The sequence below is a fragment of the Macrobrachium rosenbergii genome, chromosome 13 (genome assembly GCF_040412425.1).
Source record: "Macrobrachium rosenbergii isolate ZJJX-2024 chromosome 13, ASM4041242v1, whole genome shotgun sequence".
Classification (NCBI taxonomy): Eukaryota; Metazoa; Arthropoda; class Malacostraca; order Decapoda; family Palaemonidae; genus Macrobrachium; species Macrobrachium rosenbergii.
This window is the reverse complement of record NC_089753.1, coordinates 21536222-21608310: the sequence shown is the minus strand read 5'-3', so window position 1 is coordinate 21608310 and position 72089 is coordinate 21536222. Positions and strand designations below refer to the sequence as shown.

Sequence of the window (72089 nt, the reverse complement as noted above, 5' to 3'; positions counted from 1 at the left end):
TCCCTGACCCAAGAAATCTATCGAAATTCAAGGATCCGCCTCTTCCCTATATTTAGAACACTCTTTGAACGGTGATCACACGGGAATGCTATCAGAGAGTTTATCTCTAAGGTATTTGGAGCTGGCCCTCTTAGTGACTCTCTCTCTCTCTCTCTCTCAATGCCACGCATTCACAGGCCATACATGAACTCTCAAAGCTCGCCTCATACCCAGTCCGCTAGAACGAAGAGCCATTGAGCTACACAACTTTCTCACAAATGCAGACACCAGTGCTTGTTCTTGTACTGTGTTCAATCTGTGTTTGACAGTTTCATTGCAAATGGTAATAATCAAACCTGAGAAAATTGACTGACTTCCACGTGTGCTTTTAATGAAAATAAATTATTTACATTTTATAATCATCTCGACAACTGGAGGTATGTAACAGGATTATAAAGTCATAAGGAATTTATACACTTTCAAATTGGAATTGGAATATAAAATTTAGGCCTAAGGCCAAGCGCTGGGACCTATCAGGTCATTCAGCGCGGAAACGGGAACCGAAAATAATGAATAATTGATTTACATTTTAAAACATTCTCGAGAAGTGGAGGCATGTAATAGGATTATATTATATTCGGACAGAATTTATAGGGGTGAATGATGGGTTGAATCCACGTCCCAGTCTCAACCCATCGTGAATACCATCCCGACTTGACAATTTCAAGGTTTTCAGCAAAGAAAATATCAAGAAACATTACGAACTAGATAAGTTAGGAAGTCAGTGTGGCCATTACAATACATATCAACGTTTTCACTCTCCCACAAACGAGAAATATTAAGAAATAAAGTCAGGAAGTCACTGCGGCCATTATAACAAGCATAAACATATTCAGTACCCTACAAAGGCTAAAGAATTGTGTTTGTAGTCCATATCTCACTACCGCCATAGTCATCCAGTCACCACCGCTTGTCTTCTCTCTCTTCATCCGGTAACTGCGACTTTCGGAGGTCACTCACAGCGAAGCGCAGGCCATGCGTGAAAGGCCGTAACGAAGTGGCCTACGGGCATGCGCACACGGGCATCATCGATATTTTAAGCTTTCTGGTCACGCACGAAAGAGGCGAGAGAAAATTCTACTGCCAATGCTGAGGGCCTTTCGAGGATGTTCCTGTATCGATTAGCTGTGTGGAACAACCGTAAAGGGCAGTGAGTGGCCTACACGACCATTCAATACTCAAAGCTTCTTTATATATATATAAATTAAAAATAAAATAAATACACATATATATAATGGTCACATATACTGTATATTCATATATATACATAGATATGTGTATGTATATAAGTATGTATGTATATAATATAAACATATATGTATGTATATTATACGAATACCATTCTTTTTACAAGAAAATGTTGTTTAAAACTGCCTCGTAAAATTCTCGAAGTCCTGCTCTCCTGAACTGAATCAGAAGTCAGTGGTCTCCATCCCATTTTCCAGAGAACCAGATTCCGAAACAACCAGGCAGACACCAAAATCGGCTTAACTGTCTCGGTGTGTAAACAATGAGTGCATTATTTACATTGTGTCACTGATTAGAAGCGGGACAAACGGTTCGTGTTTACTAGGTGGACAAGGTGAATGAGTCACCCAGCCAGCCTCAAACCGGACCCCGTCTTAATACTCATAAGGGACTCTAGTTGACATTTCCAAAAGCCGCATATTCCGCTTTCTCAACGTAACCCCGCCCCACCTCGTCCCTCCCCCTGCATCTTACATTATCGTCCCAATATGACAGCTCCCCTATTTCTGAAGTCTCTCTCTCTCTGTCTGTCTGTCTCTCTCTCTCTCTCTCTCTCTCTCTCTCTCTCTCTCTCTCTCTCTACACATACATATACACACACTCCACCTTAGGTCGAAGAAGGTTCAGCTAAATGTCTGAATTCTTTAGAGACCTTGGTCCTGCTAAGTTGAGCAATGATGGGTCGGGTCAGGACCTGGGTTGGTGATCACCAACAGACGCTAGACATTGTCAGCACAAAGCCCGAAAACAGTCATATGGCAAGACATAAAGCTAGCAACCTCATCCCAAAATAGTCGCCGAAAACCAGAGGAATATAGAACTTTCTGGAGCCACCCCTTTAAGAGTTATAGGACACCCTTTAAAGTTGCGTTTCTTAGTTGTAGCCGTGGCAGTAATGAACGACATTTGGAAGGGGAAATCAGACACTGAAAGCGAAGGAAGTATTCGTGACATTTACCGATTCTTTTGTGAATATACAGAAGTGATTAAAGCTGTCAATTTCTTTAAATAGCGCATCGGTGACAATATCAAACAATGAAGCGAGAGATACAAATCTTGGATCCAAATCTGATCTCTTACCAAAGATTGTTCATTAGAAATGTGTGAGTTCCCAGGTCATTCTGCTCAAACTGTTCCCTATAAATGTGTTAATTTCCAGGTCATTCTGCTCAAACTGTTCCCTATAAATGTGTTAATTCCCAGGTCATTCTGCTCAAACTGTTCCCTATAAATGTGTTAATTCCCAGGTCATTCTGCTCAAACTGTTCCCTATAAATGTGTTAATTCCCATGTCATTCTGCCCATACTGTTCCCTATAAATGTGTTCATTCCCAGGTCATTCTGCTCAAACTGTTCCCTACAAATGTGTTAATTCCCATGTCATTCTGCTCAAATTGTTCCCTATAAATGTGTTAATTCCCATGTCATTCTGCTCAAATTGTTCCTTATAAATGTGTTAGTTTCCAGGTCATTCTGCTCAAACTGTTCCCTATAAATGTGTTAATTCCCATGTCATTCTGCTCAAATTGTTCCCTATAAATGTGTTAGTTTCCAGGTCATTCTGCTCAAACTGTTCCCTGTAAATGTGTTCATGTCCAGATCATTCTGCTCAAATTGTTCCCTATAAATGTTAGTTTCCAGGTCATTCTGCTCAAACTGTTCCCTATAAATGTGTTCATTTTCAGGTCATTCTGCTCAAACTGTTCCCTATAAATGTGTTCATTTCCAGGTCATTCTGCTCAAACTGTTCCCTATAAATGTGTTCATTTCCAGGCCATTCTGCTCAAACTGTTCCCTTTAAATGTGTTCATTTCCAGATCATTCTGCTCACGGATAAACAAACAAAAGAAAACATACAGGTTCTTCTTGGAGAGGATAATAATCATTTTATAAAAACAGCCACAGCCACTCCCCAAGACATGCACTTTTTCACCTTACGCCATATTTCCCGAAATATAATGCAATCAAATATATTTCTCACTTCATTATTCCACAGAATGAGGTACCACCTTACGGTCGCAGAGCATAAACTTATCATACCACGAACAACCTTAATCATGACTGGCCTATGAGTGACAGAAGAGGAAAAAAACAAAATAGGAAGATACAGGAATCGCATCAGAATGGCCTTGGCTTTGTAAAACTGTACACACGGGGCAGCAACTCCGCCAGCGCTGACCACATCAAGACTCGACTTCAGAATTTATCGCACATTTTTTGGTTGAGTCAGTTTTTCTGATAAAGTTTATGAGACATTTACAAATGATTTCAAGTGTTTTGTCAATCACTTTATAAGTGGCGTGCTGTTAAAAAATATTTTTTCCTTTTCTGCTAGATATAAAATTTGCCAGTATTTCACAAATTTGCGATAAGGTGTATCTTTCACGCTGAAATACGAGAGGTTTATGGAATGGAATATAAAATTTAGGCCAAAAGCCAAGCACTGCACTGGGACCTACGAGGTCATTCAGCGCTGAAAGGGAAACTGAGAGTAAAAAGGCTTTAAAGGTGTAACAGGAGGAAAACCTCGCGGTTGCTCTGTGAAACGATTGTCAGGAGAGGGTGAAATGTAAGATGGAATAAAGAGAATATGAACAGAGGTATGGCAAAAGGAATGACGGGGGCCGCAGCTGAGTGCCGGAGGGACGCCGCAAAGCACCCCAAGTAATACCTACAATGCACCGAGTGAGGTGCATTGACGGCACTAGGCTAACCCCCTGCAGGGGTTGGATTATGAAAAATGCAAATGAGAGCTGACTTTAATATACTTCTATGAACATAAAATGCCCCATGGCGAGCTGATTCTCTCCCTCTGGTAAACAATTACAGCATCATTTTATCTTCAAGGAGTTCAAGGTGAACTGGGCTGTCTCCACTGTCTTTAAGTCGTATTAACTTTATGCCTAACGACTATCGACGTTTATCTCGAAATCTCCTGATATAATATGTTCCGCTATCTTCCCTCTAGGATGCAGATCTACTGTGAAGATTGTAGAATTCTTGGCCAAACCCAAAATATTCACCACAATCCAACAGCTTCCTTAAAAACGACTCTTGTGACAATCAGAAACAACCTTTCCTTAGAACAGAATAGAATAGAATAGAATATGTAATTTAGGCCGAAGGCCAAGCGCTGGAACCTATGAGGTCAGTCAGCGCTGTAAGGAATATTGGGAGTAAACGGTTCTAAGGTGTCACAGAAGGAAAACCTCGCAGTTGCCCTATGAAACAATTGTTAGAAGAGGGTGGAAAGTAAGATGGAAGAAAGAATATGAAAGGAGGTACCGTAAAAGGAATGAAAGGGGCTGAAGCTAGGGGCCGATGGGACGCTGCAAAGAACCTTAAGTAATGCCTACAGTGCACAGCGTGTGAGGTGCACTGACGGCATTACTTCCCTACGGAGACCTTGCTAAAGAAGGTCGCGTAGTGGAGGGGTGCCACAAGAAACACGGGAACCTTTAAAAGAGGAAAATCAACTTGGAAATAAAAGGAAGCCCAGAAGCGAGGAGAGACCAGCACGTCGCCCGATGGATCCGAGACACAGAATTGTCGATATGTCCTTTTCCAGCGAATGGAGAATGTGATTCAGAGCCAGCAAAGGCGTTTGCCGATAACATACGTGCAACATTTCTTTTCTTACTTTTGATGGAACCGATCACATAACTAGCATTCCTTTCGTCTCATCAAACAGGTAAAATTCTTTCGTCGTACACTTTTTTTTATTGTACACACCACCTTACGCCTGTTTGTTTGCCTTTAGTTTGGTGTAATGAAGTGACGTCACAATAACAAAGGTCGTTCATTCTTCGATAAGAGCACAAGAATACTGAATGACCCTGTATGTATGATCGAATAAGTTTTTTATTTTCCAAGACGACAAATTTACGCTGATGTGAACTCTTCAAAAATATTTATTGCCCAGTCCCATGGATTCCGAAAGACGGGGAAGGGGAAACCGGGTTAATGCATCCTACAAATAAGGCTGAAATTACAAATTCCATTGTTTCTCAATTATAGAGGGAGAGAACGCCTTTGTTTCAGGGGAAAATAAAATCTATGGCAACTGACGATGACAAACATCACAAACAATTCTCGGTCGGCAAATCTAGATACTTATCGGAGAAAGAAATGATCCGAATGAGATATGAAACGCCAGAGATAATAAGAACAAGGTTGCTGATAAAACAACGCTGTGTAAAGATATTTTTTTACAAAAGGAGAATTGCTACATAAGCCTCAATCGGTCTCTCGCTCGCTCACGATTTCATGTCAACAACAGACCGTTATCTTCTTCGGCATATTACACTTTGTACTGATAAATGCAATGACGTTATTACGACCGCCTCTACATGATACGCCTCTGTTTACATCAGGCTTATTATACGTCTTTCAGTGGAGATTGTCGCTTGTGCAATATTAAACATCGAAAGTTATATAAAACTGTTCCCAACACGAGATTCTCTTGAGTAGTCTAAGTGGTACAGAATCATTTTTGGTAGGCAAAAATATTTCTTTTGTATAGATAAATACATACATACATACACACACACACACACACACACATATACACACACACACACATATATATATATATATATATATATATATATATATATATATATATACTGGTATATATATATAAATTAACACACACAATATATATACATATGTAGAGAGAGAGAGAGAGAGAGAGAGAGAGAGAGAGAGAGAGAGAGAGAGAGAGACAGACAGACAGAGATAATCTTAACTTCTATAGATCTATATTCTATATATCTATACTATCTAAACATTTTATAGGTCCAGACCTTGTTAGCCTACAATTACATATAGTTATTGACATCCGGGGAGAATGAAGTACGTAGGAATGGACAGTGAAAATATTTTGCAATAATAATAATAATAATAATAATAATAATAATAATAATAACAAAATACCTACAGGAAGGCTGAATAGGCACAGCTGGATGAACATAACCTAGATGCCATGAGAAACTGAAGAAAAAAAAATGGTAGAACGGGGAGACTTCAATTTCATTCAGCTAATGGGAAAGGAAAAAAAGAAAAAAAAAGACTGATACAAGTACTACCTCATACAACCATACCATGCCATCCTATAATAATAACTCAGTCAATCAGTAACTAAGAACTTCCGCCACATCCGGGTTCTCTAGTACCAACAGAGAATCCTAATCAAGAGCCACCTGGGATGAATTTACTTTGAAAACCGGTGCCATCCCCCTCCCCACACCTTACACACGGATCTCTCCCTTGACTCTCTTTCCCCAATGTTTTCACAACGAAACTAAGATGTTTGGAAGGAACAAAACTAAGATGTTTGAAAGATACAAAACTAAGATGTGTGGAAGAAACAAAGCCAAGATTTTTTGGGAGAAACACATAAAATCCAAAAACCCACTCTAGTAAACGTTACCGAAATCTTAATCATTAATGACAACTCAATATCCCGTTTCCAGCCTACGGCCGAAGATTAACAATGATTTCAGTATTATCTAACTAATAATGACTAGGAGAATAATACATTTACTCCAAACTATTAACCGGAAGAATTCCCGCCCCGGGCCAATATTTGCTCTGTGTATAAACGGTTCTTTTATCGATTACATCCTCTGAGTCTCGCTCCTTTCCCACTGGATACGAGAGAGAGAGAGAGAGAGAGAGAGAGAGAGAGAGAGAGAGAGAGAGAGAGAGAGAGAGAGAGCTCGCAATTCGCGATGACGCTGGGAATAAAACAATAATAACAATAATCAATGAAATGGCGTCACCGAAGCAGGCGGAGCCTTTAAAAAGAAAGTCAAAAACAGCGGAAACGCGGGAGTGGTAGGGGGTGGGGGGGAAGAGGCACTTGCTGGCGATGCCGGTGGCTTCTTTCACTGCAGATGATGTTGACTTCGAAGTCATCTCCGCACGCGGGAATTAAAGGGAATGAGAATAACCGAAACTTTATCACTGCCCCAGAGCGTCTCAATTCCTTGTGTAAGTCTATACACGTTCATTAATATCTAAGTATATATTTACGTTTACCAAATAGCCTTACCGATCTCAGGAGAGAATTAGGCCTTCCAAATTCAGGAGAGAGAGAGAGAGAGAGAGAGAGAGAGAGAGAGAGAGAGAGAGAGAGAGAGAGAGCACATTTTAGACTTCCGAATTCAAAATCTCAATTAGACCTACCCATTTCAAGAGAAAGAGAGAGAGAGAGAGAGAGAGAGAGAGAGAGAGAGAGAGAGAGAGAGAGAGAGAGAGAGAGAGAGCACATTTTAGACTTCCGAATTCAAAATCTCAATTAGACCTACCCATTTCAAGAGAGAGAGAGAGAGAGAGAGAGAGAGAGAGAGAGAGAGAGAGAGAGCACATTCTAGACTTCCAAATTCATAACCTCAATTAGGCCTACCCATTTCAGGAGAGAGAGAGAGAGAGAGAGAGAGAGAGAGAGAGAGAGAGAGAGAGAGAGAGAGAGAGAGAGAGAGAGAGAGCACATTCTAGACTTCCAAATTCATAACCAGTCTTAATTTCGCTCACTTGAAGAGGACTCGAACACTTAATTACTTCAATGACAAACCGATGGGCACTCCACCTTTACCGTGACCTAGTACGAAGCTCCCAAGCACGACCTTCAAGAAACCGCCCCCGGGACTAGAGTCTAATCAAGGAGGGCCAATGAATATACAGAGAGAGAGAGAGAGAGAGATCCTCCCGTTCTTCCACAGCTGTGACACAATAGACTAGCAGCCAGGTAAACAATTTACGTATTAAGTCAACAGAAGCAAAATATCTTAAACGAACCGCATTAATATTAACCCAGACATTTAAACAGTTCCGACCTACATATATATTGTTTATATAATAACCCCTTCAGATGTATGATGTCACACTCACAATATAATAATATATAAATACTCTAAACAGATATTTCAGCATACAATATGTCGAAAACACAACATTGCCTATTTTAATTTAACCTGATAAATTAGGAAAGTATTCCTGTAATGACCGAATCTCTCTGTTTTGGGGAAAATCTAATACTTCAAAGTGAATTCGTTACTTTTTTAACAGCGCGATATTATATATATATATATATATATATATATATATATATATATATATATATATATATATATATATATATATATATATATGTAACCATAGTGTTAATAGATGCAGAAACTAATTCATGGAGTTGAGACCTCATCGTACAGGCATGGCAGAACTGAACTCTGCGGGCCTAGCCCGTCGTAATTCCCTAATTAACAACAAATAACCTTTCACTGCGAAAGTTTCTGAAACATTCACATTCACAATAAATTCTACATAAAGGCCATTTCCTTCCCACAGAGCTACAAGTTCTTAAACAGACATATCTTTCAGTACATCACGACTAGCCCCTCCCCAAAGAACAACAGGTTCTTATACAGACATATCTTAAATATATGATTTTTGTAGAATTTTGCTGTTTTTGTCACTTATTGGGAAAATATGATGATGCATCTGAATACTTTAAGAACTAAGTGATTACTTAGGCTAAAAAAAAATTATGCAGATTATGTCTTTCAAAACACAAATATCATCTAGACCTAAACATATGCCCTAGCAGGAAACAGTAGCCTAGGTTTTAATTTTTAAAAATTATATATATATATATTATATATATATATATATATATATATATATATATATATATATATATATATATATATATATATATATATATATATATTAGGTTATCAAGTTCTTGCAATTATTCCATTTTCGAGCCATTCCTTTACAAAGGACAACACGAAATTGTCCGTGAAGACAGCAATGACTGGGGGCTAACAGAAGTGAAATCCTAGGCCCTATTTTGGGTTAAAATTTGGTTACGCACCAAGGGCAGGATGACTTCTTATTTTTTAGGGATGTGTTTACTTCCGTTACTAAGCTTTAATAGCCAACAAAGAATATGCCAACAGATAAAATTCACAGCAGCCTAAGCGGGTATGTATGGTGTTTTCAGTACAACGTTCAACATTCGCCTTTCATAACGACCTCAATTATAGCTACTTTTCACGTCAACACAGCGCCGACATGGTTATAAAAACACACACACACACACACCCCATAAGCCTAATGCCCTAAGCCTAACTTTCCAGAGCCCCATACATCGACTCCCGTCTCATGAAAAACCACATCATAACGTTAGAAGAAAAGATGATGGCTCACGCCCTCGACTTGAGAACTATCTCCACTTACCAAAACAAGGCCCAGGTGCCCGTAATGACCGAATGCGCTAAGGATATCGTCGTGTTTTTCCACTTCCAGGCCTGCTTGGCGCTGTTGCTGGCGCTAAGGGGAACGACCTGGCGCAACAGTTGATTCAAAAGGAAGAAAAATGTCAGGCCTCCCAAAACCCAAAAGGGTCCTGAGACCGTCTCGTCAGACGACATGGCGGGAGTGTAATGTCCGACGCGCCTTGATAAGAGGATCAACAGACAAGTGTCGGGAGGACGATTGAAGACGGAGCACGGAGAGAAGGAGCGTACCTTCACGTCCAGAGGTTGGCGTATTACTAACGGTGAGCGGGAAATGAAATGAATTGGGGGCCTTGGGGGCGGGGCCGGGGCTCACTCATTGGCGGCGTTGGACCACCACGAGGGCGTAAGGAACTCCGAGTTGTTTATTATTTGCCAACGACGCGCGTATGAATGAAATTTTTTAAGCCGGTGAGATTTTCGTTTACGTAGCTTCATTAACAGTACAAAAACGAAGAATAGGTGCTGTGAACTTTCAAAGATGCTTGTCTACATTTCAAATCATTTGTTTTTTGCAACGTGTAGATAATAAATACATGAAGTAAACAATGAATTGATGCCTATCGCTCGGATCAGTTGCTCGCATTATCTTATGGGTCTCCCATATGTTCTGGTGTCAGCGCCTTTAATTTCCAACGGTCAATGATTTTACTGAATATTTTCCTTCTGTCTATCCCTTTCTTTAGATGGTTCATGTCGTGGAGTGGATACAACTAACTCCTACGTTTGCTTTCATGAGAGTTGGTAAACAAGAGGAAAATCGTGCATATCCTTAATCCACCCTGCAGAAGGAGTAGAAGAAGATGCGATTAAAGTGAAAGGACGGATTGAGGTCATCTGGCGTCTTGTCAATCAAGGTGTGAGAGCCACCACACAGTAGGGATTATGGGGGTAAGAGAATCCCTCTGAAACATAAAAAAAATTAGGATAAAGACAATGCGAAAATAACTAAAGAAAGGGAATTTGTGTCAGTGAAGGTAGAAATTGGAACATTGGTTGCTTGATCACTGTGGCAACAGACGTAATTTTCCTTTTGGAGAAAAAGGATTACCTTGTCGAGAGACTATTGTTTTTAATCATGATAATATTATATGATGGCGTACATTTGAACAGTATACTGTTACTCTCTCTCTTTTTCTCTCTCTCTCTCTTTAAGATATTTTTTATGGAAGGAAATTTAATTGAATATGCTTTTGTATTTAATATATATATATATATAATACTGTATATATATATATATATATATATATATATATATATATATACTATGTCGAAAGGCTTATTATGGGGCATTTGATATCAAATTTTGTAGAATGTATTATGTATAGTTTTACATATATATATATATATATATATATATATATATATATATATATATATGTATATATATATATGTGTGTGTGTGTGTGTGTGTGTGTGTGTGTATGTGTGTAGAAGCTATTGGTCACGTTTTACCAGATACATATGTAATTGTAATAACCACAATGCTCTTAACTTCTCGAATTCCTCGCGCTTTTTTGGATACGCTTGTCACTGCAAAACCTTAAGATCCAAGCGCAAGAGATATGAAGAAATTATGATGTCCGGTAGCGGGAAAAGAACCCATGTCCCATAATCAGAACGAGGTCACTTTGCCGACCTGACCGCGAGAAGGATAAAAGTCTATTGCCTCTCGTACAAACATATACCTGTCGTTTTCAGATATATTTAATACGAATGTTGTTTAATATTTATTATCGAAACATTCTATTTTTAGATAAGGACGGCCAAATAACGCGCGAACTAGCCTTTCTCACGCTACAAGCTATTAACTCGCCCCAGCTAAAGAGAAGGTCTTTAACAACCAGGTCTATAATTCCGGGCGTATGTCAGTGGAGGCCAGCTGACTTTGTAAGGAATGTAAACAATGTTCCTTCCTCAACACCTTGGTTGTGAATACGATTCTGAAATATGGAGGATATGAGGTAAGCAAGGTTTAAGAAGATGGCTGTTCAAAACACAACTGCTGATATGCGACACAGTAATATGAAGCTAACTAAGAGTCACGAAGTAGCTGAGGAAGCATTCACCGAAAAGAATGCCCGCATGAGAGAGAGAGAGAGAGAGAGAGAGAGAGAGAGAGAGAGAGAGAGAGAGAGAGAGAGAGAGAGAGAATTTTATACAACCATCAAAAAAAGCAATCTTATGAAACCTAACCACTCAACAAAAAATATGTACCATATTATCAGACACGTGATCACAATCAACAAAGAAAAAAATTATCAAGTGCTTGGTCATGTAAGCTGTGGCTAGTGCACCTAGTCATGATCTCTCTTTATCAGACGCCTAGTCAAGTTTACTTTGTTCACTTTGTTTGGTTTTATGCACAGCCCTCCACAAGGATAATTCCCTCTCTGGCGGGCTTCATAAAAAGAACACTTGCCCAGTTGCATTTTCTGTGGGTCAAAATGGGATAAAATTCGCTGATAACGAAGAATTTCTCTTTTATATATCCACACTTTATGCTGGAACCTTTGTTCAAAGAGGCTTCTCCAAGCATAGGGTCCTCGTAGTGTCTTTTGAAACACCAAACTTTGCTTTGGCTAAAGCAAAAACTTAGCAGTCCGTTGTTTACGGAAACAGGTCATTATCAAACTCGAACGCCCAAAGAGCAGAAGATAAGGAGACTGCTCAGGAAAACGTGACCTTTATTGCTTCATAGATCAGACAAAAATGGAGAAATTTGCGTGGCTTCTTCACACATCCAAAGTCTAAAGAGAAGTTCCTTGTCTGACAATGATAAGACTTTACCATCTGAAGCGTTTTATCTCTGAGATCTCTGGACGGTTGAAGGTTGTGCAGTGTCTAAACTGTCATATTGGGTGATAAATCAAACCACTGTTTAATACCGGCATAAACGAAGATGTCTTGTACTGGGTAATGTGACAATGTCGATTCTCTACAGAACGTTCATGCTGATGTCCTACTGGACGAGTAGAATACATTGGTTCTCCCATTGGTCCAGGTATTAAGAACGTTAATGGAAATTTCTTGTTGAGACAGAGCTTACGGAAGATGGCAAGATTGGTTACTTTTCAGCCTTTCAGCTAGGGTCTAAATCATAACTGCCGAAACTGGGAAAAAAGAGAACATCATTAACATCCCTTCACCAAAAAAACAAGCAAAAAATTAATCAAGTAATTACCTTGTAGCCTAGATAATCCACTGATCAGGTCAACAGAGGCCCACTGGATTTTTTTCAGGAGGCACTTGAAGTCCCAGGCTGTCCCTTCCCATACTCATAGGAACTACAGAGCTCGTCAATATATATATATATATATATATATATATATATATATATATATATATATATATATGTGTGTGTGTGTGTGTGTGTGTGTGTGTGTGTAACAAGGCATGCAAGAATAAGGGAGAGGAGATGAGCAAAGACTTTAGGATGGATAAGAATTTATTCAACATGCAAGTAACAGCAGAGATAAACGTTCATGAGCAAATGTTTGTCAGACTAAAAGATGCAAATGGATAGATGCTGTCTTAAACAAATGCGTGTAACTGAGAGGCTGGAGAACTGAAAGACACTAACAGTTATGTGAGAAATTTTAACGTAAAGAGGAAATGTTTTATGTAGCACACATAACCTTGCAAAGAGGAGCTAGGTGGGGAGTGCTGAGGACGCATGGTTTAGAAGGTAAGTTCCCGAGAGCAATCAAAACTTTTTTGCGATGAGAGTGAAGTTTGTATTGAAATTTTTGTGCAGCAAAGCTGTTAGTTTGGTTTAGAAATTAACCTGAAACAAAGTGTTTTCTACATTTTCAGCAACTGCGTAGATATTGCCGATTATAATTTTCCATCATGTTATCTCATGTATCTAGACTGTGTGTATGTTATTGTCTCTACTTTGTATATTCCATGTATATGGTCTTGAGCTGAAATAAAATTTATTATTATTATTATTATTATTATTATTATTATTATTATTATTATTATTATTATTATTATTATTATTATTATTATTATTATTATTATTATATCTTTAAGGCTGGAATGATTTAACAAGTCAGAGAGATGACAGTAGATGTGGGTTAAGAAAACTGAGTCACAAGTGGAGTGGAATGACTGAGATTTGTATGTGGTAAAGTTCTTATTGAGAAGACTGCAGAGGTGAAAACTGAGATTAAATATGATTAGGGATATCAGACCTATAGAGACCAGGGAGAGGGAAGTATAAATTTTGATAATTGCAGAAGAATGGAAGCAGTTGTGTAAGGATATGTATGAAGTGACTGTTGAGCCAACTCTCCTTTCTGGAAGTGAAATGTGGATGCTGAATTAAAAATGATACAATAGAAGTTGAAGCTGTAGAGAATATTTTTGACTGTGATATGGAATGAGAAAAATTGAAAGTGTGAGAAATCCTGAGATACAAAGAAGTGGTAAAAAGGTTAGTGTAGGTGAAAGGATGGATCAGTATTTTAAGCTCAAGAAATTAGTAGACAGATGACGAGAAAGAGGTATTGGGAGTGCGGGCTTGATAGAGGTGAATGGCGCAATGTATGAGGGAGAATCCGATGTACTGCTGATAAGCCTTCTGTGTAGGTATTTTTCAGCGGAACTACTGTATGAATGAGGCGGCTACTTAGATTCAGACAGCCTTGTGCTGGCACGGGCTCTTGCTCTTCAGCAGCCCGTAAAAGAGGCGACGATAAATGATTGTCGTCTTTACACGGTTGGGGGTATCTTTAAATTATTATATAAAATTATATATATATATATATATATATATATATATATATATATATATATATATATATATATATATATATATATGTGTGTGTGTGTGTGTGTGTGTGTGTGTGTGTGTGTGTGTGTGTGTGTATGTATAACTGAATCACGAAATATATAATGTGTATGTGTTTGTGTGTGCATGTGTAAAAGAGACGATTTAAAGTTGATATGCAATATAATATAATATAATATAATATAATATAATATAATATAATATAATATAATATAATATAATATAATATAATATAATATAATATAAGTTAATTATGCAATTCTAATTTCACGAAAAGAGGTAAACATTTATATCCGCGATCCCTCTTACCAACTTTGAAAAAACGGCTCTGATTGGACGAATTTCCTTGATACAGCTCTTCCTATTGGTGGCTACGAGTAGGGGTCTACTGTCACTTTGCCCACCTGATAGAGAGACAGGATTTGGTGGGCGTATAGTTGCTTGTTATGGCAGTATCATGGTAAGTTTGGTTAATGAAATGACACGCTTATGGAGCCTATTTGGTAATTAGTCTTAGAATTGTTCTGAGTAGAGGTAAATAAAGGAAGGTTAGTGTAAATTAATGTATAGCCTGACGATAGGCTTAGGGTTAGCCTATTGGAAATGGCCAAGGAGGGCCTAGGCTTTTGTCGGACTTTTCTGTTTTGTGAAATATATATTACACAGAAACCTAGTTCTTAGCATTTGAAAAGTTTATTTGATAAATATAAAGGAGACGGCCGCACCAGTGTATCATGTTTTTTAATATAATTTTACGACTAAATGTAGAAAACGGTGTAGGCTTTAGGCTATTATGCTGTATGGGTGAGATTATTTGAGGAATTCACCATCTTTTGTCCATATTCCTATTTTAACCCCCCAGGGGCTCGTACTAAACAAGGGGTCCTTGGACCTTCCGCCATGTTTAGGACCAGCCATTTGGAGATTATGTACAAACATAAACAGTCGGCAAATTTCTTATTGTCTCGGTAATTTTCTCCGATTATCTCACTTTTAAAGCATTGGATGCACCCATTTCAATATTGTTTAGCCCAAAAAATTGATTCCAAATGGATAAATATATTTGTGCAGCCTTCTCCTTTACATTTACTGTTTATTTTCCTAGCTCAGTGTAGGCCTAGTTCTAGGTTAAGCAGGAAGGCTAGGCTACTTCAGTGCTGGGGAAAACTGAATGAAGACTGCTACCGTGCACCTTTGTCTTGGAAACTACTACTTCGCATGCAAAATGGGTGCCATGTTCTGGTCACTATAAGGCTCCCGTGGGGCAGACATGGAAATGAACTAGTACTTCAATCTTATGTCTCTTTACTGGGCTGCACTATTTGTACTAAATCTGATTTGCATTCACAAAAGGAAGCCGACTGAAAGTAAGTGCCATAGGCGATTGTAAAATTAATTAATACAGTATAGTACTCATATCTGAGAGTAATAAACCAAAGTTTTATTATAATACTAATCTTATTTGCAGGAAGGTGGTGGCAAGGCAGTGGGGTGCAGAAAAACAGCTTGTGGTACTCAAGCCAGCCACAAGTCATCCACTACAAGGGGTAAGTAGTCTTTTTTGCCTACTGATATTTTTTCTGAGTTGTTATTTTACTGTTTTTAATTCTGTTTGGAATTAAGGAAACTTTTTATTGGTTATCAATTGGTGAGTTGTTTATGATCCCACAGCACCTGAGAAAACAAGTTTTTTGGTGAAATACAGCTCATTTTGGGTTACTAAAGGTTGTTTCAAGTGAACCAAACTTTGTCATGTAATTGGGAATTCTCATAACAATTATAGATATCTTTAATTTGTGTACTGTACCACCATATTGTTCAAAACTGGCAGTCTCATTCCCTTATAACAAGAAGCTGGTTCACCCTATATGGAACACAGCATATTCTCAATGTTTTTAGGATTTATCTACCATGAAAACTATTTCTTACCCTTTGGTATTTTGAAGTTTGTTTAGAATGTAATATATGATCTAGTTTGTTAATAAGAAGTGGAACTGGGAAGTTTATTCTTTATTTTGTCAATCACATTTCCTGGGGAAAGCAGAAATGTCTGATTTTTATGTGGAAGCAGATATTATTCTCATGAGATTGTAATGTACTGGAGAGTTGAATAACAATTTAATAGCTTCAGCTAAGCATTCTGATCAATTAATGACCTCAAGGCACCCAAGAATTTGATTTATGTCAAGTACACTGAGTAAGGAAGACTGGATCTAGGTAAGGGGAGCTGTGTGGATAGAGGTAAAAGAGGTTTTTGCATTGATTGAAAGATGGTACAGTACATGTGAATCATTTTCTTTTTCATGATACTGCAAGAGTAGTTGATGATGTTGAAGATAGCATGGTTGCTATAGAAAAACATGTAAGTTGTGTAGGTTTATGTTAGGTTATTGTTTTTTAAGTGAAATTGATGCAGCAGATCTCTTATAATATTACTGTATAAGCTATCAGTTCCATAGTTGTGTGAAACAAACATGTCCACCAAACATTTCAGGACCAGAAAAACAGAATTACTGTGCCCAATTGTATTTGCACATTATTGACATCTTCATGTCTTTGGCAATAAATTTTCTTCTATGTTGGTCAGTGAGGTCCTTGAATTTGTAGATGAGAGTGGATAGTAATCCTTTCTCCCTTTAGTTGATCAATGGCATTTGCAATATTTATTTATTAAATTTATTATATTTTTAAGCTACTGCACTGTATTCTAAGGAATAGTCTACTCTCCTTAGATCGACATAGAAAATATACAGAGATTTCCTTACCCTGTAAATTTAATAGAAAGGTTTTCCTCTTTATGACAGAGTAGTTTTTATGCTAATCTTTTATAAATCTGAGTTCTGATGGTTAAATGGGGTTGCCTTATTAGGAATACACATTGTACAGCACTATGTTAATGGTAATATGCTGTATAAAGAGGAGTACTTGAGCAGGTTAGCCTTACTCAGTAGTATGGGCATGGTCTTAAAGAAGTTCCTGAAATAAAAGGAAACTTTCTAAGTTTCTCGTGGAAGTTTAGTAGTGACTTGTAGGGTGACTCATTGCCCCTTTTTTCCAATGAGACCTATTTTCGAAATTGCTAAAGGACTTCTAAAGGGAATTGTTAAAGGATTTCAAAGGTACTTTGTTTCATAAGGTTAACTCCCTTCAAGCAGCTATGATCTTGAACCACATATTAGAGTGCATCACATGAACTGCACTGTTAATCCATCCAGGATCCTTTGAACCAGAAATGCTCATTTTCTTCCCTTCTTCAGTATGTTAACAGAATAAGTGAAATATAACTTTTATGAAAAGGACTTCACTAACAAGCAAGTAATTATTCTAGTGCTATACCCAAAGTAACTTACTGTTTTGAGTAAGTAAGTTTCATTTCCGTGCATCTTAGGCCATTTAGAGAAACTTAGTTCTTTTTACTGTATCTAATTGAAATTTTCCAGTAAAACTTAGAGTAGTAACTTCAGTTGTTCAAGTTGCTCAGTTGCTACTATACTCAGTTATTTCATTTTGAAGTCAAGTCTTTGTCTTTTGATAATGCTGTAGTACAAGAACCATTTTGTGATATTTAGCCACATTCTGTAGTTGAAGCCAAAACATCTTTTTTGTAGTAAGGCACAGTATCCTCCAGAACATCAAAATTTCTGTATATTTATCCTGATTTTTATTGAACCAAAAAATATTTGTGTTTCTTAGTAACTTTAAGAACACTAAACAAGTTTGTTTTTAATTCCACCGAGTAGTTTGCTAGACTCAAAATCTTATTTGGTTTTGCAGTATCTTTCAGAAAACTGAACCTGCAAATGTAAAATCTGTGTGTAGTGCTAACTATTACACTGTAAACAATGCTGTTGCAGTAGCTTGCAGTAAAGATGGGTACTGAGGCTTACCAGTATCATCAAAATTCTAATACAGTTTCTCTTTGGTGTATGATCTTAATCACTGACCAACTGACTTTTTCTTTCTTTACTTCTCTAACTGTACAGAGTGGAAAATCGGTAAGTAAGAAGAGACTGACATTTTTAGGGACGAGCATACTAAACAATACTATACAGGAATAGTTTTTAATTATTATTACATATGTGATATATTCTGTAAATGTGCATGTAAAGTATTCTTTCATAAATAGACCCATTCTTATTTTATATGGTACCTGTATACAGTTTGCTGTTACCACAGTGCAGAACTACTGTGTTTATTAGCTGAATCTGATAGGAAAGGGCATGCCCTTGCATGAGAGGCAAAAACTGATATGAGGTAAAGTGAAGTCAAAGGAATCGAACATTGCAGATCAGGGTCAGAATTACAATGCAAAGAACCTTTAGTTTTGTATACAGTAGGTTGTATATTCACTTTTGGTAACCCCCTGATAAGGGAGTCCTTTGATAACCCTTCTAGCCTCACTTCATATGGCTCTGTACAAATTACAACATTCAATGACTTACTTGTATTTTTCTGTGTTAGTTCTGAGTCAATCAGCAGTTATATGCAAATAATCTTCTGGAGGCTACCTTTGTTGAAAATTCAGATCTAAGCTCATGTTGATGGCTGTGAAATAGGGATTTGCTTATTTAGGTCTTTCGTAAGCACCTTCTGTTACTTGAGACTAGTGTCATAAACTATGAAGTGACATGACCTCTTTCTCACTTTTGTTTCTTCTACTTTTTTGGCTCGTCTTTCTTCTTCCTGATATCCTGAGATAAAATTTGTAGTAATTTTTGGCTGTGAGTATCCTACATGACTCCACTCTTTGTTCAGACCTGTTATTGTCCCCTATTGACAAATGAAGGACTGTAATCCCCTCCCCCAGTCTGTGTGTCAGTCCATCAATATGCCATGCTTACACTATCTTGTCATTGGAAATCTCTTAAATACTTGAAAGGACTCTGGTTATACGTGGCACAAAGGTACACCACCATGTATAGGTATGCATGCAATATTGTTTGTGTGTCTGTCACATTTACCGTATCAGAATTCCTCTTACATGGATGAAAAGATTTCAGTCAAACTTGGTACTTAAGTTGATCACTAAGCATAGATATTCAAGAGATATTATGTGCATGTCCTGTCAGTGTGAAGACTTGCCATGAAATGAAATTTTAGCTCAAAATTACTTAGAATTTGTACCACCCTACGCTTAGCCGTAACTTAGCACTTGTATAGGAGTCAGAGACTTCATATTTGGTATGCTTACTCCACTAATGAGATCCTTTCCTTGTGACACCAGGTCAGATGACATTCTACCATTGACTATGATCACAGCTTTCATTCATGAAATAGCAGCCTTGGCAGACACCTGTGTTTCATAAAAACATCTTGTTGGGAAAAACTAAGTTGTTATATTTACCTTTGCAAGAACCTTAATGATGTCTTCTTTGGCATTTCATTATTCAAGATGCTCTTAGAGATGATTTAGACAGGGATTGAAAGGGGACATTATTGCTTATGTTTTTAAAAAAATTTGAAAAGCCTCTGTCTTCATGAACTGGGTTTTAGAGAAATAATAAGGGTAATCATAGTCAAGAGCCTCATGGTCATATGGTCATAGACAAAAGTGAGTTTCAGTTACTGTTCTTTGCAGTGCTCAGAACTTGGTTGATCCTTGTTGTTGGTTAATACTAGTTGAATGTATATGGTTGAGTGAAAATTTCAGCTTTCCTAGAGGCTGACTTAGTAAATTCCAAAGTAGGATGGTTTATATACACTGTACCAAGAAACATTATTGTATAATTTTTACATCCTAATTGTGTATTGCTTTATTTATGCTTTTTTCTTTTCAGGTCAAAGACAGAGGTATGGTACAAAATGCAAGTTCCAGGGAGAAGAAGATGAAATCATCGATTTCACAGCAAGTATGTGATTTGCTTTCCATTATGGTTAAATGAAGACTGCTTTAGTTATTGTTAGGCTGTTTTTATTTTGCTCAAGTTTGATCAGTTTTTATTTTAATTTTATGCTTACCCATTGAACAGAAATTACAAAAAGGATCTCCTTTTTGGTACACAGTACAGGGCATTCATATGGAGTTTTGTGCATAAAATTATCAGTTCTCCACTCTCTCTCTCTCTCTCTCTGAAAAATCTACTTTATAAAAGAAGTGAGGCGATGCATTCAAAAAGTTGTCAGTTATGAAAGGAAACAATGACTTAAGGACACACTTTATTGGTATTGGAAAGTCAGTTCTACAGTCAACTCTGATTTTATTTTATCTCTTGTGTTTACAGATTATTAGTGATCCATTGTCTGCCATATTAGATGGACCAGACCCTCTCAGTGACCTGCTCAGTGCTCCAGACCCGCTCTCTTCAGCCTCTGGACCTACCAGCTCTCGTAAGGTATTGCTTGGATGATGGAAAGTTCAACATTCTTTATAGATGATATATACAGTACACGCATGTGTGTTTCAAAAGTAGATTAAACTTAACTTACTGGCAACAGTGATTTCATCATAATACTGTCACATAATTAACCTTTTGCATTAGTATTTTACTGTGAAGTGATTGGCTTTAATGGGATTTTTTGTTTCCTCTAGAAATTAGATGAAGCAGAGGAATCAGGCTTGAATGCCAGTGAATCTAAGAAAAACAGCTGGGAGCAACAGAAAGCATTTCTTCTCGCTAATTTTACAACAACAGCTACCCTCACTTTTACATCAAGCTTTTTGCAACCAACAGAGACCAGTAAGAATTGCTAATGCTTGTTTTCAACTATTTAAATTGTTAATTAAGCATTGAATTTCCCCTTTCAGGATCACTGTGTTAAATTTATTTTTTTTTTGCTATAGTTTTTCATAAATGTAATATGATGTGGGCTTTGGTATTTCTAATAACAATGGTGGTGGATTTGAGAAGAAAATAGTGATAACGAGGAAAAAAGTACAAAAATTTGTGGCTAACTGTCTCTTCTTTACGTAAATGAAAAGTGTTGTTACATGCATTAGAGATGAATGCACTATACTATACTGTACTTGATTGATATGAATGACAGAAATGAAATACAACATAAGAAAATCACTGAATAATTACAGTAACATTCATTCTTGGCATACTGATTTTTAAGGTAGGGAACCATGAGTATCATGAGGTAGAATGAGGATGCTTTCCTAAGTGCTTTTGGTTTACCAAAAATCCATTCTTTTCACTTGTACTATGAAAAAATATTTTCAGTATCTTCCACATCATTGGTTGTTATTTTGAACATCTTAATTCTTCAGATGTTTATTTACACTCCCCAACAGTGATTATAAATAAGTACAGTACTATTTGACATTGTACACATTTATATTATTTTTTATATACTGTGAAATAAGCTGTATTAATTTCAGTGAAAGTGAGGAATGTTCAAGCCAACAGTAGGCTACACATCACATGTGGTGGTATGTACCAGCTGAAAGCCACAGAACATAAGTCACCTCTAGTTAGAAGTGTAAAAGTCATGAAAATTTAGTATGAGTGCTAATCTTATATCTTTTGCTTATATCATGATGACTATCAGAGCAAGGAACCAATTTCTTGAAGGATCTCATGTGATCATGGCTCCCATCATCTTATCTCTGCTTTCTTGGGGAAGATCATGCCCTTGTCTTATATTCTTTGGATTGTTTTCAGGAAATATCTGTTCAGTAAAAGGCTGTGGGCCATGTGATTTGACACTTTTCATGCCTATTGGTTTACTAAATTAAAATTCAGTTAAAGCTTTAGCCATGGTGCCTAAGGGAATCTTTAGCAACATTGTCTCAAGATTTATTCAGTTCTAAGGTGGAACATATGTTTAAAATTTACCATACAAAATTAAGTACCAGGACAGCTTTATGACCTGGTTTAATGGAACTTGGAGCAATAAGGAGGCAGAACAAGCTAGCTGCATCAGCACTGTTCTTTCACCTTATTCTATACCATATACGCAATTTTCAGTTGGCAGCCATCCAGTCCCCATGTGCCATAGGGCCATCTTGTTTATAAGAGTGACACAGATTAGTGTAGTACATGTTTATCTGTCTCTGCAGCTACTGGCAATCATCATCCTGATACCAGGAATCCTGGAGATATCTCAGGATCTTAGAAGTAATTGATCTTGATACCAACTTTATTGGCATCCATGTGGACAAAAATCTCAGAGAGCTACATGTTGCCCCTAACATAGGTAATGAGTCAGCATTAGAGGAATAAAAGGCATCCTAGTGAGTCAGCATTAGAGAAATAAAAAGGCATTCTAGTGAGTCAGCATTAGAGAAATAAAAGGATCTTAGTGCAGCATTAGAGAAATAAAAGGCATCGTAGTGAGTCAGCATTAGAGAAATGAAAGGATCCTAGTGAGTCAGTATTAGAGAAATAAAAGGCATCCTAGTGAGTCAGCATTAGAGAAATAAAAGGCATCCTAGTGGGTCAGAATTAGAGAAATAAAAGGCTTGTACATTGTATAGCCAAATACATAGCCTCTAACCCTTTTTGTTCCATAAATATTTTACTAGGTATGTCCTCCTCCTCCTCTCCACCCCTCTGATTGGTTTTTACCTTGCTGGTAAATCAGCTTGCTAAGACAGCCTGTAATGATGAGATGAGGCCCATCTAGCTAGAGGCACTGTCTTGAAAGCAAGGTTTAAGACATCTTTTGGGGCCTCTGTTCTTTTTGCAGTCACCATAGCATGAAGTAAAGAGTATGTATTTATGAAACATAAATTTTATTGTTTTGTGTATTTTACACAACGTATTTGAAAATCTGAATGCTGTAATGTAGCTCACCAATTAAATAATTTGCTATAAAATAGACAAGTATCTCATGAGATGTGAAGGTTGAGGTGTTTTGTCTGTGAATATGAATAAAAATATGTGTTGTATTTTTGCACATTGTGGTCTCGGTGATATAATATTGTACATACTATATATGGATTGCAAACTTACACTATTGGGCTTTTATACTCATCAGTCAGAGACTGAATGTCAGATCTTACAATATAATGAGCAAAGCTGTGACTAGAATATAGATGAGACACTTCCCAATACTGGGCATTCCATGTCTGCCTGCCAAGAAGCTCTAATGTCTTTGCTCATTCAGGATACAGTATAGGCATATGCAAATAGTGGAACATATCAACTTTTGTTGCTTATGTTTCACATTTTAATTTTTATTTGGTTATCTCTGCTAAGTTCCAAGTATTCACAGTTATTGAAAGGTGTATGTATTTTAATTGGGGGACCAGGTTTTTTCCTGTAACTATGTACCATGTACAACCACTGTTTCTACAATAAAAAATGTTTTTATACAAATCCCTTAATCATGATTGGCCTTCACTGTGCAGAACACATCCAGGTTTACCAATATGAAACAGTGCAAAGAAAAATCCATCTGCGCTTGCCAGGCCAACCTCAAGAAATAGCCTGATTCATAATTTAAAAGGGAGAATAAGGCAGATGAGCCCAAGTTGAGAAAGTAGCTCCAAGATATTCAGCCTCAGAAAACTGGTGATGGATTCGGCCAGATTCCCAAATATTGGGTGCTTCCACGAACCCAAGAGAGTACACTCGCCTAACATAAGGGGCTTAACAGCTGGTACTCTAGGGTATGCTCAGATAAATAAATTTGAACCATGAAGAGATGGGGTTGAATGATCTGCATCCTTCCCCACAGGAAGTTCATGGACCACCACTGTGATAGGTATCAACAGTGCACATCAGGAGTTTTGAGAGTGACATCACAAAGATAAAATTAGGAAAGATAATGCGACAATGGCAAGTGACCGCTCAAAGAATAGCAGATAGTTCCAAAAAGGATGAAATGGACCAAACCTCATGAGCCTTGATCCTGAACCTAGCAGGGGCCTCTCTGGATACACAAAATAATCTCTGAAAAATAACCTGTTGCAGCCAATGAGAGATAGAATGTATAGACGGCGGCTGATTCTGACTTGTGTGTAGTAACCAACAAAATGGTAGATGAGATAACAGGACTTCATTTATGGCCTCCACTGGCAGTGTATTTGTGGTTGGAACTTCCCACGGTCTCCAGTATGAAAGACCAGTCGGGGGTATGAGGTTTGAAAATAGATGCTGATATATAGAATGCAATCAAGATATGTGCTGACTAGATAAAAATTATCACCAATATACAGAGACCTGGGTTGAGATGCAGAATACCTAGTAGATGACAAGGATGATTTGGCACTAAAGTTAATGAGAGCTGCCCTGGTAGTAGATGTTAACTCTTCCCCCAGTATGTGCACTGAGTTCTCTGGAAATAGATCAGGAAGCATGGATCCAAGACATGAAGGAAGTAAGGCTGTGCAGTCAACAGCAAACTAGAGAGGACATGTGAGACTGCATTCCTCCTTTTCATCATTGTTGTTTGCCAGAGACAAGGAGAAATGATTCCATTTTGCCAGCAGAAAGAAGAGTAAGATGTCCCAATTTAAAGGATTTATGTTTTGGAGACCAGTCTGCTTAGAACTAGCAAGGACTCATTCTGTCAACCGAGACCTTGTCATGAAGAAGCCAGCTAGCTTTCAGTTTTCAGGTCACAGTATAGGTTAACCTCACTTGACCTGGAAAATGTTGGAACTAGGAATAGAATGCCAATAAAAGGTCGAAGGTCAAATGAGCCAGTAGGAAATATGATGGGTTTGCATCTGTGAAATAAACCTTTTGATATTTTATATTTCTCTCTGGCTTTGGACAGGAGCTTATATGTAATTGCTGAAGGTCTTACATTTCAAAAAGTACTCAGTTACCTTACTTATGTATACCATGTAAAAAATTTAAGTAAAAAATCAGTGGAGTTGTTTTTTGGTTCATGCATTTAATTTGTTCCCAGTTAAGCATTATGTTGGTAAATGTGTAGCTAAAGCCATGTTTTATGTTGCATTTTTGAGATTATGTTGATTCTTGCATGTTACTTAATAATTGCTTAGGTGCTTTCTTTTTTTCAATCACTTCTTAGCTGAGAGCAGAATCATTTCATCTCAGAGACGTGAGTAGGATTGTATGTGTTTTTTGCATGTTATACAGTGCAGTAGTTGCTTTATGCTTTGTTTCTTTTATATTGTTTCATCCAGTTCAGAAGTATTTTTATTGCATTTGATTGTTTAGGTAGGTAGTGGTACAGTGATGGTGGTTACTTCAAATTTTGAAATGTTTGTTTGTTTCTAATATATTGCACTCCCGGGAGAGCTCTGATCTTGTTTAATTAGTGGTGTTTGTTGAGGTTGTTGTAGGTTAGAAAGGAGCAGTTATGATGGTGGGGGGCATTTTCATAAAATTTGAGTATGCCTCTGTTAACCTGAGTAGTGAATTACAGCTGGTTTTTATTCTATTGATCTAGGTCAGTCAGTTAAGATGGAGAGAAATAAAAAACAAAATGATTGAGTGATTGGTACTTTGTTAAGTGTACCTTCATTTCATAATAGAAAATAGGGGAGCCTCGAAATGAGATTCTCCAGGCTACACCTAAAAGTAAGTACTATACATGGCTCAGTATTGCAATCATTCACAACTAACTTTCATTTCCCAGGTAGCATCGATAATGTAGTTCACGTGAAATTATGGTTTTGTGTTCATTGAACCTCAATAGTTGTTTTAAAAATTTAATGTCCTGTCAAGTACATGCTATAAACACAGTAGTTTTTGTTTCTTGATATGGAGTATACTGTATGCTAATTCAGTTTTTTTAGTGTGATATAGTATCATAGTATGTACTTGATTGTAGGTTTAGAACATGACTATACAAATTTCACTTTAAAATAGATATGAATCTTTTAAAATTTTCAGATTTCAATTTACACATCACATATGGTTTTTTAAATGCATGATAGAGGTTATTTGCAGTGGGAGATTGCATTTACTGCATGAGCAGTGGGTAGCACTTTACCTTAAATCTCAAATTTTCTAACAGTTTCAGCTAGTTCAAAAGTTGTTGCTTGTTTAAATATGACTAAATATCTAACCTCTTCAGACATTTTTGTTTTAATGAAACTTGTAGTTAAACATTTTTGTTTTAATTAGATTTGTAGTGTGTGGTACTCCTAACTAGATTAACCTTAAGTCATATTGGGGCATGAGGTAAACACAAGTAGATATAAAGTAGAAGTAAAGTCATTTTTAAGAATTAAAAAGCACAAAATCAGCACTTCCTGTTAATGTCTGTATTTTAATTTCTTTTCCTTTAAAGTATCCATGAAAGGCAAATTATAAACCTTGTAACTTCCTTCAGAAATCAGTACCTTTTACCTTTGGCACCACGATCTGTTAAGAAGATCTCCAGATGTGGATTTGAAGGTTGAGTGACCTCAGTTTTAGAGGTAGATTAGTGTATGGTGCTCGTTATGTCTGTGAGATACATAGTATGGCAATCCATGATAGTATTATTGCAGTTTTTTCCACATATTTTCATTTTACAAATAGATTTGAGGAAAGCCTTTCTGTTAGTTTTCTATTTTTGGTGCGTCGACGTCTGTCAAGTATGTTTTTTAGTAATTGATGTGGCTGTTTGTATCACTGTTTCTGCCATCAGGCTTATCTTGGGTTCTAGAGTTATGTTGTGTCAGGTGATACTTGCACAAATGTTGTTCTTTCATTTGGAAATATCGCTCTCAGTTGTGAAATTGTGCTCATCATATTTGGGTATGGGTTTTGAACATTTACTTAGGAATAGATCCTTTCATATAATCAGTTCGTTTCACAGTGTTATGTTACTTAGGAATAAATCCTTTCGTATAATCAGGTATATTAAAATTATAATTAGAAAACAATAGCGTAACCAGATACTGTCACATTTGTAGACTGTATGTATATTGAACTAGATGGAGTTGGTGAACTGACACGGTAATAGCCTGAATGCAGTTGGACAGGTAGGCTAAAGCAGTTTGGACAGGAAAACAAATTACACAGTTTGTTAATCTTAACTAGGTTATTCATGAATAGGGTACTGTCTTTACAGTAATGCTGTTGCAGTTGGATGTCATAACTTTTTATTAACAAAGTTCAGATTGGTTTTCTTTACTTTCACTTTTGAATTTTAATGTGTGGAGGATTATTAAAACAAGTAAAAGAGTTTGCGAGCTGAGGTAGAAATTTTGTACATGTATTTATTACTACTACTTAGTTATAAACCACAGATAGATAGTCTGTAATCGCAACATTCAAGTATGGAAAGGAAAATATAAAATATAAAAACTTTTTGTTTACCGGTTTAGTTGAAAACTGTTCTGGTAATGTTGCGAGGAGGCAGTCCCTGGGTTACGACTGTCGCAGTTTACAGTGTTTCGACTTTACGGTGCTTGGCTCACAGAACTGTTAACCTGATTTTTCAGCACCGTAAGCGCTTTTTATTCCCACTTTGATTGTGATGTTTCGGTGTACGGTGAGTTTTGGCTTACAGTGTGCTGCCAGGAACAGAACCCTTGCCATAAACCGGGAACTGCCTGTACAGTACATTGATGCAAGCTGTAAATGTAGGCGGTTGGAAAGTTACTTATATTACAACCTTCACATAAACTTTTTCAAGTCCTTCATGAGCCTTTACTGTTTGCTTTACAGCCTTACAAATTATTCTTGAGCAAATATGCATTTGTTTTTAATTTTAGTAATACTGCATGTGCAGAACATATGTAGCACAGTACAGTAAAGTCCCATTGTTATAGCATCTACAGGGAATTGCATTTTTTGTAAATTGAGAATTACTCTTGAAAACTGCTGTGGAAAAGAATAACCCTTAAATATTGCTGTATAGTATATCATATGTGAACACTGGTACAGACAAAAAAATAAAATAAAACAGTATTACAAAAGAATAAAATTAAAGAAACCCTCTCATACCCATCCTTAAATAATATAGAATCAAATCCATAGGTAGCCTTGTGCACAATGCTCTTTTTTCCACCCTCCCTACACCACATTCCCACCCTGTTACAAAGTAGGCAAAGAATACTGTACATATATTTGCTTGATATATACTTTAGGGCGGTTCTTATACACAGCATAGACACTTTATTGAGATCTGTCCATAGACAACAATAACTCAAATTCAGACCTAACCTAAATAATCTCCGCTCCATCCACCCTTTCTTCCTTCTTCCCAACCTGTCATGGTCACAGTGCTTCTTAATGGTAAAGTGGAGTACAACTAATTTCTCTGTTATGCTATATGCTATTTCTTGTAAACATAACACATTAAAGGTTTGGTAAGTTTTTATTTAATAATGAATGTCATGCTCATTTTGAAGAAAGTTCATTCTTTTATTCATATTACTGTACATAAAAAGGAAGTCTGTTTTCAGAGATATGCATCAGGGCAAATTAGAGACATTTCATTTCTTTTCTTTAAGAATGAATTTTCATCTAATGGATAACATACATGTGGAGATATGTACTGTGAAGTACAATTCTTAAACAATTGAAGAAAAAAGGAAAATGTGCAAACATACATTTTCAAAATACATGTAATGTAATGATGGGGTAAGAATGAAAGACTTTATGGAATGTTATTTCATTATGTAAAAAATTTTGAGCGGATGCAGAGTAGGGAGATGGGTAGGCTTAAGAAATCCTAAATTCCCCAACCTAACTTACGGTGCCTTGCCCTGACCTGGCTGGGGTCTTTGCCCCCCCTTTTTTCCTTGGAATCAACCCCCTCCACCCCCAAGTAACACTGAAGATCCCTGTCTTCCTACTCTGCATACTACCCAAACAATTTTTTTTTATAAAATAATAGAATGTAAAGTTCGACAATAATTCAGTATATAACAGATATATTAATCAGATATAAAACCTTTGGTCTTGCTTTCTCTGTAGATTAACAGTGCTTTAATTTTAGGCTTATTGAAGATAAATTACTGCAGTGTTGTTATTGATTTGGCATGGCTTATGAAAATTTATGAAGCTGTGCATTATATTTGCTGAATAACACATTTTCATTTCACTAAAACTTAGAATAGAATAATGATCCACAATGCAAGAGAAAGTAAAGAGACTGACATACTCATTTAATTGAATTCTTTCTGAGGTTATAGCATACATGTAATCAGCAAATAAACTCGGAGCATTTAGATGTAAATTTGATGATTTACAACATGATAATAATAACTTTCTCTCATTTTTTTTAATAAAAGGTTATAGCTTACATGTAATCAGCAAATAAACTCAGAGCATTTAGATGTAAATTTGATGATTTACAACGTGATAATAACTTTCTCTCATTTCTTTTAATAAAACTAATTCTAGTGAAACACCTTTTGGGTGGCAGTTTCTTTATTTTTAAAAACAGTTTCAAGGGGAGTTATCTTTTACTAAACGTGGCAACTATAATAAGCACAGCGCCCACCAACAAAACTACATATATGGGAGGCAGGAATTTCAAATTTACCATACAGTGGCTTTAGTTGTTATTTTTTTGATCAGCAAGTGTGTCATGTTTATTCAATGAATTTGTAAATACTGTATTGTTTCTTCAGAAGATGAACACAGGTTAATGAGGTATGTTGGTATCTGTAGTGTTTTTTATACTAGTGACATCAGATCTTCAGTATTTTTACTTGTTGTTAAATTTTTTTTTAAACAAATTATATTTTAGGCCAATGAAATGTGGAAATTGTTCTTGGTTCAGGAACAGGTATTGTAGTCCTTCCCCCAAAGGAGCACCATTCAGCCCCAGCTTCATTGCTTTCTGCCTTCTTTGTTTATCACCTCCCTATAGCCTCTTCCCAAATTGCTGTCTAACTTCTCTAATCTGCCATGACTCCAATTTTTACCCCTCATATCAGAACAAATCCTTCTGTGAACAAGTGATCAAGTTAAACTAATGAAACCATTCCTCCTTTATCCTGTACAACTCACAATTCTCTTGTATTCAAAGTACTGTATATCCTATCATGAATATGCATCAGTACAGTGTATTAATTTATTTTTTATGCACATGCAACAAGCTTTCATAACTAACACTGCCTTTAGAGAAGAGAACATTTTATATTATTTAAAAAGGAACTGTGTAAAAGTAGCCAAACCCTGTAACTAACTGCATAATAAATTGAAAATATTCCAGTGAGTGATCATTTTGCACCATTGGACAAGTTATGGTGTTGCTGATTATGGACAGAATATAAGTAAGGATGAGTTATGTACAATAGACTAATAATATTAAACCCATTTTAGCAGTTTGATGTATATTACTAAAAAACACTTTCATAACCTCAAATAAACTCCTTTTGCAATTAGATCTGGTTATTACATCATTTCATTTGTGCCTCATATACAGTACTTCTGTCTGTGTATAAGATGCAAAGTAGCTAAATCTAAAACTTATCTGATATGATTGTCCTAACTTCAACCATCAGAAAATTTTAAATTCTTAATGATATTAGTCTTGCGATGGGATTTATTCAGATAATTTTTCATTGTATTTATTCGCTATTTTAAACACTGCTACAGAATAATGTATAGAGTACTGTACATACCGTCAATAAAATTTGTAATTCGATATAAGTTCAGCATTCAAGATTCTATGCACCAGACTTGATTGGGAGGCCATGACCTTTGCGTGGTACATCTGTTCATGCATCATACCAGTGAGGATAATACTATTTTGAATGTTAAGTTCTTTCCAAGTCATTCATGTTAAGTTATGGAATGTCACACTGTAAGTGATTGTATAATTCATGTTTGTGGGAATTCATGCCACAGCAACTTATTCCTTTATTTTATCATGAGTGTGATGCATCTACCCATAAACATTATGTTCTGGCTAAGTAGATGTCAATCTACTAATCCTGGGACCTTCATTTTTTCTTTTGTAGTAGTTTATTCTTTCAGGTTGTTAACACTGGTCATGAACACGCACACTATCAATTGTTATTTGCCCTGATTTGGCTTTTTGCAGAATCTTGAAATGTTTCAGCTTTTCAAATGACTGTTATTATTCCCAAGAAAGGATTAGAGAATAGGCACCTCCAGTCTTGAGATAATCTCTTGAGACTCCTAAGTATATCTGGGCAGAAGCCTGTTTGGTCAGTTCATTTCCTGTTGACCTGTTTCCTTTAAATGTTATTTGACTGTCAGACTTGTGTCATTGTTTACTTTATACAAAGCAATGCAGTGGTTATGGCAAGTGTTGACCTATTGCAATCCCTTCCCAATGTTCTTGAGTGTCAGAGTGAAGAGAGATTAAATGTATGATGACTTGGCATAAATCACTGCAGTGTTGTGAACACTTTTTCTGAATTCCCTTTTGGTACAGGTCTTCATCTGTGCATTTTGCCATGAATTTTGAGACCTTCGCACTGGTCTATGCCATGCTGTTTCCAGCTTGTTGGACTATAAAACACAAAATGAGTTAATGACTCTTATCCAATCCCAGTCCCAAACATACAGTAAAGGTTTCTTTTTTAAAGTACAGTTGTATTTGGGACTCTTTAAAAAACTGTATACAGCACCAGAAACTGTAAGTTCTCCTCAGATTCTGATTGGTACAAATCTCTCTTTTTCTTATGTGTTATTCTAAAATAACATGAGAAATGTTGTCTTTTTCCATTGATTTTACACTGAAGTTCTTTTCAACCAGTGCACCAGCATGTCTTCTTTGAGCTTGGTGCATACTTTAGACTGTACATTTTCGTGTGTGTGGGGTATGTGAATTTTAAGAGTCAAACACTGTGGTTGTATATTTATCCCCTTTTCTTTGTAAATCTGGAACACACTCCTTTTTCCCATACAGTAAAAACAAGAGGGTTCAACAGTTCCTGAGGAGAGAAGTTTGCAATCAATATTGATTTTAATTAATATTATTTTCTTTCAGCACTTAAATATGAAGGTGTTTTGTTTATTGTCTTTATTTCTTTAATGTTGTAATATCTTACCTTTAGCTGAATTTAGTAAGTTATAGGTTGTGAAGTGTGGACAGTGTTTATTTTAGGCATTGCTCTCAAAAATATGTTAGTAGGACACAACTGAAAATCTCATTCAGATGGCAGGATGTATCTGATTAAAGAGGGATGTCTCATTTGAGTAGTTAATACTGGATTTGCTACCACATCACTGATATATTATGGAATGGTATCACTGGTTTCATAGTTTGGGAACCTGATGAGAAGGGGAGATGATGAATGACATGTTGCAGGAGGGATCATGGAAACATAAGTACTAGGGACACAAAGGAGAGGAAGACTTAAAAGGTGATGGAGAGAATGAATTAGAGAGGACATGATAGACAAAGGAATAGACAAAAAGAGAACAGACAGACTCAAGATAGCACCACTTGGAAAAGGCTCATTAAAAACAGTGACCCTGACTAGAGATTTAAGCTGAGAAGATTATTGGTTGATTTCATAGCTCCTTATAAGGAAGGTGTCTTTACACTTCTCCCTTGAAGTTGAGCAATATTGTACATGCTTTATTATAGAGTAGCCTCTGATATTCTTCAAAGTACATACCCTTATGGTCTCACCACAGGCTCTACAAGAAAGACTGACTAATATCAAGAATCCTCTCATAGCCATTATAGGCCAGACTAGTCCCTGTTGGTACACTGAGTTAAGTATAAAAGGACTCAAGGCAGGAAGGCTCTCAGTCCTGCCTTACAGCAGATGATTACTTTCACCTTTCTTCCACAGGACGCAGGTTGGCCAGGCCCACCATTACTTTTGGGTCTGTGATTTCATAGTGCTTTCTCTAAGAGATGTTGCAACTTTCTCCTGAGGAAAGCTCCCTACAAAGTAGTGTGTTCAAAGAAATTTCCCTTGCTTCATGCTAAATTATAAATTTTGTTCTTTCCATGGCATCATCCCAAATGCTTATCTATTGCTATGCCAATGGATCATGAATTCTTGCCTCCCTTTAGCTCTTACCTCCCCCATATATCAAATGTTTTATTAATATTTCATTTCACATATGCCTTATCACCCTCAGTATGTAATGGTAGCTTACTATGGAAGTAGTAGTGTTATGTCCTAGAATTTCCTTCTCTCATATTAAAATCACAACTTTGACTTACAGAATTTTTCGCCTGTGCACATATCCTCATTATTTAATTTTAACCCAAAGATTCTCTGCACTCCTTTGCTAAATTTCAATGTAAGAAATATTCATACAAGAATTTTAGTACATGAGAACCTCTTTTAAAATTATAAGGGTTTTTCTTTTTCATGTTAGGTTTGCCTTTGGTCTGCTGATCTATCAATGCAGATCTACTTTTCATTAGTGTTCTTCTGCTGGGAGGGTGTCACATTATCAATTCTTATATTGTGGAACTCCTATTTGAGCAAGTCTCTTGTTGCTCCTTTCTTAGTGGGATGTAGAAAATTCTTACCTGTTCTTGTACTTGGTTATTTTTATCAAACAGAATGAGTTTTACAGTGTTATATTTGTGTGATTAAAGGAGAAATAATTTATGAAACTAATTGAATTTTACAATAAAAATTAGTTTGATTTAACAAGAAATAAATTTTTAAAAATAATTATTAAACATTCAGTTTTACAGTAAAAATAGTTTAATTCAATGAAAGATAACCTTTTAAACTAAACAAACTTTACAACAATAGTGATACTTTAATATTAAAAAATAGTACCAACAAATATAGCTCATATATATATATATACACAGTATGTCATACATTATTACAGATTTGTTAAACCAGTTCAAAAAGCCCTTTCTTACCTACAGTATGTTGTCATTTACTGTATACAATACTGTACTTCCATTTTACTGAACATTAGCCATTGAGCATGGTTGCATGTGCAAGGTCATGCATTTGTTGCCAAGTACCGTCTGTTTCATCTGGGTGTTCTTTCCACGTACCATCTGCCACGCACACAGCCTTTGCCAGCTTATGTGTGCTGGACACGTGAGATATGCAACATGCTCCTGGTAATGAGCCCAAACTATGAAGGGGCTCAATTTAGACTTGTCCTTTGGGTTCAAGGACCCATCAGGAGTGCAGGGAGAGAAGAATACATCTCCCAAGCAGAATTCCCAGCAGAGAATGTGTCTTCTATTTCCCAAGTGGATTCCACATTCTGGTAAACATGCAAAGACGCTGGAATCCAATATCTTCCTGTATGACTCTTTCGATGGAGTTGAACAGTCATTACAGGTAATTGGGACAGATGCTCCTAATAACAGGCAAAAAGTTGAGCTGTATTGTACATATACTGTACTCATATAACTCCAGTAGGTCCTCGACTTTCAGCGGGGGATCCATCCCAGGGCCGCACTGTAAGTTGATTTCCACCATAAGTCAGTGTTTCGCCGTTATTGGCGCTTTAACAGCACTTATGGCGCCGTAACTTGATGTTGCATCAAGTTACAGCGCCTTTAACTTAATGCCTAATCTTGCCGTAATGCTGTCAGTGGCGTTTACGGCACCGTAACTTGATGCAACATCAAGTTATGGTGCTGTAAAATGCTGTTAACAGCACTGAAAAAGTGCCATAAGATTGAATCTGCTGTAAGTCGGTGGTGCACTAGTATTTTGGATAGGTATTGCTGAGCAGCACAGTTGGAAATGTCTGTATACAGTACTGTACTTGCTCATCTGACCACATTATCTCCTTGTGGTTATTTTACAATTAATTGTTCTGTTTTAAATGCTTTTTTTTCTATATAAAATGTGCTCAGAAGGCAAGAATCATAAAAGAGAATTGGGCTGAACTTTAAAAGGGTTCAAAATTGTGTCTTCATTTTATGATAATGTATTAATATGTCATCAAAAGTTTTTAAGAATTCTGTATTTCCTCTTTTGAATATTATGATGCTTGGTGTTCTTGTCCTCTAAATTTTAATTGTACAGAGTGAATAAAGTTTCCATTTTTATTTTCAGGTGTTGTGAAAACTCAGACATCAGTCACTGACAGATCCAAAACTCAGGGTGAGAACACAATTTGATTGTTGTTTGAAAGCTTTCATGGAAAATGGGAATTCTCAGATTGTTTTAAAAGAATAATAAGAAGTAATTTTTAAACTGAAAGAGTATCAAGTCATCTTTCCATATCCTTTTGCAAAAGATTTAAAGTGATGTTGGTATAATCGAAGACATTAATTTGCCCACAGTACAGGCAGTCCCCGGATAACGGCGGGCTCAGTTAACAGCGATCCGGTTTTATGGAGCTTGTCTAGCGACAAAAATCGGCAATTTTCGGTGCCGAAAATCACCGATTTCTGCTTATTGGCGCCAATAATTGGGTATTGATGCTGATACATACCTAACAGAGGTGCCGATAACCCCGAAAATCGCCGAAAAAGTGCCGAAAATCACTGATTTTCGGTTATCATAACACCCCCAGAAACAGAACCCCGCCGATAACCGGGGACTGCCTGTATTTCATCTTTCCTTGCATTTCCTGAGCTGGAGTTAGGCTGTATGTTTTTATATTCCATGAATCATGAAAAAATTTGTAGGTCACAAATAGAGTAAATTTTAATGTACAATGTCAGTTTCTTGTTCAACACTGCTTTGATATGATTGGGCAATTTTTCTGCTTTTTGAGCTGTAAAGCTCACATTCCCTATCATGTAGTATTATTTTTAGCATAGTAATTCTTTATGATGAAAATAATTTTCCTTTTGTCAGGAATGAGTGGAAGTGAAAGGATTCGAGCACGTTTAGAACAGCTAGATTCACTGGATGATGCTGGTGGAGGAGGGCTCTTACGTGAAGTTGGAGGCCTCACTCAGAGTGAATTCATTCTTCGTTTAAATGGGTTGAAAATGGAACTCACACAAGCCTGGAACACAGATCATCGTGTGAAGGCGCTGAAAATTGCTATCCAGGTGTGTCATTTGATGTTTACTCTAATGTATTAATGCACCTACAAATTTATAGTATCCATGTTACTATGAATTGTTGACTTCTTAACTGTATTGCGAATATAATAGTTATGCTAATACAGTAATAATTATAAAGAAAGTAACCGAAGTTGGAAAACCCAAATAGCTTAATATTTTTAATATACCAAGAACTGACAGTTATAGGGAGAGGGCAAAGTAATGTTGTGCATCCTAATAAATAATTTTTTTGTGTGAAAATGCAGTTGACAGCTAAAATGAGAGGGCAGCATAATTTGCCCCATTGAACGAAGGATTGATATTTAATTGCAGTACTGTGGTTTAGTTTTTGGCCGCCTGCAATTAGGGTTGGCATATTAAATAATTATGTTATAATTCCTCTTCATTTAGTGTAGCTGTCTGTCAAGACCTGAACATTTTTATCCAATGAAGTTTCTGCTCCTGGTGATGGACATTTTGGATACTTTGGCCTCATTAGTGCATGAACGGCTTCAGCAGAAATCTAAAACCAGGCGTAAGTTTTAATTTATACGCTTGTTTTCATGAATGGGCTTTGCCTGGTCTGGTATACAGGTGTTACTCTGCATACAAACTTCTTCAATTTGCAGGCTTTAAAAGGACACAAGCTTTCATTGCTGGGTTGCAGAAACTACTTAAAGAAGCCTCACTCATGAGCTTAGAAATGTTTTTATGTATTACTCTCAGTAAGTTGACTTTCACGGTTAATACGAGTTTTGTTTCATTTTCAAGCTGAATAGTTTTTGCTTGTTTGTAGTATGTTGAAAAATTGAACATCAAAAGTAAGAAGCCAAAATGAGTTGAAATTTGCAGAAAATTTTTTGCCATTGCACACTTTTTTGTGATAAGAATGTGTTGGAAAAACAATGTTGCACTCCCTTTGTCATCAGAATCTGAAAGGTTTTAAATAATTTAGTGATATAGGTAGTTTGGCAGTGTTACAGGAGGTGTCTGAATTCCAAGAGTTAAATGAAGTAAGAGATTTTAATGCCACATATCTTTGAAAAGTCATGGTGAAGAGATGGATGAGGCTGATTATGCTGTGATGGATAGGCAGACCTGGAGGAGGTGGAGTGTTTCTTGTTAATTTAGTGACTTGCTGCATGGTGAGTCTGGCACTGGGAGGGCATCAGTATAGGTAATGAAATCAAATGAGGAGAAAGAGAATATTGGACTCCTGGTAAAGATTATTCCTATGGTAAAAACACCATAGAATGTAAACTTATGGCACAAGCTAGACCTGGTGACCTTGATACATGGTAGACTTGGCACTTATGAGAAAAAAATATAGACTGGAAAAGATGGACAGAATGCTGCTATTCATGGAAGATATAGACATAAATCAGCAGATGATGGATGCTTAGAGGCATAAAATCAATTGTTTCAATGGTTAAAGTGATTTTAAAAGCAAGATGAGAGGGTAGAGGAACAGTAGTTAGGAAAATCAATTGTGGATATGGAGGGGTAGTATGCTGATTGAGATTCCAGAAAATTGGGGATTATGTCATTAAGCACAGGTAGTCTCATGATCCCACTGAAATATTTCTAAACTCATGGGTCTTTTCTGAAGGATTTGATCTTGAATGACAGGAGAAATTGAAGAGGAAGGTCGAAGAGTTGGACACAGCTAGGTGGAAAAGGCAGAGGGAATGGTTGAAAGATTGAAGGAAGAAAGTATTCAATAACAGTTTGGGGCCAAAAAGGATGCTGCAAGGAACTTTAACACTGACTTTAATGAGCAATATAATGCAAATTGTAGGTTTAGCCTTCATTGAAAGTACATGTTTAATGTCAGACCCACTAGAGGAAAATATGACGTAAAATAGGAATGTTGATGACAAGCTTAGACAATAATACAGTATTTAATTCCCTATGGTTCACCAATAGCCTATATTGATTTTTACAATGTTGTATTTCGCTGCATTTTATTAACAGAGCAGATAACTTTCTAAGTTTACCTTTCAGCTTTTTGTATTGTCTCTTCTGTTCTAGTGGTTCCATTTTTAAATTTTTTATCACTCATGTTTCTTGTCCCCTCATGTAAGAAGAAGATCATGCCAGCCACTGAGATTAGTACACGCACCACATATTCACACAGCAAAGGCTAGAAGTGATGGATGCAGCATGTAAAATGGGGACTGTCTTGGTTTGGGTGATTTTCTTTGCTCTGTGTGATCATCAGTTCCCTTCTTTTAAATTGACAGTTAGAACTAGGCTAACCATTCTTACCGGGTGGATGTTCGTGTATAAATGAAATAAGAATTTACATAAAGAATTTATTTTTTATTTGTTGGTTTACCATTTGCAGGCTATACTGTGAGCAATAAACTCGTTTTTTTTACCGAGGCGCATTTGCACTGACTACAGGGGTGCCCTTTAGCTCGGAAAAGTTTCCTGCTAACTGATTGGTTGCAAGTATTTTGTCCTAATAGCATCATTCTTTTCAAATAATTACTAATAATGTGAATCGAAACTTATTTACCAACCTAAATTTCTTCCTCAGATATATGTTTTGTCAATAAATAATGTTAACGAAAAAGAGATTATAAAGTATTGTGATGGTAAGTCTAAATTTAATAACAACACCCACCGAAGTCAACGACAGGAGCTTGTTTTTCGGATGCATGCTGCATAATTTTACTTTTCACATATTTTAACACCAATTGGGATAAATTACACTAAGCATAAGAAAACATGTTATTATAAACTTTTCTTTGAATACCAGAATCTACTAAAACGTGGAATTAATAAAACCTGTTATTAGTGAAAACTTCCGGGAGGTAAAAGGAGACAGCCTGTGGTGGCTTACGGAAAACTATCACAGGTGATTGTCATTGCAGCATTTTTCCCTGATTTATGTCATTGCAGCTTTTTCCTGATTTATGTAAATGTTGAAATCAGTGTTATGTTAATGAGATTACTTTAATGGTTATATCTGCAATTAAATAGTTTCTATGCTTCTTTTGTAGGTGCACACTAATAAAAATATATTTCGCAGAAATTAACAACTTACTCTTTCATGTAGGTTACAGCAGACAATGCAGATAAAACTTTTTTATTTTTTTATTTTATGCTTCTGTTCAGGACACATATAAGGTTAACACGAAGTTTCTGTGGATATTTTTAGAAGTAAAAGAATATGTGAGTAGAAAATGTACTATACATATACATTTTAAGGATTAGTAGGCTATATGCGTCTACTGTTAAATACCTAGTGGGGATGGAAGGGAGGGGGAGGGGTATCGCGGTTGCTGTAACTCGATTGAAATTATGAATTGTTTAATTATGATTTTTATGAAATTTATGGAACACTGCAGTATCCTCAAACCGAAAATAGTGCTATTAATAGAATCTATACCTTTACGACAAAATTAGCAGATCTTTTCTATACGGACTTACATCAGGGCCTACACACACCTAGCTTAACTCATATCAAAGCATCAGCTACTGTTTACTGTTACTCCTTATCTTAAAGAATTAAGCAAAATTTATTGCACTTGTCAAAAATGGTGTAAGACACACAGACATAGGGATAGCCTAGTTTCAAATGTGTTGCAAGAAATAAAGCCACCATAATGGAAGTACATTATTATTATGCAAAAGAAAAAATAGCATCTTCATATTTATCATCATATTTGTCATAATGATATAACATAAGGCTTCAGCACAAAAGCCTATGAAAGGTGATATGTATCTGTGCTTTAGCACCCATCAACATTTGCTGGTATGTGGATACCATATGAATTATCAGGCCTACCTATCTAGGTAATTTTATCTAAATTTATCTAATGCCGAGGCTGTTCCTTTTACCTCCCGAAGTTTTCGCCAACAGCAAGTGTTATTAATTTATGTTTTTAGTAGATTCTGGTATTCAAAGAAAGTTTGGCAATAACATGTTTTTCTTATGCTTAGTGTAATTTATCCCAAATAGAGTTAAAATGTGAAAAGTAAAAATTATGCAGCGTGCATCCAAAAACAAGCTCCTGTCATTGACTTCGGTGGGTGTTGTTATTAAATTTAGACTTACCATCACAATACTTTATAATCTCTTTATTCAAGTTAACATTATTTATTGACAAAACATATATCTGAGGAAGAAATTTAGGTTAGGTAAATAAGTTTCGATTCACATTATTTAGTAATTATTTGAAAACAATGATGCTATTTGGACAAAATACTTGCAACCAATCAGCTAGCAGGAAATTTTCCGAGCTAAAAGGGCACCCCCGCGAGTCAGTGCAAATGCGCCTCGGTAAAAAAAAACTGAGTATAGTGCAGAGTTTTGTTGCAGTATATTGTTTGTAATTAATTTATTAAATATTTTAATACACTTAATGTAATACATAGAGTTTGTGATTTTCTACAAATATCTGTTTAACTTGTTTTGCAGTTCTACAAATGGTACCAGTGACTATGGAATGTTAGAAGCACAAGAAACAGCACGCAATTGGTTCTACAAGGTGGCATCAATAAGAGAGTTGCTTCCGAGGCTATACCTTGAAGCTTCTCTCTTACCTTGCTATGCCCTTCTTAGTGTCCAGTAAGTGGATTATATTACTTAAGAACCCCAGTAATTAGTAATAATAGTGTGATTACTGTCAGCTGTTGTTTTTCTTTAGCTATACGACTTTGACAATGTGAAATTGGAGTGAAAAGTATTATACTCATCAGAAGAGGAAATTTGAGTTTTGTTGTGAACTCAGAGAGGATAAATCATAGATTTAGCAGATTTTGATACTTAGTTTGATGAATTTCTTGATGTCAAAACTTGTTAAACTTGACAATGTTTAGTTGCTTTTTATTAAGAGGCCTGAATGTGTATACTGTATAATTTTGGACCAGCAAGCCAAGAGAAAGCTGGTACATTTCATGAGAAAATTATTATACAAGAGCTTTTGATTTCTCCACTGGTTGCATAAAGAGAATTAAGCTTTAATTTGGCATTCATTAGCCCGATATCCTGAGATGACGGATGGTGTCTCAATGGTTTTTACAGTACAGTATTAATATTTGTAACTAATTTCCATCTTTCTTCTAATTACAATAGTTGTCCTAGCCTATCATAAGCTAGGTTAGTAATAGAATTCAGTGGAGGGAGTAAGCAAAATTTTATACCCTCAATTGTAGCTATATATCATTCAGAAATGAAGGTTTAAGTTAGGTTTATATTGATTAAAAATATAACTTTTCTTTCAGGGTGACGTTAATAAAACAAACATGGTTTATTTTTTTTATAATGAGCCATTACTTATAGGCTGTTCCCCATTACCCAAGTTTTTCTGTTATCCAACACCAAAGTCACAAGACATTTGGATTACAGGGATGTGAATGTGTTGTAGTCAGAACAGGTATCCTTATAGAAAATCTGGTAGAAGATAAAAAGCATTTTTACTAGTAGTACTGTACATCTTATTTACTGAATGAGTTTTTCAAATTACTTAATTTCTCTGTTCCCAAGAGTATTTATGGCATATTGATTGTAGTTGTGATTTGATTTTATATATTTAAAAGCTGAATCAAGTACTTTCTGAAATGTTTTCTAATATTCCCTCAAATTTAGTGTAATACTGTGCTTAAGTGATGTTAATGTTATCAAGTATGGGTTTTTATAGCTTGATGTTTTCAGAGAGGGTGAAGAAGCTTTGTCTCGTCTGACTCGCATGATTAGAGGCATTGGGGATCCTTTAATTGCTTCTTATGCTCGAATGTTTCTCTGCCGAATGGGGGTGGATGTAGCTCCTCAGCTGACACAGTATATCACAGAGAACATTGAAGATTTTTTGCAGACTTTGAAACAGGTATTGCTTAAGAGTCTTGATAGGAAAAGCCTTAAAACGGTAATTGTGTTCAAAGTTAGGCCTGCTTCTCCTGTAACTTTTGTTTAAAATAAATGTCTCAGTCTTTTGAAAGTACTTAGTAAGGATTGTACTGTATTGTTAATAATTTAGAAATGTTCTCAAATATATTTAAGTTTCAACTGCACAACTGAGCCAAACATTGTATTCTCATGCAAATCTCAATTTAAACCATCTAATTCGTTCAGCATATGAATGTGTTTAGTATTGAGTGGCTGTGCTGTTATAGGGCTTGACATTTATACTCAATTTATTGAAATATCATGTTTAAATCTATAAACTTAATTTTTTCAACTGCATTACATCTGTAAACCTTCAGACTTCTAATATCAAAGTGTAAGCTTTCTTAAAAGGATGATATATCTATCCTTATTGGTATCTGATGACATCTATCCTTTACTAGGGGTTGTGGCCTGAGGGGGAAGCTGATGTCAACATGGGAGAAGACAAGGATGCTCTGGCAGTACGTGTCTTGTCTCCTCCCCTCGAGTGGATGATGCAATGTCTTGCTTGTCGAGCTCCTCATCATGTCCTGCAGGTTAGGTATTTTTCAATATTTTAAACAAGTTAATCAAGCAACAGTCTTTACCTGTGCAGAATGCAGCTTGGTGCATGAAGCAAAGCATGTCAATGAAAACAGTTGTAGCACTCATGCCTAGCCAACTCCCAGATACTTAAAGATATGCTACTAATATTCATTCTTCTGTCATCTTGATAGGGTTAAGACATGATGCCATTTTCTCCTACTCTTCTGTTTCATTTTTGGCAGTCTTTCCTCACTTAACGATATAACTTCAGTGTCATCATAGGTTATTCAATTGTGATGCTTTTCACGTTCAAATAATTTGAATTTGGGGTTGGATTTACCATGTTTTGAGTTATTGAGGTAACTATTTCCTTGGCTTGGTCCTAATTGAGGTTCTTTGTTTGCACAGCGATGTTTACTCAGGCCATTCACTTCTTGTTTTACAATATCACACAATAAGCCGTGGAGGAACAGACAACCAAAGGGAACAGTTTTTTTGAAAGGCAAACAAGAAGTGAATGGCCTGAGTAAACATCACTGTGCAAACAAAGAACCTCAATTAGGACTTTATACCATTACCATTATGCTTTAGCTGCCTGCGTGAGCTGGCAGGGAACATAAGTCCTGTGGCACTTTCACATTGTCTTTGGTGAAGGATCTCCATTTGCATTGTCTTTCTTGTGGGAGCCATGTTTACACTTCTGACCTCAGTTACATTCTTACTCCTCTGCTGGCAAATTGTCATGTTTGACTCATACCATGATTGCGAAGATCAAATTGTGAATGTCTTAGATAAGGTTTCCTCATCCTCCATACTGCTGCAATCTTCATGTCCTTGTAAAAGACCTTTGGCTGTTTCTACTCCAACTGTTTATCCCCCAGGGGAGTTCTCTTCTGCAGGGTGTCTGTATGTCTCTCTGTAGGGCTTCTAGTTACACCTAGAAGGTACCTGCCAAGTTCATCATCTGTTGCTCATGTTGCCTTGGTCTTAGTGCTGCCCATCCACTGCTTTTTCCTCCTCCTTCTCAAGCTGAACCTTCTTCATCCACCTCCCTGTTTCTCATGGTTTTGCTACCATGGTCTCTCAGGCTTGGGCTGATGTATGTAAGATCCCTCTTTCTAGTGACCTTCCTTTGGTCCCTGTGAGGCTCAAGTGTCCTCAAGCCACAGTGCAAATTTTCACCTACCATCATTACTATCAAGATTCGTCAGGACTATGAAGGGGCTTCTCACTCCCTAAAGTGCCCTTATAGGTGGTGTCCATCTTCTGCTGACTCTAGATGGATCAAGTTGCTCATCATCTTTCTGTAGTCATCCTTTCAACTTGCTCATCATCTTTCTCTTGTCATCCTTCAGTTCACCCTTCAACTATCTCCCTCCTGGAGACTTAGTTGCACAGGTGCCTTTACATGTCCTCAGCTGCCTCTTCGAGTGATTCATCATATTTGGGCTCGAAGGTTGTTGCTCCACCAGCTGAGTCTGAGTCATCTGCTTGTTCTGCTCATTCACTTACCCTTGTCCTCTTAGACCTTGCCTTTTGTTCTTGTTCTCATACTGTACTTCCAAGATGGCTAATTTTGTCTTCCTTCAAGGTAAGGTGATGTTAATCAAGGATTCAGCTGAGGATAATGCTGAAGACTTAAGTGCCATGCAAGTTGATACTTTATTTGTAAAGATCCTTAGTTGGATTTGCAATACTGTACAGGGAAATGGCAGGGAGCTTGGTTTGTGGAATTTTCTGCTTGGCTACTGGCTGCTGTTTAGCTTTCATGAGTAGTGCCTCATAGTGCACAAGGAGGACTCCACTAAAAGCTGGTTGCAGTACTTTGCATTTGTCTTCTCTGACTTTGTCTGCTCGAGGTTAAGAAATAAAAACCACTCTTCTGGGTTGTGGATTCAAGTACAACCAATAGTAGTTAAAACCCCTAATGCTGAACTCAACTACAGTATGTATGGTGTTTATTGCTGTAGTTTGTATGAATTTGCTGAAGTGTCAGTCAGACATTTCTGGGTCTTTAGATTTAAGACTAGTGTAAAATATTTATGTTAGCATAATGACAAGTCCATTTATCTAGTTTTGACAGCAAATTTTTAATCACCAACTTTATGAAATTATAAGTTTTTGGTAAACCTGCTTTAATTTTTAAAAGTATTTTTTCTCTTTTTTTTTTTATTTGTCCTCAGACTGTGTTACAGCATTGTGAAGAAGGGGAAGGACTTGGACAGAACTTGTTAGTTGCAGCATTACTCACTACATTCCCACATAGCTTCATTGCTGTAAATGCTATTCCTCTCACTCACCTTATAGCAGGTTGTTCTTACCCAGGTTAGTATTTGAGTAACATTCATGAAAGTGAAGCATCATAGAAATACTGCTCAGTCTAAAACAAGATGCATTAGAAGTATTCATTTAGGAAGTGATGTTAGAGGTTAAGCTCATTCTGATCTTTGACAGGGAAGAGTCAGCACGAGCTGGTTTCAGCTCTTGGTGTTTGTGTGAATGATGCTGCTCCAGCCCCACAGCAGCACTTGCCTCTTCTTAATGCTGTATGGAAGCTCATCACGAGAATCCCACTTACCAAGGATTATCTCTCCACTGCTGGCATTTGGCTTGAATTTACTGCAAAGCATTTTACGGTTTGTATTTTCTGACCATTGATAAACGTGGGCAATATTTTTGAAAGCATAAAAAACAATCATCTCTTGATTATCAATTTTTAGAAACAGTTTGATTATATGCTGTGTTTTATTTGCAAGCCAGTTGCCTTGTGTATGGTAAATTGATAAAAAATATGCATATTAGAATGTGGGAAAAACAAAATATTTTACAATCAGTGTGAAAATCGTGAATCAGCTTCATACATCTAAAGTAGTCTCATTTGTTTATGAAAATATTGTACTGTATAGATGTAAAAGGTCTCCTTACTGTTATGCACAGATATTTCATGACATGAAAGCTTGTGAAGCGGATCTCAAAACTTTTTCAGATTTTTGCTCTGATTTTGTGATCTGTGGAAATTGAACATGAAGTATTATGGAGTACATTACAAAGTTACCTGTGTGCATCAGAATATGTACCAGTGCATAGCACCAGTAGCATAAAAGCTAGCAGTCATAGATACAGCGCATTGAAATTTTAAATAAATCTGATATTGGCATGGTAACGCAGTGCAAACTGCTTTGTTGTAGGACTATTTTGTCATATTGTTACCAATATACAGTAGATGCTAGGAAAAATCAGGTTGCTGATTACAGTAATCAGTTTTTTAGCATATTTCATAGGACATAGGTACAGTATTCCCATTTTTCCTCGATATGTTGAATAGGTTATTAGACTAGGAAACTTAAAGCTAGATGAAAACTTTATATTTAATGTACAGTCCTTGTTTTAATCTCTGATAGCTTGCTTTCCAACCATGTAGATAAGACTTCATGCAATCCAAGAATGATTCACTATCTTTGAATGTGGTGTTCATTTCAGTGAAGCAGTTCATTATTCTCATGATGGCTTCATAGTTTCAGTTTGAGATTGTGTGTAGGCATTCTCTTTGTTCTAATGTAAGATTGTTAGCCTATCTGATAGATTTGTAGCTCTGCAGAATAAATTGTTACAGTTTGAACTGTATATAGAAGATATAATGTTTTTTTTTATTAAATTAGCTCTTTATACTTGATGCCGGTCTTCATTTTGCAGGCAACAGAAGTAAACACTTTACTTGGAGATGTATTGAAACGTGTGAGATCAGCACACAATCAAGAACAGGTGCCTTATCCTGTCCTCTTAAAGCTTATTTCTACAGCTCTTACCAATTCTCCTGATCCTCAGTCCCTTTTTCCAATGGTGAGTAGATTTTGTTGTGATACAGTGATATTTATAGAGCCAAATGAATTGACTTGCACCTGTAATTTCACGGTGCCTTGGTTATGAATGAACAGTAAATTTGAAATGTCCAGTCATGCCATGATGTTGCTCATTAACAAAAATCATTCCCTGGAGGAATGTTTGCGTTTGGATGACTTGCTACAATTATCAATGAAAAGTACCGCAAGAGTTTATGACATCATGTACATATCAAGTGTAATCAAAGCCAGAGAATGATCAAATACAGTAGTATTCATTGTATATCCATAAATACAGTACAATTTTAAAGATAATAAAAATGAGAAGCCAGAATTTTGAACTGAGGAATAAGTCATCACATAAATTTTGTATGAAGTAATTGGAGAATGACACGTGTTTAAAAATCATAGCAATGGCAGATCTTTTGAATGCAAGAATATTCTTTAAAAAATATTGGCAATATTTGCATTTGTGATACAAAGTAAGTGATCCATAATCACCTTCCAGTAATTTCCTTTGATGGTTTTCTTATGCTGTGCAATAAAGGTCTTAATCTTCCACTCTCACCAGGACAAGAATGGAAGGGTGTGCATGCTAATTAAATGTGTTCATTTCAGATTTCAAACTGATACTTTGTTTGAAAAAAATAATTACTGTGCTCTGAATAGCTAATAGTTTGTTTAAGTGATACAGTACTTCAGTTTGCAGGTGTGCTATCCTGTCATGCAGGTGCCCTTTATAGCTTGCCAGTTTTCTCATGGTTCAGTAGCAAGAGGATTGTTCACTTTACACCAGCAGTTATCTTTTTTTTTTTCTATATTGATTCCATTTTTCATGTCATCATCATTGATGGTCCTGAGTGTGTGTGTGTGTGTCAGCATCATGAGCAAAATGTGAATTTGTCAATTTGTTTTTATATTTGTGTACGTTACATGCTGGTGTGTAAATCAACTTTATGCTTGATTCAGTATTAGGGTGACCCTTGAAACACATATTATTATTATTATATACTCTTAAATTGATGTTCCTTACCTGTTTGTCTTAATCTTAAGCCACACTATTGAGGATCAGTGCGTTATTATATAGTAGTATAAGAAGATTACGGAGTCCCACTTGTAGACACCTATAGGGATTGCACAGAGGATTTATTTGAAAGTGAAAGGCAAAAATTTGAGTTATGCAGAATGAAAGATATTACTGAGAAAAAATGCAGAGCAACATAGTTTACATGGTATGAGTACAGTACAATGAAATGGGAAATTATGAAAATATAGCTGTTACATATGACAGGTTAGGTAAAGTGTCCTATAAAGAGGGCAAAAGAGACAACAGAATCACATAGTTTTCTCAAAGGCCAGCCCAAAGGCAAGTAAGTTGAAGAGTTGGACAGCTAGGTGGGAGCAAAGACAGACATGCATTAAGAAGCTTTAGTAAGGCCTGCAGTAACCCTACGAAAGCTCAGTCTGCATATTGCCCCCTGCTGGATTAGTAGGTAAATAAGCTATACAGATTTACAATGTAGAAGAAAGTTTATCTGCCAAATGAAAAAAAAAGGTGATACGAACAACTTTCTGTGTCGAAGTCATTTCTTGAATAGATGAAGCCTTTAACTTGACGTTTGTCTTCATCACAACCATATTCAAATGTATTGTAAGAGCTGACTTCTTAATCCTGTGATTTGGATAAGACACATCCAAGGCAAGATAGCCATTCACCAGCTGCAAAATTTTAACTTGGCAAGTTTTTTGGGACCCAAGGTAATTTAGTGTCTTACGCCTTGCTTAACAATGTTATTTTTCGTTGTAATGTTACCCCCAACTTTTGCTGTATAAGAGTTCAACTTTGTTATTTTTGTTTACAGACAAATTTCCAGGGTGTCTTGAGTGTGTTTCAGCGAGATAGCGTCAGTGCTGGTGATGGTGTTACTTGGGGTGTTACAGAAGCCTTGCTAAATAATCATCCTGGAGAATTCACAGATCCTACTCTAGTCCAACACCTTTTGACTCTCTGTGGAGCACTCCATGATTCCATAAAGTATGTTTAATATTTACTTTTCACATCTGTAAAGCCAGTAAACTGTTGTATTGACTGATATCTGTGTTAAGCTTAAAACAGTAATTCACAATTTAATAACTAGTGATTTTTAATGCTATAATTTTGTTATTACAGAAGTGTCCACTAGTATCATATTATATTTTTGCAGTGCCCTCACAACAGATGATGAAAGAAGGCAGCTGTCTCATCTTATTACAACTTTTATTCGACAAGTTGATTTTGGTCGAGATTTTGAACAACAACTAGATTTCTATGTGAATGCCAGAGCAGCCTTCTCAAACCTAGACACAGTTCTCCGAGCACTCGTACAGGTAGGTCAAGTTATTTCGTGAGATTCAAATTTTTATGGTTAAGTAAAGGATCTCACTCGAGTTAAAATTAAGTTTGAAAGTAGGCAAATTAGAAGGTAGAAAGCATTGCAGTTGGGGAAGGGTCACTGCAAAGAACTTTCAGCAACACCTGCAGTGTGCCATACAAATTACATTGTAAGCAGTATTCACCATCATCTTCTACATGGGCTTAAAATTAACTATGCAATGTATTTGATTCCAAAAGATGAACACTGGGCACATCTAAATTACCCAGATGCTCAAAATGCTTACTACTGTACTTATATTTTCATTTTAAAGGCATACCTCTCCCATATCTGTAAGTTTAAGGATAATAAAGCCTCATTCACACTGATAAAGGAAAATTAAGTACTGTATATTAAACATAAAATTGAATGAAGAGAGTCACATGTAATGTTCCTTTATTGAAAATTCAGTTTCCTTGGAGCATGCATCATACATATACATAGCATTATAAATTTTCCTTCTCACAGTCATCACTAATATATAAAAGATAATCAGTAAGGAAAAGAAAAATATGAAAAGGTGTGGTGGGATTAATTTTATTCTGTGCTTAAGGCAGCAAATAAAAGCATTGATTCCAGAGGTCTTGAGTTAGTAATTGCCCACTCAAAATGCAATTTGAATTTTAAATAAACTCCACCATTGCTCAGTCCCCTGGAATTACTTTATTAATTTTCTTTCAGTGTGTCTGCCATCTTGCTATGGCCACTTGGAGTGTAATGAGAGGCCAGCATACAGGAAAAACAGCAGCCTTTGTGCGCGCATGTGCTGCATATTGCTTCATTACCATTCCTTCATTATCAACACCTTCCATTAGACTGAAGCTCTATTTGTTGTCAGGGACAGTTGCACTGATAAATGGTTGCTTGGGACAAGGTATGTTTGCTGTTTATAGTTATATGTAAACTGTATAAGCAGCACCTTAAGCAATTGGTACATCAACTTCCACAGCATACAAACATGGTACACCTGTTAAACTATCTTCCCAAATGTTACTCCAGATTCTGCTTTCAGTTACTGGAGTTGACAGCCCAACTGTTTGTAGAATCTGTGATGTTGGCATTAGGGCCAAATCAAAGCTCAAAAGACAGTACATGTCAGCCAGAAAAGTATTAGTCATCTTAAAATGTTTTCTCCTATCATGCTCAGTAGCAGTAACTTTGAAATAAGTGTAAGGCAGTAAAAACATGTTGATTTTCTAGTTGCTGTGTTTCTGCTGCAATATATGCCTACTCATTGTATGAATTCTCAAATTGATTATGATACAGAGTTTAAGACATCTTTTTTTGACAATTATCAAGATGGTCTCCATAATTACTTATTGTACCTGAAAATATTTCATTAACTGAAATGTCTTATTAATCTTACAATTATTTCTAACCTTTCCTTATGTTAGGGAATATGAATAGTGGATATCCTCAGATGATATTTTACCAATATAAAAGGAAATTGTGATATAGTCATTAAAAAAGTCTTATATCATATCATGGGTTTGAGCAGTGATACAACAGCATAATATTAAACCAGGCATTCATTTGTGTCTTGCTTTTTAAGTACATGTTAAGTCTATTGATACAAACCTAAGTGGCAAACCACTGATTTGGTAGCATTTTTTGTGGTTCGAATATATTGTTTGTAAAACTGTTACATGTGGTGTTTTAAGCAGACTGCCCAAGGTAAAGAGGCTAACAAAAGCTGGATGGAGATATAGGAACAGTAAGGCTGGAGATGAATATTGATTTATTTATGATTCTAAGAAAAAAAAAAATTATTCCAAACACCTGGAACCAGTTATTTCAGTACTGGGAAGCCCCTTGGTCACTAACGAAGATAATAAAGTACAGTAAGTGAACTTATTTCACTATTTAGGAGAACCACATTTATTATGTTATTTGGAACTGACATTTAAGCTTATCAAAAAATTAATGAATATGAATAAATCTGCTAACCATAAAGACATTTTATTATAGTAGAATCAGAATATGTTTAAAACAGAATTGAAATAATTTTAATATATTGTTTGTTTATCCCTTATTGTGGCTGAGTCATATGCCCTGTGAGAATCTTGAGATGTGACTAGGTGGTATCTTTCTTCAATGAGGCCAGCTTAGTCTGTAAGTTTAACAACTTTGGCAACTAATTAGTAGCCCTCTTCACAGGAGATGCTTGCATGAAGGCTGCTATCAGAGAGGTTTTAGAAATGGCTGGTTCACAGGATGCAGAAGCTGGTGGCCAGTTATCAGAGGTCCTTCGCTCCTCTGTTGCCAGTTTGGCTTCTACGCTGATAGCAACCCCTGATCCACCTGATGCATCGCCCCCTCTCTACCTTCTCCGTGGACTTACTAATGCTGTGAAGTCATACCAGTGGCCTAAGGATACAGATCTCCAGGCATACTTGTCACTGTCTTTACTGAATGCCATTTCTGCATCAGCTCAGGATACCTTACCTTATCATATTCACAATGGTATTTATTTATAAGGAACTTGGTGTTTGCTACCATACATTGAATTGACTGTGTTTGGTTTATAATGTACTGACTTGGTATATAATATACTTTTTAAAAAGTGAACAGTATTCATACATAACTGTATTTCCTTAAATAGCTTAACTTTTCATCACCCAGTAATACAATACTTCATTTGCTTGGTTAATAAAATTTCGATTATATGTTTCAGTGGAAGGCAATGATTCTTTGTATGGTGGTGACCCTATGGTGCAGCAAGAGGCAGAACAGTTGTGCACATCTTTAATAAAAGATATTGTAGCTCATATGCAGGTAAGATGCCTTTCCTTTTAAGTCAAACTTTTCAACTTAAATGTGTAGTCAAGTATATGGTAACCATAATTTCAAAATTTAAGAAGCCATTGAAAATACTCATTACCTGTGATCATTGCAAGTGGTAATTTAGGAGAGCTAAGCCTATCCATTCCAAGTATTTCAGTATTATGGCCAGCATAGGAAAATTTAAAAATGCATAATTGGTTATATGATTTGGCTGTTGAGTCAAGGGCACTGAAAAATATTTATTCCATGCAAGTACAAGCCATTGCCTTTTTTATAGGAGTATCCTTAGCAACTGGAGGCTAGTCACCGAACCGGTTACAAAGTGTTTAACTGTTGACACAGGGGGAGAATGGGGAAATTTCCTTCACTCACCTGCCATATCCAAGTACATTTTTTAGCCATTGTCATCTGAGGATGTCTCACTGGGCTCCTCCTGACTGCTAAGTTGAACTTATGTTTTTTGTGTGGTTGAAGTTCCTTAGGTAGGATGAGTTAATGGAGAAAATGTTACAAAACCTGCCCTCATCATCTGCATACCAAAATGTTACTCCAAATGCCAGGAACAGATCCATGCCCCTGATAACTTGAGTTTTGCCCCAGCTGAGTGATTGACTAGTATAGGAAATCTCATAAGCTCATCTGGTACATCACAAAGCCAGGAAGAATGGTGGAGTTTTAAATACCTACTACTTGTGTTTGTTGTAACTAGCAAGAGGTGCTGACAGTTGCCATAAGAGGTTGGATCCTACTTGGTAGCATGCACAGCTCATATTGGGCATAGAACCCTCTTGCCCAGACCACCAGACAGTCCCACCAGAAAGTCCCAGAGGGACTTAATGATGATTCGTAAGTTTTGCCAAAACCCAGGAATAAATGAGCAAGAGAACAATTCTAATCTCCAAGTATCGGACAAAGGTGGTGATACTTCCCAAAACCCTTTGGTGATGGATAACAGCCCTATGAGTGAGATTTCAGTTTGAGGCCTGACTCTGGAGCCTAATGGAACCCAAGCAGGGTACTGAGAAGAGTCAAATCTCTCCCCAGAGGCCAAAGCCTGGCAGGTAAGACTGATAGAAGCTCCTAACTGGCAAAGATAGCTCAGCAAAAACTGACAGACTTGTATGTTCAGTCTGAAGGCCTGGTTTCAGGCAGTTAGCTTTTACCACAGTGGCTGAAAGGGGCCTGATTTGAGGAAGGCAGACGAAGGAGATCCACAATCCCAAGATTGGATCTCCAATTAGAGAGAGAGTCCTCTGTGTTCACACAAGATTGTCTGCTTCCCTTGGGAAGGGGTGAGCAGCTGGAAAGGAGTAAGGAGGTGTTTGGCAGTTAGATGAAGTGATAGGCTAAAACTTCAAGGATACGTCCTCTACCAAAAACTTGTTGAGAAGTAAATTCTCCCCTACAATGGTAACTTTGCACAGCTAATTCTGAAAGAAGAAAAGTAGTAAATGGTGGGGATTAACCTAAGAAAAAAAAAGAGGGGGTGAAGATCCAGTACATTGCTAACACCCTTCATGCCTCTCAGAGCATGACACTATTTCTCAAAAGCAAAAGCCTGAAGGTTTCTAGATTTTTCCTCTGTGACCTGTGGTAGCTGCTGAGCAGGCTGTGTATGGCCTGGGTCCTTTTAGACAGAAAAACATCTTGCCTAAGGTACTTGAAGAAGAGAAAGTACTCCCTCTGTGGAGCAAATGCTGGACTGTGTGTTAGTGTAGGTGTGACTACTCAGTCAAGTAACCAGTCATAGCTTTGCAACCAAGATGCAACTTCCTCTGCTTTTCCTTTAAACAAGGGGAGGGAGAGCAGCAGAGCTACATTAGATCTCAAGAAAGAGCTCCTTCTAACTTGCACAGCCCCCAAGGGGCAGCGCAAGTTAGAAGCACATGGTTTTCTCATCTTTGCTCTACTTGGAAGCTCTTATCCCTAATTGCACAGGTCCAGGGCTCTACCACTCTGCCATCCCTATCCCTGACTAAATATGAGGTTACAGGAGTCATTGCATTCCTTGCAGCTGGGATCATGGTATATACTGGTGGATTTTCAGCATCCCACCCAAGGAGTGTCTCTCGTGTATTAAAGGCATTGGACAGTCTGACATGAATATAAATTAATTTACTTGTAATTTTCCTTAATGCTACTATACTTCTTTATAAATATAATTTGTATGTACTTCAGGGTCTGAATGGTGTTAATGAAAAGCGTATTGGACCATTGGCCATGAATACTTTGTGGAGTCTGGTTACTTGGTGTGACCTTAGTCAAGTTGAAATGATGAATACAGCTTCATTCCTTTGGTCTTTAATGCTCAAGCATAGCCAGCCTCAGGTATTGGTAAGTAATCCTAATCATTTCATACTTTTCGTTGCCATTGTAAAGAACATTTACTGGAATTAATGACAGCAATATGCATTTCGTATTTCAACATGAAAAAGTAATGACTTATTCTATACCTGGGAAACTTTTTTATCCTTGTGATCGTGATCATTTTTTGTGAGTAAAATACATGACGTTATAACCCTAACTTTTGCTTTTTCAGGTCCAAACAAAGACCTGGGTATCAAGACGTGCACTCCAGCTCAAGGATCCTTATCTAGAACAGTTGGCGAAAACTGTAAATCTTACTAGGTAACAAAGTGTTAATATATACATTTAAGTTTTATGAGACTGTAAATATGGTAATAAATTTATTATGAGGATTTATTAGTAACTGTTGTTCAAAATTATTTTTAAATTGTTAAAAACTTGTAACAAAAATTATCCTAAAAATTTTGGCATTTTGTATTTAAATATTGTCAGTTTCTTCACATTTGATAAATGTGGCTGTAATTTTGTATTTCTTTGTTTTGAAATACACAGGGAAAATTACAACTGGTATATCACTTATATGAAAGTAAGTTTCCATTTCAACAGCTGGAGACTGTCATATGATGAAAATTATTTCCAGAGCATAGTACTGTACTTCCCAAGCTCCTGAACAAGCTATTCTGTGTGCTTAGCATCAGCACTGAAGTTCCCAGGGTTGGTGACAAACATTTTTCCCAGTAGGCAAACGAATACTGTAATGTTTTCAATATTGGAGTTTCCATTAATTCTAAATACATAAAAATTCTAATTGAACTGGTAATATAAACCTCTCAGGAATCATAATCTGATATTAAATAAAGCTGCTTTACCAATAAATTGCATATTAGAAACAAACTTGGAACAAAAGAATATCTTGGAACTAAAGAAATTATCCTCATGCCAAGGTCATTTGAAGTATCTGTACTTTCTACCTTACATTTTGTATGGTTAAAATTAGTCCAAGGGTGTCAATGGATCTGTAAATTTTAATGATGATAATGATAGCTGTAGTATTAACAAGACCACTGAAACATTTTATGTTCTCATAAGGCTCACCCAAAGGATCTATTCTGAAGAAAGGTGAAAATTGGAGCATCCAAGAAGATGGACAGCTAAGAAAAGACAGAAGGGAGCAGATGAAAAGTAAAATGCAGAAAGTAATGCAACTGGGCCTAAGAACAGATGCTCCAAGAGCACTCGCCCTTACAGGGTTGAAAGAATATGCAGAAAGCAATGCAACTGGGCCTAAGAACAGACGCTCCAAGAGCACTCGCCCTTACAGGGTTGAAAGAATATGCAAGTTATTCAAGTACAGTACTGTAAATGGAAAAGCATTACTGTACCCTTATAACCATAAAGCAATGTTTGGTCTTTAATACACTTGCACAACTTTTGTCTATGAACACAAACTAAACTAAGTTGTCTATGAATACAAACTAAACTAAGATACTATAGCAGATGGGACTTTGTACCATGAACCCAAGGCTCAGAAACTGTTCCAAGTGCAGTACTTATGGTACAGCCCAATGTTTGTAATAACACGCTAATTTTAGAGCATTAGGCTGAGTAATGACATTGATTAACCTCACACATTACTTTGATCAAATGCCAGAGATACAGGAGAAGTCAATCCATAAGTAAAGTACAGTATTAACAAGACTGTTTTGACAAAGAAGGGAGTTATATGTTTCCAGTAAAATGATGTTAAGACCTTAGTAAAATAAAGCTGTGCCAGTTCAGTGTGATGAATATTGAGACACGTATCTATCTCTCAATGAAAACTGAACAGAATGCATGTATGCTGGAAATGCTTTAATTATGGAAAGCATTGGATAAAGGGAACATATCTGTATTTTCATAAATGAAAATAGTTTAATGAGACCACTAGGTCAAATTTCTATACTCGTAGATGGCTCACCAAAGCACTTATTTTTAAATAAGACATGAAAAATGAAGCAATGTAAATTTTAGAGAAGTCAAACAGCATAGTAAAAAAGTTACACAACACATATGAGGTTTAAGGTCGCTAATAAACAGCAGAGGCAAAGAACAGGTCAGTGATCAGTGCCCTAGCCTCCTTTCCAACCACATTACAATCTTGGGAAACTAGGTACACGGCTGCTGATAACACAACTGGTAAACCTAAGGGTCCAGTCCCAAAATACTACTGTCTCTAGTGTACATATACAGTAACACCTCAACTACACTGACTGTCTCATATGCTACATTATCACCATTATTTTTTGCTTTTGTATCCTTTTAGATGAGATACATTTTAAAAAAATCTCTCAAATTGAATGTTAATTTAAAGTACAAGTTAATTTAGGGGAGGAACTCTGTGGAATTACTGCTAGCTGCAATATACCAAGAAAGCATTCAAATGAAGACTATAATATATGGTTTTTGTCACTTGGCACTTTGTTAATTACCAAAAAGCCTGACCACCAACGCATCTGATAAGTAAAGGTAATACCATATATTGTGTAGTGTAAATGATGGATGAATAAAGATATTACAATGAAGAGGCAGCAAAAGAATGTACCGGCGTGACCAATGGTCCCGATGAATGAACACCACATCCCTCATGTATAGCTCTTAGGTAGTACTTAGCAAAGGTATACTGACGTTACCATGTCCCTGCCCTTAGGCTGGCTGAAATTTTGAGATTCCTTTTACAGACTAAAGAAGTATAACCTGCTGATGCCAGCATGAGATAGTATTCTTTGAGATAAAATTCCTTTGTTGACTAGTGGAAGCAAAGAGCCTCGAACTATTCAATGATCTGGAGGAAGCAAATACCAGTAAAAATGCTGCCTTCTTGGAAAGAAGTTTTAAGTAGTTATTCATGTACGATTTCAAATAGCACTGGAAAAGGTATGAAGAACTAAATCCCACTTCAGTGGTTGAATACAGTTGAATTTGAACACTTGAGCAATAGCTGCCCTTTACCTAATAATTATGGAAAATGACTAGTTTTTCCTGCCGGTAAAAGTGAAGAAATAAATCACCAATTCAGGTTACAGAGGCACAGAAAACTGATGCCATTCTCAATACACTGACCAATGGACTTTAGCCACTTGGGCTAATTGAGGTTGATGGTTGAACAATTACAGTGAACAGCAATTGCTGCAGCAGCAACTGACAAAAGACATTTCTTTTAGAGTCTTTGCTTGATAAGACTAACACACAAAGTTGGGGTATTTCTGGTTTGCCATGAATTTTATAAAGGTGAGGTTCTACCATAGCTTCTTCCTGATGGGTAGTCTCTTGGGGTGGTCCATAAAAAGAAGCTATCATGTTCATCTTGATTTGAATGAATACCTCGGCTTCTGCAGAACCTTGTAAAGTAAACCAGGAGGGAAAGAATAAACTTCCAGGTTGTTTCAGCTGTCATCACAGGATGGCTAGAGTTGCTTGTCCATCGGCACTAACATCTCCTTGGTATATTACAGTCGACCCCCAGTATTTGCGGGGGATGCATAACACAACCCCCCGTGAATAGCTACTTAAAACCACTCTAAAAATGCTTAGAATTGCCTATTTTCATAGTTCAAACACAAAAAACCTTCTAAAAATGCTTATACCTGGATATTTTAATAGTTTTATCACAAAAAAAGTGTATTTAGTCACGAAAATATGAAAATAAAGTAATTCTGTGAATATTTCTCAGTGAAAAATACCGAGAATAGGTGAAATTTCCACGAATAATGTGTATATGTTCCTAGAGAAATCTGCGAATAGGCGGGGGTCGACAGTAATGTAGAGCAGCGAGAGACCTAACTTAGTAATTTCCTACATTTTCTGGTTACTGCCCATAATTTGCTATGGCTCCTTTATTTTCATTTGGATTGCTGGAAAAATTCTCTAAAAAGGAAAGGAGTCAATCTTTCTACAGCATTTGATGTAATACTCTTTGTCTGAGTGTCTGCCTGTTATACCAAAGTAGGCTGGTACCCAGCAAAAGTTTGTTCTACTGTATAGTACAAAAATGAATTAAAAACACCCATTGTAGAATCTCTTTAAGACAACTGTGGCTTCGTGTTAAACCTTCCCAGATGTTGCAGTAGGCTCAGCAAGTCTCAAAAATTACATAGTTATTCTTTTCATGAGTTATAATTTCTTTTAAAACTATTAAGATTACAAATATAAATTTGCATAATAAAATTTATTTGGATACTTACCTGCTGTACTGGTAAAGACAACTATCTCCATGCCTAGAGGCGAGTCGGCATCCAATCAACTGAAGATCAAATGGCTGCCCGGATGACTGTCTAGTACTCCTGTTCTCCACCAGGTGTGTTTCAAATGTTTTAGCTCTTGTTAGAATTCTCCTTAACAGCCCATAAGTAGTGGAGAGGTTGAGTCAGGTCCACTTAACAGTAGATAAGTATCCAAATAATAAATTTTACTATGAAAATTTATATTATTTGGGTTAAATCTTAACTACTGTTAAAGATAGCGGATTCCCACAGTGAGAAGAGGATATGCATGAAACCCAAAACATTCTTACCTGACTGGGAAGCCTTTCTGGATCTTACTGCTACCAGAAGTTCTTGTATGTGTGTAGCAAAGAAAGGCCCTACAGAGAAAACAGCTTCAATTCAGCCAGAGTGAAACAGAAGCAGTGTGAGGGGACCCCTGTGCCTGGGTCCGAAAGCCCCAAAACTGACAGTCAACTAAAATTAAATACTCTAATATTCAATATATATATATATACCTTCATTCTCTCAAAAAATATAGCAAAAAACCAGGATGGCCTAAAGTCTCTTTCTTCGAAAGCCCTGCCAAAAACCTGACAGTCAACCATAAAATTAAATACACAACCATAATATTCAATATAATATATATATATATATATATATAGTCTTGCCTTCATTCTCTCCAAAATATCAAAAACCAGGATTTAAAACGAAAAGCCTAAAAGATTGCTCTTTCTTCTCTCATGTCTGTATTAGACAACGGTTCCAGGAAAAGACATGATACCTGCCACTTAGTAGCTGACTAAGAGCTTTAAATTCTTTTTTCAGTTCCAGATTCGTCATTTCCTCCTCCATTCCAGTTTTCAGTCAGGCTTTGCCTTGACTTCTCACTAGCTGTGTTATCTATATGTTTGTCTAGTGAGCAGCAAAGCAACAAGTTTCTTTTGTACATTGCACTTGTTACTTTTGGACTGCTGCATTAATCTCTTTAGTTTAGAATATTTATTTCTCTATTAATTTTTCACCGGGTGACACGGGACCCGATCAGAAAGGATTTTGACATCCTAAAAGCAACCATTCTTACATTATGAATGTTTTTTGTGCCTTCAATACAGGTATGAGGTGTGGTTCCCGTAACCAATTTCTGATGGGCATGTGCTAGCCCGATCAAATACGTCAGTTCAAATATTGTGCTCTTTGACAAAGATGTTCTAAGTTTTCTAAAACCACAAAACAAAAGGTTAGCTTCTCCTCTTCCAGGCTTAACCTATCTAAATAAATTATTATTTCCAAAACAGGAGAGAGAAGTGTTTCCTCTCCTTACCCGACCAAAGAGGTTAAATTTGGAATTCTTACAGTGCATGCAAAAACTTAGCTTTCAGTCATTCTCAGCTCTAAGGCAAAAATGATAAAACAGCACTCCCTTTACAAATGCCTCAAGGAGTGCTTCAGTGTAACTGATTCAAGAGGTTTAAAACGATGTGCAAATAAAATTTTGGAATTGCATCTAAATTCCATTGAGAGATTGACAGAGTTGAAGGGGCTTCAATCTCATCTCAGCACCTTTAGGTGCTCATCATTAGCCAGATCTAATTGCATGTGACACAGTACTGAGGAAGGCATGGAACAATAACCTTGAAAGTAGACAGCAATAATCTACTATTTCTTAGAAAGCAGAGAAACTCTGATGTCTACAGGGGTACAGGTGCTGAAATTTCCTCTAGAACAACACCCATAGATGCACACAAACCACTGCTTCTGATACAAGGCCATGGTTGTTCTCCACTTGATTAAGGATAGAATCCATGATACCTTTGAAAATCCCCGTATTGGGAACAGATGGTTGAGCATCTCCCAGCAGTTAAGTGTGAGATGTGGAAGTTGGTGGAACCACATGGAATCTCATAGTTTGTATAAATTTTTTCTTAATGGAAGAATACAAGGGAGATCTACCAAGAGAGCTAGAAAGTCCAAAAATCATTCCCTCTAAGGGTACTAAAGCCCCAAGGGAGTCATTGAGCATTTCTTTTATTCAAAATTTGTTCAATACTTTCTTAAAGAACATAAAGGGGAAAGGCATACATACAGGCAGGCTTGATTATCGGCGATCCGGTTTTTCAGGGCCTGTCTAGCGATGAAAATCGGCAATTTTCGGCACTGATATGCGTCAATTTCCACTTATTGACACCAATACATACCTAACAGAGGTGCTAATAACAAAAAATCGGCAATTTTCAGCGCCTATTGGCGTCAATAAGCGCCGAGAATCACAGATTTTTTATGACTTTTGGTTATTGGCGATTTTCGCTTATCATCATGCTATGTGGCCTATTATCAGTACTGTTGGCTCAATATCATATAAACTTTCGAAATATATTACCAAGCTCTTGTCTCCGTTACTTGGAACTATCTCAGATTCTCACGTATATAATTGTCTAGATTTAGTTGATAAATTAAACAAAATCACTTTTTGCCCCACTGATAGATTCGTTGTTTTGATGTCTGTTCTCTTTTTACTAAAGTCCCTATAGATTCTATTTTAGAGTATCTTAGTAATGAATTAATCCATCACGAATTACCTCTACCTGTAAGTCATATTATTTTTCTCACTAGGTTGTGCATATGTGATTGTAAGTTTATATTCAATGGTGCATTTTATAACATATATTTGGTATGGCAATGGGCAACCCTTTATCCCCGCTCCTCCCAAACTTGTACATGGAATTCTTTGAAAAACGATATATACCTAATATCATTTATACTCCTTTAAAGTGGTATACATATGTTTACAATATTTTAGCTGTTTTGTCTGCTGGTATTGATGTAAATGATTTACTCTCTAATTTGAATAACCAGGTACCATCCATTAAGTTTACGTTAGAATTAGAAAAAGACAATTGCCTCCCTTTCTTAGATGTTTTAATACACAGAGAACCATTTCAATGCAAATTCAGTATTTACAGGAAACCAACCAACTTAACTTATGTCCATTTTTATTCAGGCCATCACCTTAACATCAAAATAACAATTTTTTCCTCTATGTTTTTTTTCGAGCTTTTATGCATTGTCAGTCCCAGTATTTGGATCAAGAAATTGAATACATAAGAAAAATAGGGATAGATTTATGTTATCCTTCACATATACTAGATATTTGTTATAACAAAGCCCACATGAAGTTTTATAGTAAAAGTAACATGAAGAAAGAAAACCCTAAGAACATTCTTAGCTTGCCTTATTTTAGTGGTTTGGAAAACATAAAATCATTGTTAAAACCTTTTAATGTCAACCTCGTTTCTTCTTATAATACACTCAAAAAAATGTTCATAAAAAATAGCCCTAAAGAAAACAACAACATAATATATAAAATTCCATGTTTGGACTGCCCCTCTTTTTATATTGGCCAATCTAGCAAAGATTTAGATGTACGTATTAAGCAACATAAGTGTTCAGTCAAAACTGGACAAGCATCCAATGCTATATTCATTCATTTAAGTGAAAACTCTCACAGGATAAATTGGACTGAACATTCAGTGATTGCCAGATCGAAAGATTTCTCTTCAAGAAATCTATTGGAGTCCGCTATTATCCAGCTGTAATTTTATCCTTAGCCCTGACATGTATTATTTGGACCCCTGTACAGTATTAGAAAAATGTTCAAGAATGACCTAAAAGATAAAATCACTGACTTAATTACAAGCTAGTTACTTGATATATATTTTCTATGTATCCGTATGCTTAATATAATTTTTTATTTGTAAAAATGTTCATCTTGCAAAAATTATTATTGTTTACAAAAAAGAATTATTTTGTTATACAGTACTAATATTTTTTGGGTGGTCAGTCAGGACCCTGTATAATCTTTTAATTGTCCTGTCCCTGCTTCTGAATGGTTGATCCTAATCCTTTGTAAAACCTCTTAAATATCTAACCCTGTTTTGGCAGTTCTATTAATTCTTCAACTGTGTTGGGTTCCAGGTACATATGTTTCCTTTATAATCCCCATCTGTCATTTATACGAGCTTTCTTTGTAAACTTACTTTTATATTTCTCCAGTCTGCTAAGTAAAGGACGTAAGCGTCGAAAGGCCTCACAGCACTCCAGTGTTTCCGTTTCCTTCATGGATTTTATCTTTGTTTATATATTCATCACGTTCCATATTTTCATTCCAGTGATTCAGTTATACACACAATATATATATATATATATATATATATATATATATATATATATATATATATATATATATATATATATATATATATATATATATATATATGTATATATATATATCTATGTCTATATATACCCATATCTATATATATCTATATATTATATATATATATATATATATATATATATATATATATATATATATATATATATGTACATATATATCTATATCTATATATACCCATATCTATATATATCTATCTATATATTATATATATATATATATATATATATATATATATATATATATATATATATATATATATATATATATATATATATATATATATATATATATATACGTGTGTGTGTGTGTGTGTACACTCGGCAAAGAAAGTGAGGATACACTTTTCATTAGATTTCGTTCATCTAATTTTAATTTTTTTCTTACGGAAAACACATAATCTCTGTAAATTTACTCTAGAATATGAAAATACAAAGCAAATTATATCATATATGTTAAATCTGCAAAACAAAAACGTTCAGATGCTTAAAAACACCATGGATGTCCGAAGTAATCAGAATTTCTCAGATGACTTAATTCGTAGAGATCTAAAAGATAGTGTGTGGATATCTTGGTGTAGTACTGTTTATCAGAACGGCAATATTTACTCATTTTCCATTATGAACAGGCTTATTATTGCATCATCATACGAGGTAATGATAATTTCTTTAATTTTGTATTTCACAGTGTTAAAAGTCAGCTGGAATTAATGGCAGTAAATGTTGTGACAGCTAGGGTAGGTTGACGATATCTATTTAAAGCCGCAAGAGCGTTCTCTATGATGTGAGGAGCAGAGCGAGAACTTTGGCAGGAAAAACATGAGTAACTGGATGTTTCTTGACATTGCCATAGTTTCTCCCTCTCTCTCCACTGCTAAAACATACTATACAAATATAGTATCGCTCAATCTCTAAAAGAAAAAAAATAATGAGATGAGTAGCTCTACATATAGGCCTAGGTTTACACAACAGCAACTCTCTCTCTCTCTTTCTCTCTCATCATAACACTGCATTCGTTCCTTTCTTGTTCCCCAAGTTTTTCATTGGACATTGCTCAAATTTAACTCTTGATTTCATTATGGAAGATCGCGTTTCCAATTATGCAAGCATTCCGTTCACTGTGGTGTCATAAATTCATTTGTGTAAAAGGTTGCTTGGCAGGTTATGTCGAAAAAATGTTTATTTTTGCTCAGAACTGTCACTGCAAATTACAACTTGAACGAATACTGTAAAGCTTACTACTGCATTTAAGTATCAATGATTTCAGAACTGTAGAATATGATTGAAAGTAATAGGAGGTCAAGCAAAAACCAAACACAATAAGACTGGCAACTTTCTAAAGTTGCCAGATGTCGCATTATTGCGCAATATATGTCCAAAGATTTAAAAAAACTATATCCTCACTTTCCTTGCATGTATATATATATATATATATATATATATATATATATATATATATATATATATATATATATATATATATATATATATATATATATATATACTGTATATAGATGGACTTTGTGTAAATTTTTCATAAGCTGTATTGATGAAAAATTGACACAAACCATCTATATATATATAGTATATATAGATGGTGTGTGTCAATTTTTCATAAGTTGTATTTTAACAGAAAACTTTTGCTATCATAATTGATCCCTGATCTTCTTTTCCTACCAAGAGCGACCAGCTTTGCTGAACAGCAGCACCAACCTGCGGTAATGTTTTATGCTGTCGAACTTCTCAGGTCAAGAGATCCTTTATTCCTCACACAGTTGGACTATGAAACAGTCTCCCAGAGGATGTGCAATATGAACCTCAAAAGTTCACACAAAGATGCAATGTATTACTGTATTACCCTAAGGCTTTACTTGTATTTTAAAATTTGCTTCATTTTTATATATTTATTAATTTAATTTAATTTTTTTCTAACAACTGACTCTTCTGTATTTTCTATTACCTTCTGTTACTTCTTTCAAATGAACACCATATGAAAACAGTTTATTTTCTTAATAATAATAGTAAATATAATATATACAGTATATACATATAAAGAAGGAACAAATCACTAAAAATGTTATAAGGTGACAAATTTATTAAATTAGTTTGTATTTTTCATAACTAACAAAACTGAGGTCTTAACATAAGGATAAATCTTCTAGCACCAACTGGAATCCAGTAAAATCAATAACATTGTATATGCAAGGGACTAGTGGCATCTGTCCTCAGTCATGAGTCAAGTGGGACCTTAAATGTTAAGACCTCAGGTTTGTTAGTTATGAAAAATTAAAATTAATTTAATAAATTTGTCATCTGTTCATATACGAAACAAACCTTCAGTCTTAACATTAGGATTAACTTACTCTTGGTGGGAGGTAAGTAAATTAACCGACTGGAGGTTTGCCACACCTGGTCATTCTTTTGAATAAAAGAATTCTAAGAAATATGACCTTTACATATATACTAAATCTTGGGTTCAGACTTCTGGGTTTCAATACAATGTCACAGTTCAATGCATATAAGGAAGACAAGAAGCTATCTGTTCTAATAACAAACCAATGAAGCCACTTAAGTAGGTTTGTTATCATTCCTTTCTCTCCTTGCTAAAGAGAGGAATGCACCACTACTCAAAGATATCTTAACATTAAAGATCACTCTAATATATGATTGATTGATTGATTTATAGATTTTAGGTATACATGCCAAGCACTGGGGCAACTAAGGCCATTCAGTGCTGAAACAGAAATTGACAGTAAAAGTTTGAAAGGTGTAACTGGGGGAAAACCTAGCACTTGTACTATGAATCAATTGTTAGGAGACGGTGGACAGTAAGATGGAAGAAAGAGAATATGAACAGAGGTACAGTAAAAGGAATGAAAGCAGTTGCAGCTAGGGGATGAAGGGACGCTGCAAAGACCCTTAAGTAATGCCTATATTGCACTGCACTAGCCCCCCTACAGGGACTAACATTATGGCCACTGCACTCACCTGTATCATGCCAGTTCCAGCTCATAATGGAACCCTCTTCTTACCACCTGCAGAAGAAAGAAAGAAGAAAATAAGAGACCAGTCATCCCGTTCATTTCACTTTCATACCATCATCTTAGACAAGGTACAAACTGACCCGCCAGGGCACTGGATGAGCTACACAGCTTGTTGAGCAGCCACCACTGGACCCAAGGAAAAAGTGTCCAAGGACCCATGGGCAACGTCCTTCCAGTAGAAGGAAGTGAAAGTGGTTTAGGCGGTGCCACGAACCAGCTTTCAAAATTCTATGAACAGACATATTCCTCTTAAATGTCAATGAGGAGCTTAGACCTCTAATGTTGTGTGCTCTTGCATGTGCGACATTGTCTGAAGCTCCTGATGCAGATGACTAGGCATTCTGATCATTTCTTGTAGCCAAAATGTGTTCTTGGACACTTCTTTCTTGACCCCGCCTGTGCTTAAAAAAAAAAAAAAAAAAAAAAAAAAGAGAGAGAGAGAGAGAGAGAGAGAGAGAGAGAGAGAGAGAGAGAGAGAGAGAGTCTGTGACAATCCGGTCTGAGATGTCGAGTCCTTTTTAGATAAGCACGCACCGTCCTGACAGGACACAACATTTCTTCAGGGTCATATCAACAAAGTCTCCCAAAGAAGGTATAGAAAAGGAGACAAATCTTTCATCATGAACTGAAGGATTTTGAGTCTTCGCAACGAATTCAGGAATAAATTCAAAAGCCAAAGACTTCCAATCCCTGGTGTGTTTGATGATGTAAGACAGACCATGCAGTTTGCCTACCCTTTTTGACAATGCTAGGGCCAGCAAGAAAACCACCTTAAGGGTCAAGTTTCTATCTGCAGCCTGTCGCAACGGTTCATAGGGGGCTCGGGTAAGACTAGTCAAAACCAAAGTCAAATCCCAACTAGGAGATTAGCTCCTCTTAATCAGCATAGATATTTCCCAAGATGTAGATATATCTACGTCTTTCATATGCAGAACTAGAGCTAAAACAGCCCTATAGCCCTTTACAGCAGACACACAAAAATGTTTTTCTGCTCTGAGAAAGACGAAAATCAGGTACTTGTTGAATAGAAGATCCAAGTGGAGAATAACCCAGTCTACAATACCAATCACAGTAGACAGACCATGTCCTGGGTAAACAGAAGTTGAAGACTTCCTGATATATCCTAACATCTAAGATGCTGTTCTTCAAGAAATGCCTCTCTCTTGCAGGAGATACTTGATAGCCTCCACCTGTGAAGAGATAGGGACTGTACCAACTGATGATACCTCTCCACATGAGGTTGACGAAGTAGTTTGTGCCAAGGAGGTACTTCGCTCAGAACCTCTGACAGCAGAGGCAGCAGGTCTGTAAACCATTCTGCCTGCAGCCACAGAGGAGCTACCAACATCATTTTGAGATTCTGGGACCTCATCGCTTTGTTCAGGACCTGATGGATCAGACAAAATGGAGGGGAAGCATACACATCCAAATTGTCCCACAGATGTTGTAGGGTGTCCTCCGCCACTGTGGCCATGTCCAGTAGTACTGAGCAATACACTTACAGTTTTGTGGTGTACCTTGTCAAGAAGAGATCTATCACTGGTCTTCCCAACAAAGGAAACAGCCTGTCTGCCACCTCCTGATGCAGCGACTTTGTTCCCAGAATCTGTTCTTGAGAGTAGCTTGTCTGCTACCACGTTCCTTTTTCCTGGAAAGTATCTGGCCCTGATCTCCACTGAAAAGTCCACAGCCCATTGATGCAGTTGGACTGTCATAATGTGCAGCTGTCAAGAAACTAGGCGCCCCCGTTTGTTTACATATACCACTACCGTAGTGTTGTCCATCATCAAAACTACGGAGTGACCCATTACCCTCTCCTGAAACTCCTGAAGCACTAGGAATGCTGCCTTCAGCTCCAACACATTAATGTGGAGTTGTTTGTCCAGTTGACTCCATTCTCCCAAAATTAGCAGGTCCTCCAGATGAGCAACCCAACCTTTGGCCAATGCATCCGAGAACAACAGAAAATCCGGAGAGGTTATATGGAGAGACACTCCTACTGTCAGATTGTTGTTGTCCAACCACCACAGCAGGCCTTTCCTCACCTTGTAGACAAAGGAACTTTCATGTGAGGGTGATCCGTTGCTGGAGACCAAAACTCCTTCAGTCTCCATTGTAACAACCGCAAATGTGAAGAACTAATTTCTTTACACAAGTTAGCAGGCCCAGAACTACTTGCCACTGCTCTGGCTGGTTGTTTTCCTCGACAGAAAGGACATAACCACATTCTTGGGCTTCTCTATTCTCTGTTCGGATGGAAAAACTCTTGCCTGTGCTACGTCTATAATCATACCCAGATACAAAATCCTTTGACTGGGGACTAGATTCGATTTCTCCCAATTTATCAAAATGTCTAGGATGTGACAAAATTGAAGCAGCTGATCTCTATCCGGAAGTAACTTCTCCCAGGATTTTGCCAGGAACAGCCAGTTGTCTAGGTATCTTATCAGTCTGATCCCTTGGGCATGAGCCCATGTCGACACCAGCGTGAACACTCTTGTGAACACTTCAGATGTCTGGCCAAAACACAGCACCTTGAACTGAAACACCTGCTCTGCAAGACTGAACTGAAGAAATTTCCATGATGACTGATGGATTGGGATCAGGAAGCGCACATCCTTTTTAAGTCTATGGTCAGCATAAAGTCTCCTTCTCTGACTGCTGCCAGGACTGTTCTCGGAGACTCCAATTTGAACCTCGTCTTCTTGACAAAAAGGTTCAGTGTTGACAGGTCTATTACTGTCCTCCAATTGCCACTGGCCTTTGGTACTAGGAAGATCCAGCTATAGAACCCCACTGAAGGAAGCATTACTTTTTCTACTGCTCCCTTCGCCATCATTTTCTTCACTTCTCCTTGCAGAACGAGATGTTTCTGCGATCCAGGATCGTAACAAAGGTGCTTTAGAGGGCAACCTGAAAGAAGTGGAGTGAAGTCAAACGTACGTAAATAACCTATCCTTAGGACATCTACTACCCATGGCTCCGCCCTGAATCTCTGCCATATAGCCCAATGGCTCGCCAGGCATCCCCCCACTGGTGGCACTAAGTGGGGAGAGGTGTCCACTCTACCATCTCGCACCACTCCCTCTGCCCCTATTTCCCCTTCCTCACGCAGGTTCTCTGAAAGGGACGCTGTTGAGACAGTTTCTTCACTGAAGGAGTTGGTTGAGTATATTCAGGGGCAGAAGTAGATCTTACCAGCTTCTTTTGTGGATCTGTTGAGGCTGCCTTGCAACATTAGACTGACTCACAGACTTACTAACAGCTTGTTGTACTATCCTGTCGTTAGTATCCGTATGACGTCTATCAATGGCAGCTTCCAACCTATCCTTAGATAACAACAAATGAGACTCCAAAATATCCCCATTCCAGAGTGACAACAAAAGAGCCTACAACCACAAAATGGCTTATCTAGGCTAGAGCTGCATCTCTTCTCATTAAAATATTAGCTCATATGTTGGCACTCAGATTAGTCAAATGTGAAACAGCCTTAGAACCAGATGGAAGTAATCTGATGAAGGCTGTCTCATATACTGAATTCCTTGCTGAGTCAGAAGAGGCAATCTTAGCTACAGCTGTTGACCATAAATCTAACCAAGATGCTGTCTGAAAGATAGAAGAGGCCGTCAACTCCAATGCAATGGCTTCTTGACACATGAGGGAAGGAGATTCCATTCTGACTCAATCCAACGTCAGACCTGGTCTCAAATGAACGATGTCTGGGTTGATCTGTCTACCCAAAAGAGGAATAACAGGAGTCATATAATATCTCCTATGTTGAGTTAGAGGGGGAGGGAGCAACTTGGACAATCTATTTGAATGTAAAGAGTTATTGCAACTCAAAATCTGAGAGTTCACATGCTGCAGTACTTATTCCACATGACTAGAGCACAGCAATTCAAATGAGGTCTTAATATCTTAATTAGGTCCTGAAAGTGCTTCAATTCCAGTAGGAGCGATCGCCGAAGGAGTTCCAGTCCTCTTTGAAAGATTATTAAACCGTGCACCAGGAGCTAGACGCGTTAGCCTCAGTTCCACTACCTTCTGCTGCAGTGCTCCCTTTGAGGGCACGTTTGGTCCTTTACTTATATGGGGACTCAGAAGTGGTTCCTCCAGACCGTTGTGCTGACGGATCAGTGCAATGACCTCCACAAATGCCCCCTGCATTTCCGGAGTATCCGGATCTCTGGAAGAGGACCTTCCGAGAGACAGTCATCCAGAAAGGCCCCTCCCGTAGGAGAGCCCGAGACAGACCCCGTCTCTCTGCCCCGTACGACAGAGGCATACGACCTCTCACTCAGTTGGAGTGAGGAAGGACCGGACGGCCCTGATGTTGATTGCACAAGGGCCTCAGCCCCAGCAATCCTACCGACCCCGTTTCCTCCCAGAGAATCCCGAGGGAGTTGAGGAGGCAGGAGAGGCAGAGCGAACACTACCGTCACGTCCACTGGTATAACCAGTGGAAGCCACGGAACCCTCATGATCTCCAACCTGCAGTGGAGCGTCGCGAGAGGGCCTAGATGGACTTACTCGTCGGGGCGAGCGACCGTCTTGATGATCAGGGGATGGCCTCCTCACAGCCGATCCACACTCTGACGCTGGACGATCCTCCACACTGGAGCATGTAGAGGAGACCAACGCAGGGGCACGGACTGCCGACTGGAGACGGCCGTCCCTACCGTTCGGGCGTGTTCCAGCCTTCTTCATGCCAAAGCAGATGAAGAAGGCTGCGAGGACCCCTTCTTGGTTCCTCCCGACGTCTTCGGAGCCAAGATGTCCTTGGGCACCTTCTTCGACGATCCTTTGTCCAACTTGGGCAAGGATGACGGTTTAGGCGGAGGAGAACCCTGAAGGCTCTTCACCTTCTCCTCTTCCATGCTCGAGCTCGCTACAGGAGAGGAGCGGCTCGATTCTGCATGGTCTCCTGTAGGCGACCGTGCCTTTGGCGACACTCGCTTACGAGGTGCCGAAACGGAACCAGTTTGAGAGGACGAAGCCCCCGAACCATCTGAGAAGGGTACTGAGGTAACCTCCCCAGCGAGAGACGAAGCGGTCTTCCCCCGAAGGGAGGGCTGCACCCCTTAGAAGAGCGAGTCTTCTTAGGGAGGGGGAGGATCCACCCTCCCTTTCTTAGACCAACTGGACTTAGAAGAGGGGGTGAAGAGGCAAATGAAGATGAAGACGAGAACGACGACGACGAGAATGGTGTGGAAGACGAAGACGGGGATGGCTGGCGTGCTCGCTTCTTCTTCTTCTTCTTCTTAATCAGCAATAACACAACATCCTCCAGCTTACCGAAGACAGACCAGGGGTTGATGGGGGTGGGGGCAGCAACAGCAGATGGCACAAGAGTCCGAGAACCGGCAGGAGACTCATGCCGTGAACATAATAGTGGTGGTAGGCACAACTGGGGCGGACCCAGGTAACGTTGGATGGAACGTCTGGATAACAGGCACGGGCAACAGTGGAAGCGTGGTGGGAGGCGTGGGAGTGTAGCCAGGCGGGGGCGGGGTGACTGAGGAGACTGGCCCGGCTACCGTCGACACTGGGACGGCTGGAGTCGGAACCAACCGCACCATATGCATGGTGTGTTCCTACCGTGGTCATCACGCTCCCCGGCAGCGCAGCGGTGACAGTAGCGGTTGTGAGAGTGTCCACCGTGTGGGTAGTGGTTGGAAGGAGCAGTATTCCCGCCTGCGCAGCAATGTTGATGAGCACGAGGAGCAAAGGTAGATCAGGGCTGCTAACCATCCTGAGCGATTCCCACGCCTGACTCAAACCCAGTACAGATGCCAACCCTGTGGGAGACAAAGGCGGGTAGGCGCCCCGCCCCCCACAAAAAAAAAAAAAAAAAAAAAACACACACACACACACAGGGATCAGCAACTCTGGGTGAGGGGGAGAACTGAGAGGAGTGTAGGCTAGGTCCACAGATCTCGCCTCCTCTGTGACTGCATATGCAGACTTGGGACAGCGAGATAGACTCAGCACTGTGAACTGGCAGCAAGGGAAGGCTTTCGGGGCTCAGATACGATTGCGAAGGATTAGCAACCATTGGAGTCAAAGGTGCCAAAGACAGCACCTCCGACGCCTTAGTCTCCTTATGCTTGTATCTAGGCCTCCGAGAATACCTATCCCACTGCTCGGGGGACCAAAGCCGACACTCATCGCAAGGTTTATCAACAGTACAATCAGGAGGGTCCTTGCTCCCTTACCTATATTTTAAGCAAAGGGAGTGGGGATCCGAATCTGCATTACAGCGGAAGGCGCCACATTTTCTATCCTTACCAGGACATACCCGGCACACAGGCTTATCCAAATCATGGGTTTGTAATAGTTCATCCATAATTACAAACACACACAGCTATACTGAAGTAACAAAGAAAAAACAGGAACAAACACACCGTGAAAAAGGTGAAGCTTTAGCATCCAGGGAGGTACGAGCAGAGAACAGGAAAACACATCCGCATCAAACGAGGCCGGAAAGTAAAGTGAATGTGTGACGCCGGGAGGGTAGTAGCATGGGTTCCCCACTGCCACCTCCCAACTACCCGGCCGGTAGTTATACCACCGCACTGCCTTCTTAAGTCTTTAGCGGCCAGTTCAGCTTCGCCAAAAGTAAGCCCATATAAGTAAAGGACCAAGGGTTTGTATTTGTGTAGGAACAACTGACAAATCAGATCTACAAC

General features: G+C 37.4%; 3 protein-coding genes across 7 annotated transcripts in view; 1 reads left to right on the top strand and 2 right to left on the bottom strand.

The window, feature by feature from the left end:
• LOC136844986 (TLC domain-containing protein 2-like) overlaps positions 1–9846 on the bottom strand; it is a 51849-nt gene extending 42003 nt beyond the window's left edge. Inside the window, exon 1 of the mRNA XM_067114487.1 lies at positions 9532–9846. Within this exon, the coding sequence (XP_066970588.1) occupies positions 9532–9725 (194 nt within the window). The 5' untranslated portion in view covers positions 9726–9846. The remainder of the gene's footprint in view (positions 1–9531) is intronic.
• A 4876-nt stretch (positions 9847–14722) lies between these two features.
• On the top strand, positions 14723–54449 carry LOC136844984 (VPS35 endosomal protein-sorting factor-like). Its single transcript, XM_067114485.1, has 22 exons — positions 14723–14848; positions 15857–15935; positions 20166–20237; positions 20610–20720; positions 20918–21065; positions 25318–25347; positions 35180–35227; positions 35930–36143; positions 36540–36662; positions 40553–40702; positions 41789–41960; positions 42421–42555; positions 44728–44869; positions 44999–45180; positions 46238–46384; positions 48246–48418; positions 48588–48750; positions 49476–49668; positions 50952–51257; positions 51469–51569; positions 53757–53912; positions 54118–54449. The coding sequence occupies exons 1-22, from the start codon at positions 14835–14837 to the stop codon at positions 54208–54210; spliced, it is 2952 nt and encodes a 983-aa protein (XP_066970586.1). The 5' UTR covers positions 14723–14834; the 3' UTR covers positions 54211–54449.
• A 9984-nt stretch (positions 54450–64433) lies between these two features.
• LOC136844983 (serine/arginine repetitive matrix protein 1-like) overlaps positions 64434–72089 on the bottom strand; it is a 75416-nt gene continuing 67760 nt past the window's right edge. For 3 of the 5 annotated variants that reach the window (XM_067114480.1, XM_067114479.1, XM_067114478.1), the window contains one exon: positions 64434–72089. This exon is cut by the window's right edge and continues 2324 nt beyond it. The gene's annotated coding sequence lies outside the window, so the exon portion shown is untranslated. The other 2 variants (XM_067114483.1, XM_067114484.1) reach the window with 2 other exon arrangements.

Coding starts and splice junctions, on each gene's coding strand:
- LOC136844984 (XM_067114485.1), top strand. Junction 25,348..35,179: donor AATCATTTCATCTCAGAGAC/GTGAGTAGGATT, acceptor TTTTATTTTCAG/GTGTTGTGAAAACTCAGACA. Junction 51,258..51,468: donor ACCTTATCATATTCACAATG/GTATTTATTTAT, acceptor TATATGTTTCAG/TGGAAGGCAATGATTCTTTG.